The sequence below is a fragment of the Vitis riparia genome, chromosome 15, assembly GCF_004353265.1.
Source record: "Vitis riparia cultivar Riparia Gloire de Montpellier isolate 1030 chromosome 15, EGFV_Vit.rip_1.0, whole genome shotgun sequence".
Classification (NCBI taxonomy): domain Eukaryota; kingdom Viridiplantae; phylum Streptophyta; class Magnoliopsida; order Vitales; family Vitaceae; genus Vitis; species Vitis riparia.
The window spans coordinates 11,224,606-11,282,528 of record NC_048445.1 but is presented as its reverse complement, the minus strand read 5'-3'; the positions used below and the strand labels follow the sequence as shown (position 1 = coordinate 11,282,528).

The window sequence follows — 57,923 nt, the reverse complement described above, 5'->3', positions numbered from 1 at the left end:
GCATCAAAGTCGTGACTTATTTGCACAAGTGTTAAATATAATTTTAGTTTTAATTAAATGTTAAAATTTGAATACCACTATACATTCAAGTCAAGCTAATTCACATGAATAAGAACCTTAACACTTAAACCACATTAAGTGTCGAAAGTACAACAATGTGCAACATCAAAGTCATGACTTGTTTACATAAGTGTTAAATATAATTCTAATTTTAATTAGGGTTAATTGGTTAAAGGGGTCAAAATAACCCCCATATTTGCAAATATAACCCACCAATCAAAAAGCAAAAAAGTTGACCTGATTGAGACAAAAATGCCCTTCTTCTTTTTTTCTCTTCAACACATTCAACTTCTCATCTTCTGCTACATTTACAAAACAACTCCTCATATTTTCCAAAAAAATTCTCTCATCATCTTCTTCTACTTCATTATCTTTCTTTGGTGCACAAAACGGAAAGGTCATCTCCTATTCTGTTTCATTTATAGAACGAGTCCTTATCTTTCATCATCTTCTTCTATTTCATTATTTTCCTTTGATGCACGAAACGAAAATCTCATATTTCCTTCAAAAACCCTAGAAAATTTCTCGTCTATCCTCTCATCCTTTGTTTCATTCCGAATCCTTGGAAAAATTGTTATTCTATTTTTTTTCAAGTTATCTCATATTTACAAATATAACCCACCAGTCAAAAAGCAAAAAAATTGACCCGATTGAGACAAAAATGCCCTTCTTTTTTTCTCTTCAACACATTCAACTTCTTCTCTTCTGCTACATTTACAGAACGACTCTTCATATTTTCCAAAAAATTTCTCTCATCATCTTCTTCTACTTCATTATCTTCCTTTGGTGCACAAAACGGAAAGGTCATCTCCTCTTCTGCTTCATTTATAGAACGAGTCCTTATCTTTCATCATCTTCTTCTATTTCATTATTTTCCTTTGATGCACGAAACGAAAATCTCATCTTTCCTTCAATTTCCTTCAAAAACCCTAGAAAATTTCTCGTCTATCATCTCATCCTCTGTTTCATTCCAAATCCTTGGAAAAATTATTATTCTATTTTTTTTAAAAGTTATCCCATATTATATCTTAGCATGTAGGAAACAATGAGTTCATTGAAGAGTGATAGGAGAAAAAGATTTTAAAAAGTGGTGAAAAAACAAAAATGCCAATTGCGAACAAAAGAAAAAAGTGAAGTAGAAGAAAGTGAAGCAAAGGAAAGCGAAGCTACTGAGCAAAAATCCCAATTACCAATAGAAGAGACAAATGATTCTGCTAAACCGGTGAGTGTAGTCTTCACATTTGATAAATTATTGAAATTTTTAGAGATGTTATACAATAATATTTGAGTATGGTTAAGTTCATTAGTTAAATGCACGAAGAAAAATTTAGGATTTATTGAATTGTATTCAAAGTATAAAATTGTTATATTTATAAATTTTTTTAGTTCTCCATTGTTATCAGTTATGTATTTTGAGTGAATAAATTTAAATTTGTTAGTTGATGTTTGAAAATATTTGGGAACTATTACAGTGTGTTGAAAAATAATAAATTGCATATTAATATTGTTTTAGTTTTCTGTATTATTATCAATCATGTGTTTAGAGTGAATTAGATATATTCAATGTAATAACATCTAATTAAGGATAAGTTTGCAGATAATTAATGAAATTTTAGGAGTATTATACAATGATGTTTGAGTAGGTCTATGTTCTTTACTTGATACTTTTAAAATTTTGGGAACTATTGAATTGATTTCAAAATAACATATGGTATATTTATAATTTTTGTAGTTATATATTGTTGTCAATTATGTATGTAGAGTGAATAAAAAATAAATAATGATTTCATGCAATGACATGTGATTAAGGATAAGTTTTTAAAGAATTTATGAAATTTTATGATTTTTGAACTTTTTAGGGATGTTATGTGATGACATTTGAGTAGTGTTAAATTTGTTAGTTAATAATGTTTTTAAAATTTTGGGAACTACTGGAGTGTGTTAATCAGTTATTGTATAATATTTATAATTTTGTATTAAATCTTTACTAACTTAATTTTATTTAATTTATAGACTACTACTCCATCAACATGTTTTAAAGTTAAAATACCTATAGAAGAACACTTCCCATCAAAGGTTGCATGTCTATCACACATGAGTGTAATAGAAAATATTAAAAAGAAGCTCAATAAGGAACAATTTGAGAGGTTCAAGGATTCTTGCTTTGGACATTTTTTGCTTATGCCAGAACTTACATTTTCAGCTCAAATTGTGTACCACATGTTATTACGTCAATGTCTTATAAAGAAGGATGATGAAATGTGGTTTTTAGTAAATTCAAAGGGATTAAGATTTGGTGAAGATGAGTTTGGATTAATCACTAGTTTAAGTTTTGGTCCTATTCCTCAGCATAATGAAACATCAATGAGAATAAGAGAGGTTTACTTTAATAGTGAAAACAAAGTGTGTAATGATCATTTGGAGAAAGTTTTTTTTTTCCTTTTGGTGAAGTGAAAAAAAAAAAGAAGCAAAATAAAAATGTTGATAATCTTAAAGATGAAGACATGGTGAAATTAGCCTTATTGTACTTTCTTGAGCATGTTCTACTTGGGAAAGAAGGGAAAAATTTAATAGACATGCAATGGGTTGGTCTTGTTGATTGTTTGGAAGTTTTTAATAAGTATCTATGGGGTAGGATTTGTTATGAAAGAACCATTTCTAGGCTGCAATGAGCCTTGGAGAACCGAGTATCAAAATACTAAGGTAAAAAGGAACAAAAGGGTAATATAGCACATGAGGCATATAGTCTAGTTGGATTTCCATATGTCTTCCAAGTTTCGGTGTATGAGACTATTCTGATTATCGAAATGAAATATGCTAATCATGTTGCTAAGAGTTGCCCACAGATTTTAAATTGGAGTGCTACTTCCACACCGAGGTTCATTGAGCCCTAACAAATCTTTTTGGACTGCAATGTGAGTAATTTTTTTTACCATATGTTTTGATAGTGTTGTCACTTACATGTTTGTATATGTCTATGTTTGTTAATTAAATTACTTAACTTGAATTCAATAGTTATCTTTGTGTTCGCTGCTTAAACCTACTCCGGAGGAATGTCAATAAGATTATTACATGTATTTGAATAAGTTAGGGTCAGTGAATGGTGTTCCTCCATAAATTTAAAGCCAATCAACAACTCCAGAACATGATACTATGGGTGACCTAAAAGATGAAGATCACCTAGTTGAAGTTACTGCATATGCTGCTGCTGCTACTATAATGGAAAACAATAACAAAAAGGATTATTCTATCCCACCTTCAATTGAGTTAACTCCACTATCATACATTCATCTATAAATGTCATTTTTAATGTTTCAATTGTAATACAAAGTTCAAACAAAAATTCAAATTGAAAAATTAACCTCGGTTAAGTTAATCATCAATGAAACTTAATAATTTTTCATTTGTTTATAACATGTGCATAATCTATGGATAGAGTTCATCAAGCATATGGAAAAGTCTGAATCAAATTTCAATTATTTGAAGAAAGAACTGAAGGAAGTGAGCAGAAAGATTGACAACTTAAGATAACTTTTATTGGATGTTAGTGATATATTTATTGAATTTTCTATTTTATTCAATCAAATTATGTATTTTATTTCTATATTTCTGCTATCTTATTATATGGTGCATATCTTATTTTAGGTGAAATGACAAAATGAGTCATGTTCTACAGATAATACAAAATTTTCAAAATCTGGTACAAAAGGAAAAAATATTGGTATGAATTTTAATTCATTGGATGACAAGTTTGAGACTGTGATGGAAGATAAGGAGGATGAGAACCATGACCATATAGATGTGAAGACCAATACAAAAGAAATAACAGATATTGTAGTTGCAGAAAAACACATAATAGGGATGGAGAAAGACGATGATGTGATTTTTGATCCAATTGTTGATATTGCCAAATTATTTGATACCCCTACCCTATCAGGCAACTTTTCAGTTTATGTATTTCCAAAGCAACTGTCCCATACTATATTTAAGCGAAGACGTGACTTGAAAAAGTCCTATTTTTTGCAGCCTCCTTTCATAGACTCGACAAAGAGAAGGAAAATTAGAAAGGAAATGGATACAACATTTGATTTTAATCATTTGCAATCTATTTCTGAGGTAGCAAGAGAAGTCTTTCATAAGTGGTTGAGTCTTCAACAATGGTAATTATCTTTACTTTAAACTTGTAATAGTTTCTTTTTGACAACTTCTTTGCTTGACTATGGTTTTTTGATATATTATTATAATAAGGTCTAAGGTTGATATTGATTACTTGCATGCAGACAAAGAATGGTTTGAGTCACTAGTTCAGCATGGCTCATGGCTCAAAAACACGATTTGTAAATGTTCTTATTGTGTTTGCTTTTACTTATTAGTATATTGTTATTATAATGAAATAGTATAACTAATGTTTTTTTTTTTTATATGTTGTCTAGCATATTGATGTTGCTTTCTACTTTTTCCGTAAGCGGAGAATAGAAAAGGCCCATGCATTTTCTCAAAATTTTACCACCACAGATATAATGTTTTGGGTATGTATAGTTTCTTTTTACTATTGACCCTCATAATACTAGTTAAATTATGGTAGTTTAACTATTCTTTTTTACCTTTTCTTATATAGGAAAATGTGAAAGCAATGTGGGAGAAGCATGCTAAAAAGTGGAATCAATTCCAAATGCAAGCAGATGATATTCTTGTTGACTATGTTAATGGCCTTCACCCAATTCCTTCCATGAAATGGTCTGAGGTGGACATTGTCTATGTCCCTATTAATGATTGAAGTATGCATTGGGTATTGGGAGTAGTTCACCTTGCTCAGAGGAGAATATTTGTGTATGACTCATTGATAGGCATTAATAGTGATAATCGACTAAAAGGTGCCATAATACCTTTAACTAAAATGTTACTACGTATTTTGCGCTACATCATATTATAGGAATAACGGTGATCCTAAGAGTGAAGAATAGTGGGACACTGAACGGTTGCATGATGTTCCTCAACAAGAGTATGAGTAAGTAAACAATGCTCCAAACTTCATCTTATCATTTCACCTTTATGCCTTATACAGTAAATTTTTTTAGCCATCTTAATTTTGTTTATTTGTGTTTCATGCAGTGGTGATTGTGGGATGTTCCTGATTAAATATGCAGAATACTTAATGCATGATCATCCATTCACCTCACTTACTGGTGCCCGCATTGATTGGTTTAGAGAGAAAATGGCAACTGAATTGTTCTACTTCAAAAATTTACCCATGTAGTGGGTTTCGTTTTGATTATGTAAAAGGTTTATATATTGTTGAGTATTGATTGTTATTTTGGATGAATTTGACTTGATGCTCAAAGTTACAATCATTAAGTTTTTTTTTTTAGTGCAACTCAACAATTGTTAAGGTCAAGTGAATATTCTGAGTGTGAATTTAACCGTAATTCAGTTATTAATTAATGCAACTCAATCATTGTTAAGTTCAAGTGAAAATTCTAATTGTGAACTTAACTGTGGTTAAGTTCTTTGTTAATGAAACTCAACTACTGTTAAGTTCAAGTGAAATTTCTGATTGTAAACTTAACTATGGTTAAGTTCAAGTGAAATTTCTGACTGTGAACTTGACTGTGGTTAAGTTCTTTGTTAATGGAACTCAACTACTATTAAGTTTAGGTGAAATTTCTAACTGTGAACTTAACTATGGTTAAGTTCTTTATTAATGAAACTCAACTACTGTTAAGTTCAGGTGAAATATCTTATTGGAAACTTAACTGTGGTTAAGTTCTTTGTTAATGAAACTCAAGTACTGTTAAGTTCAGGTGAAATTCTGACTGTGAACTTAACTATGGTTAAATTCTTTGTTAATGCAACTCAACTATTGTTAAGTTCAAGTGAAAATTCCGACTGTGAACTTAACTACAATTAAGTTCTTTATTGATGTAACTCAACCATTATTAAGTTTAGGTGAAATTTATGATTGTGAATGTGGTTAAGTTCTTTGTTAATTCAACTCAACCATTGTTAAGTCCAAGTGAAGATTCTGACTATGAACTTAATTGTGGTTAAGTTCTTTGTTAATTCAACTCAACAATAGTTAAGTTCTTTGTTAATGAAATGATCATCAACTTAACCATAATTAAACTTAACCAAGTAATTTATATGACAAAACTAAAACATTAACTTAAAATTTCAATCCATCATTCAAAAAAATTGCTTTAAGCATATATAAAAAAATAAGCTCACAAATTCCTTCATGACCCTATACAAAAAAAAGTGTAGATACATAGCTAAATCATCCCCAAAAAAAGAAATTCTATGGTAACATTATTAAAGTGACTAATGAACTAGTTGTAAGGAGAATTCTTGGATGTTGATATTGCTTTCAACAATATTGACACAACTATGTTCATCTCTAGGATGTAATGGGATTGGTCGTTTGCATGTTTTTCTATTATGCCTATAATCACCACATCTACCACAACATCGTGTGCGCTTAGCCTCTCCACCTAAACAAATTCTCTCATTTTTTGGTCTTCCTACTGGTCGTCAACTTTTTGGTGGTAGCACAACTCTACAACGGATGTCTTCCGGAATGACCCAATCTTTGTTATTTCCAATAGGATATATAGACTTTGAGTATGAAGATATAAGCGAGTTCTTCATATAGTATTGAGAGCATAGAATATAGCATGACATGTTTCCATATCTACATGTAGCAATAGCATGTGCACATGGAATATGGTCAAGGTCAAACATCCTACATGTGCATGAACGGGTTTGCAAATTAACTTGATTACTTACCCTAGCATATTTGACATTGAACTCCCAAGAGTTGATAGGCTCAACCTCATAACTCGATGACTTATTAAACCTTAAGTGCAACTCCATGTCAACCCATGTAATAAGCTCAGTTTTCATTGACAATGCTTGTTGTTGGCGATTTGAAAACCATCTTTGAAGTAAGTTTCTCAGCTCTTCAACCATTCACACAACTGGAAGATCTCTTGCATCTTTCAGTACAATATTCATGCACTCAACGATCCCTGTAGTCATGATATTATATCTTTTTCCATTAATGTGTGACCGAGCCCATCGCTCTACTCCTACATCCATTAAATATTTGGTTGCTCTTGTAGAAATCATCTCTAACTGACCGAATATCGTATCAAAATCTGACATTCGATATGCATGGGCAACATCATGAAACAACTTATGTACAACAACATTCTTGAACTTTGTTTTCAAGTTTTGCCCTAAATGATAAGTGCATACGCTATGGCTTGCATGAGGAAACAACTTTTGTATTTTTTTTTCAATGCTACCATGATGATCTAAAACCATCACTAAATCATCTACATGTCTAATCACATCATATAATTTTGTAAGAAACCACTCCCAAGAAGCATCATTTTTTTAATCACCAATTCCGAAAGCTAATGGGTAAATTTGATTGCTACCATCTTTGCTCGCTACAACAAATAAAGTCCCTAAATATTTTGACTTCAAGAATGTTCCATCAACTGCAATTATTGGCCTTATTGATGTACGAAACCTAGAATACATACACCAAATGCCATAAATAGATACTTGAATTGATTGTCAACATCGATAACAATATCAGTTATTGTCCCAGGATTCTTTTGCTCTAGCATATAACAATAAGATGGTAAAACACCATAAGACTCTTCAGGTGATCCTCTAATGGAGTTAAGGGCAAATTCTCTTGCTCTCCATGCCTTATCATAACTAATCTGAACACCATACTTGTTTCGAATATCTCCTATAATGTCTTTGGGATGGTATTGACGACCAACTTGATAAGATTGTCTCATGCTTTCACTAACCAACCAACTACTTGCATGATGATTATCCCGAGACATCATGTCCAACCTACAAGTGTGCGTAGGATGGTATTTCATTACTTGAAAGAAATTAGAACTTCCCAACTTAGTTGCACGAAATCCCCATTTGCATTCGTTATCAACACATTGAAACACCAATAACTTGGTAGTAGATTTTATCATTTTAAACTCAAACTTCTCTTTCAAGGCAATAGTGTACAATTTCTTCTATATTTCTTTCTTACTAGAATAAATTTGCTTCTCTTCAATATGATCATCATTAGTGCCATAATCACTAGTACCTATCTGACTCATGTCTTGGTCATTATTGCTTACCTCCTCAATCATGGTTGGAGCATCATTCATGAGACCATATTTTATATTCATGATGCTATGAATTTCCATTATTTGAGCTGCTTTGTTGCTTGAATCCCTATTTTCAATCACTTGGACATTGCTAGTTAGGTTGGTATCCAACACATGATAGTCATCATCAATAGCATACCCATTCATGTTCCATTCAACAACATTAGATATCTCAAGTGGCTCACAGTTGAATTTTGTTATGCTTTCATCACCAACGACATTAAGAGATTCTATTGATCCATCATTTACATGTCCATTTCCATGCATAAACATTGACTCTGCATTATTTTCAAATCTTCTATCCACAATGATGCATAATGGAGCTGGTAACTTGCTAGTGCAATTTAAACGAATGAAAAAATTAACATCTCCATCATCTCTTAGTTGAATTGGTGATGTCGGTATGTTACCACTGAATGCATACTTCATTGAAATTGAACACTCAATTGGATCTAGTTGAAGAATGTGATACACAATTGTCATTAATTCATGATATGATATATTCTTCTTCACTGTAATGCTTTTACCTTCACTTCCTTTAAAGTGGTATGTGTTTCCATCTTGTACCCAATTCCCTTTATACAAAAGCATTATTCCTACTTCATCAATGACTGCAAAAATAAATATTTCAAACTATCATGTTAATAATAAAATAGTACAACATAGGATATATTTTTATTACGTTTCAACTATAGACTATGCAATGAATCTTAAAACATATATTTTTATTTTTATTAAATAACTCACTACATAATAATATGTCAACAATTCAATCTCAGTTTTTCAGTATAGTTATATAAAAATAGAGTTTTGCTTTGAATAGAAATACATAAACTCAACTTATGTTAAGTTAAACCTAACAAATAGTAAAATTTGATGTTCAATGCAGCAAGCAACACTTCCCATAAATCAAAGATCCAAACGAACAATATATAACTACAATGGGTATTAATGATACAAGCAATACTAAAACCGTAATAATTCTCTATGCAAGTGAGTTATTGCTTACCATCATTTGACCTTGTCATATGGATAAATCTTTTCAACTTCTTTTGAACGAACTTTTCACTTTTTCAAAACTAACAATGGAGTCTCTATTTTTTACCTACAATGTTGAAGTGAGATTTTAAAATTTCAAGAAATAGAAAGAAATAAAATGATAATATAAAAAAGAAATTGTAAGCTACTTACATTTTTTTTTTTCATATTTTCGTGACCAAGAATGAAGAATAGATAAAACAATGGTAGGAAGTTAAACTTGTTCTCTGCAAGAAAAGAGAGAGAATGAGCAACCAATGATCGAATAAAAAAATTAGAACCTAATCTACTATAAAACAAAGGGAAAGGGAAAGTTGTCTTGGAGGGGAAAATGAGGGAGGAAAGAGAAATGAGAAGTTGTATGTGTTGGAGAGAAAAAAGAAGAAGGGCATTTTTGTCTCAATCAGGTCAACTTTTTTGTTTTTTGACTGGTAGGTTATATTTGTAAATATGGGGGTTATTTTGACCCATTTAACCAATTAACCCTTTTAATTAAGTATTGAAACTTTGACATCACTATGCATTTAAGTCAAACTAATTCACATAGGTGAAGACACATAAGTGTCGAAAATACGACACCACTTCGCATCAGGGCTACAACTTGATTACATGAGGGTCAAATTTTAAATATTCATTTTTTTATAAATATTTAAATTTATTAAAAAAATATTAGAAAAAAAAGGAATTAAATAAGGAAATCAATATATATATATATAATCTCCATTGGAAAAGTCAAAATTAGATGAAGAAAAGTGGATGAGGACTTACATATTTATATATATTTTGACACGTGATCTCTTTATTTAATTCTTTTTTTTTTCCCTAATTTTTCCTTTTCTTCATCTAATTTATATATATATATATATATATATATGTTAAAGAAAAAATCTCCACCACTTTGCAAGAAACATTTATTATTGGCTTGATACATTTTTTAGTTATTGGGAAAACCCAAGTACTCTTTCAAATTTAGGAAATAGTTCTCAAAGATCTTTTTTCCTTTTGGAAGATATAGGAGTGAAACAATCAATCTATTTATATTGGAAAACCCAAAATATTATTCCAATGTATCATTTTTGTATCCAATGGAATTCATAGGTATAGGAAGAAGCCCTGTCAAATAAAGATTTTTTCTTTCGACTATGTTTCGATTGTTAATATGATATATAAGTACTGTTACTACAAATAGTACTATACCTTTGATCGTGAAATATCAATTGTTTGTTGAATCTTGTGAATTGCGTGAAAGTAGAATACTCTAAATTTTAGGTCATAAAGTTTTATAAAACATTATAAAACCCAATTTGATAAATCCGACTTGAATTCTCTATGAGAAGTATATATATATATGATAAAATATGAGATTTTGTACCACTATGGTAACTTGTGGATGATCAACCGTATATATCTTTTGTAACTCCCTATAAAATGAAGAGACTTTTAATGAAAATTTATTCTGTTTTCTTTCTACATTCTATTATATATTTTTTTGAAGATTCCTGTTTTTTTTTTCTCATTCTTTTATTTTATAACACGTTATCAACATGAATGATCTTTGCAAAAGAAATATAAAAACTTTTTTTTTTCACAAAAAGGTATGTTATAAACTTATATTATGATTTTCTATTTTATTTATGTGTGTGATAAAATTACCTTTGATTTATATTTCGTTTATGTTATTTGAATACATAAATATGTACAAATATTACTTAGAGAATATGTTTTTCTTTCTAATAAAAAATCATGAAAAAAAAAAATCATAACCAAAAGTTATGAAAAATATGAGCAATTTTTATAACCAGAAGTTATAGGGTAAATTACAAAATTACAAATACATAGTCAAAAGCTATGTATATGATTCCTAATTATTTGTTTTCAATTATACAGTATAATTGAAGTTATACAAACAACATTTTATAGGTAGAAGCTACAAAATGAATAGTTCATAGTCTGAAACTATGTACAAATATATATAATAAATAGTTTGTAACCTGAAGTTATTTACAAATTTGCACATTTTCTTATTCTAACAAAATAATCATTGTTCGAAGCTATGAATGATATTAACTTTTAAATTTCTTTTAATTTATTTTAATTATATTATGTAATCAAAAGTTATAAAAACAAAATTTTATAGCTAGAAGTTATACAATGAATATTTCATAACTTGAAGTTATGTATAAATTTATACATTTATGATATAATAAAATAGAATGTATAGTAAAAACTATATAAAAAATGTTTTCATAGCCAGAAGCTATATAAGCCATATTTTTTGTACTTAAGGCAGAAACATGAAAATATTGATATTTTAATTTTGTATAGTTAAAAGCTATATAGAGATTTTCTAACTATGGTATAACGAGAAGTTATACAAACTAAATTGTCAATTAATAATTTTATGGAATTTTATAGCTAGAAACTATATAGAGAATATTTTATAGTTTGATGTCATGCAAAATTTTCATTTTATCGTAATAAAATTATGGTTAGAAGTTCTGGCAAATTTATTCTTTAATTAATATTGCCTTGTTAGTTTCTTAAGTTCATAATAATTATTTTACTTTATGATAAATGTAGAGAAGGAAAGTATATATTCTTATAATTAAAAGTTATATAATAATTTGTATTTGGTGGCCTGAAGCTACATGAAAAATAATTTTTTAATTTGAATATTCTTATAGTTTGAAGCTTTATGAAAAACTTGTATATATTCTTGTAGCCCAAAGCTCGAAGCTAAATAGAAATTTTTTGAATATATTTTTATATCTTGAAAAAATATGTAAAATATTTTCATAACTTGAAGTTCTATGAAATAAAATATGTATTTCGTACGAATGAAAACTATAGAGATTATTATTTTATATGTTATTATAGATAAAAGATATACAAAAAAAAAAAAAAAAGAAAGAAAGAAAGAAAGAAAGAAAGAAAGAAAGAAAGGGTTGATATTATATAATTTCTTATGACTAAGACCTATAAGGAATAATTAATTTTATAATCTTTAATAGCTAGAAACTATATAAAAAATTTATGACTTGAAGTCATATATGTGAAACAAAATATATGTTGTATATAAATAGAGATTATTGTAAGTATTATGATATAAACATTATTGTTTCACTTATAGCCTAGAGCTACAAGAATTTTATATGTTTTTATAGCCTGAAGTTATGAAATATGATTTTTTTTTTTTTTAAGAGTTCAATAATTGAAATCCTTAATTTTCTATGATTTGGATTTGAATGTATTATTTGTATTTTTATTAATGCAATAATTTCATTATCCAAGAATAATTTTGAAATTACAATAGGTTCAACTATTGTTCTTAATATATTTTGTTATATCTTTACATATATATTTAGATAGATTTGTAGTGTTTTAATTAAAGGTTTAAGACATGGAAAAATTGCAAGATTCTTCAAATCATGATGTGTTCTCTTGAAATTTTGATCTATGAGTTAATTTTTGCACATTGATTTAGATTATGATAATATTTGAATAAAATTGTTGATCTATCACTACAATTAGTTTAATTATTGAAATACTTCCTAGTTATTTCATGTATAATTTGCTCCACACTTATAAAATCAAATGTATGAAATATTTAAAAAATATATAACTTTAAATTATCTTTTTCATATTTGTTTTGTTGTGTTATATATGCTCTCATTGCTTTTTATACAACTTATTAAGTTAAGTCATCATCGATAACTATTTTTTTTTATTTGTTGATTTTAACTCTTCCTTTATGATAATATTTCTTCAACTCTATAAGCGCAATGTCTTTATGACATGTTTTATGACTTGTTATTTTGATGTAACTCGTCTCATTAATTGCATAACATTGATGACAAACAATGTTAATACTATATTAGATGATAGAAACCTAATTAAAGCCTCCAGAACAATTTATGCTATATCGCTAGTAGTATTTGATTCCATGTGAATAACACTTTATGGTATGATAGATCCAGAATAATCTTATAAGACTAACTTGATCCCCTGGGTAAAAGATAATACATTAATTCTTTGTAAAGTCATATAGACGCACATCATAAAACCAGAAGTTTTTTTTTTATCTAGTGACTAATCTACTTATACACTTGAAATGTATAATGACATGTTGAGCAAATTATCATTTTAATGAGACAATTTTCTCGCTGTTAGGGGGAGAAGAGCTAAGTTGTAGAAGAACGACATGAAATTATTTGCAATGCATTGACTTTGACTCATCTTGATCCTCATACTAATTAATGTGAACTAGAAGTTCAAAAGATTATTTATTTGCAAGGACTTGCAAATCAACTATCAAATGTTTTCAATGTGCAAAAAAAGTGACAAAATCATTTTCACTGACCGAAAATATTCCATTACGAATTGATGTCCTTGAAGAACAATTAAATAATGCATTGATGTCCTTGAAGGACGATTCAATAATAAGTTGATGTCCTTGAAGGACAATTAAATAATGAGTTGATGTCCTTGAATGACAATTAAATAATGAGTTGATGTCCTTGAAGGACAATTAAATAAGGAGTCTAAGGCATGCTTGAAGTGTGGTAAACCCTAAAAAAGCAAACACATTCCCTAGAAAAGGAAAACATAAGGAAAAACATATGAAAGATGACACTTTTGAAGAAGTTGCATATAAAATAGGTAATTAAAATGATTGATCAATCTCAAGCAGCCCTTGAAGAGGCACAGTTTGAACAAGTAGCCCTAGGAGAGACATATTTTCTTTCGAAGTGACTATTGACATCATAAGAAATGATGAGGATCCCAAAGTAGAAACTATGGATGACTGTCAACATAAAAAATATTGGCCAAAATGGAAAGAATACATCTTGACAAAATTGGATTCATTAAAAAAATGAGAAGTATTTGGACCTATAGTCTAAATGCCTGAAGTTGTCAAACTTGTTGGATATAAATGGGTATTTAGAAGAAAGAGTAATGAAAAAAAATGAAATCATAGGATATAAAGCGTGACTCATAGCTCAATGTTTCTCGCAGAAACCTAGTATCAACTACGAGGAAACATATTCTCTTATGATGGACACAATCATATTTAGCTATCTAATTTGCTTAGCAGTCTCAGAAGGATCAGATTTGCGTCTCATGGATGTCGTTATTGCATATTTATATGGATTTTTAGATGATGACATGTATATGAAAATCCCTAAAGGATTTCAAATTCTTGAAGCAACTAATTCAAAACATTATAGTATATACTCAATTAAGCTACAAAGATCCTTGTATCGATTAAGCAATTTAAAGGCATGTGATACAATTACTTCAATGAATATTTGAAATGAGAAGTATGTGTATTACCGTATTTGTCTATACATATTCATTATGTTAAATATTTGTAATTATTATAGTACATGTGGAATATTTGAATTTTGTTTGAACTCTTAAAGAACTTATAAGAACAGTTGACTATTTTGAAAAAAAAAGATCTTGGAAAACAAAATTTTTACCTCGTCCTGCAGATTGAGTATTTTTCAAACGAAATATTAGTTTATTAGTCAACATATACAAAGAAAGTCTTGAAACGTTTTCATATAGATAAATTACATCCATTAAGTTCTCCGATGATAGTTTGTTCACTCAAAGTAAAAAAGGATCCCTTTTGTCTTAAAGAAGATAATGAAGAACCATTTGGTCTAGAAGTACCATATTATAATGTTATTAGTGCACTAATGTATCAATGGTGGTACAACAATGTTGTGGAGATCAATCAAGCAAATAATGTAAACATGTGGACTGCCCTCCATTAGAGATCATGTTACCTATATAAAGATAATATTGCATGCATTGCACAAATTAAAGAATGATACATTAAAGGTGATAGAATCAAGCATATATCGTCAAAGTCTTTTACTTTCATCAACTCTAGAAAAGTGTGGAATTGCTATTCAATGAGTAAGATCAAGTGATGATTTAAAAGATTTATTCATAAAGGCATTGTCAATTGTAATACTCAATAAGTTTATTGGAATACGCCAACTCAAAGATCTCCATGTTGCGTTACTAGAGAAAATATAATCATGTCAATATGAGAGGGAACTAATTGATAAGAATATCATTTTTGTGTACTTGTTTTTCCTTCGTCCAGGTTTTGTCATACTAGGTTTTACTGACAAGGTTTTTAAAACGACAGTCGTAGTAATCCAAAAGAATATCGTACTATTTTTCCTTCACTAGGCTTCCTTGTAAGGTTTTAATGAAACATATTTTTATGATCAAAGAGAAATGTTATAAAATATGAGATTTTGTACCATTATGGTGACTTGTGAATGATCATCAATTTATATCTTTTGTAACCCCCTATAAAAGGGACAAACCTCTAATAAAAATTTATTCCGTTTTCATACTTTTATTTGAAGATATTTATTTATTATCCTTTTTTTTCATCCTTTTATTTTATAACAATATTTATATTCTCAAAATTACAGTTAGTTATTTATTATTTATTAAATATTTTAAATATATCATGTATAAAGAATTGTTATATGATTTTTATTTTTATCACTTTTTATTTTTATTTTCAATTTTTATAAGTAAATGATTTTTCATTTATAATTTTTATATTTTTTTATATTTTTTTTTCGTGATTTTAAGGTTTGTATTTTTATGTTAAATTTAAGAAAAAAAATAAAATATACATGATTTCTTATTAATTTTTTCAATAGCATACGTGGACTAGTAGCCTGATGAGAAACAACATAGAGATATTTGTCAGTGCAGCCATCCTCTTCTCTCTCTATTTCTCTCAGAAGCCTAACCTGAAACTCTAAAACCCTAGTCCTATTTCTCTCGGAACCCTAACCTGAAACTCTAAAACCCCTTATCCTGAGTCAAATTCATTTTAATTCTCAAGCTGAAATTATTTTGACAATAAAAAAGTGTCAATTGAAGCAGCTCCTCCACTTAATCAAGGTACCTTTTTTTAATTTTAGTTTATTTCCATTTCTCTCGTTTCTCTGTAAACCCTAAAAAATTGAATGTAGCTTGAGAAAAAAAGCGACCCGTTGCAGTTATTGATCTATGTTTTCTGTTTAAAGTTGGTTGGTTTAGTTATTTACTTGCTGCAATTCGTTTCGTGGGGGGAAGGGCGTGAAATTCAGGAGGAGGATTAATTTCTCGTGTGTTTGGGTGTAAGGGAAATGTAAGGGAAAGGAAAATGTGCTGGAAATTAGTGGGAATTCGATGCTTTTAAAAATTGTAGTTCTCGTGAAGAAAATGGGGAAGTGAATGGCTGGAAATTATACGGAGCTCAATATTTATGGGTAGCAAAGTGATTGCTATTTTCTGTCTCTGAAACAGGAAAAAACGTGAAAAATAACGCACACAACATGTTAAGAAACTGTTTCTAAAAGCATTTTCTGGGAGTATACTTGCAGAAAACTGTTAAATATGCCTGCTTTGAACTACTGAAAACAATGGAGAAATTCATTGTTTTCCTTAGTGCAGATGAGTATGGTTTTGAGAAAATCAATTTTGTTCCCTGTCAAACCGTTAACAGACCCTAGTCTTTCCTCCCGTTTCCTTTCTCCTCTTTTCCTCACCCTTTCCCCCCACCATCTCTGAGATATATGTGCAATTTTAGTTTTTATTATTTCAGGTGTTGGTCGCTATTGAATTTAGTTTCATTGCCTATGTTGACAATTAATGTTCATTGTTTGATTGGGGAGGATGGAAAGTTGGGTTTAACCTTTTGTATGGTTGGTGAAAAGGAGGCTTGCTCAATTAACTTGTGTTTGGGCTCAAGCTCTCTAATTGATTATGGACTACGTTGGCCTTGGCCTTTCTGTCATTATCTCCAATATCAATTTGGGCTTTCAGGATAAATCTTCATTTTTTTTCTTAATTTTTTATTGTTTAGTGTGTTTGTTGGTTTTTCTATTTTGTCAAAGGACCAAAATAGAGCATATATCTATGCTTAATGTTGATGTTTGACTTACTATAAACCATGGTCACCATAGTTTAGCCATTTGAACTGTGATTGTGCTTGGTTACTCCATAAGGACTCATGGAGGAAAGAGCTGAAATGGCCACAAAATGATAATGCCTTGCGCCAAAATGTCACCTGTCTGGATGCTAACTTCAAATTCATTCTCTTTATTCCAGACTTCATTTTTTGGAGTTTGTTATTAGTTGTGTATTTATTCTAGATTGAACATTCATGGGTATGCATTTTCATTGATGTGAAGGTTCATACTGACATTGCATTGAGGCTGTTAATTTGCTGAATTCAATATCAATGGAAACCTTTGTGCCATAATAATTCCCTTTTTATTTTTTTATTTAAATATAAATTTATTCTATTATGCTGTGCTCCAGATTAGAGAGTTAAAACCGAAAAAGGAGATGCAGATCAACCATTTTCATAGTGTTGTATTCCATTCCGATGATATAAATTGATCTTTAGGAATGTCTACGGGAATTTGGTTATGTTATTTGGTGTAAAACCTAATTTAGAGTGGACTATGCGGTTGCGATTAAACAATATATAGTCTATAGAGAGAGATGAGATGGGATATTATCATCACATGAATAATATTGTGCCAATCTCTAATCGGTTTCACTCTCTCCTGAAGCTTCCTAACATCTTCTGCTGTGTTAGACATGCAACATCTTCATTTTCTCTAGGCACCAAACGAAATTTGGGATTTGGGGCAACCAAGATTTCCAGTTCCAACAGTGGAAAATCTAATCTCAGATCAACTGTTTTGGATATTTATAATTGTAATATAAAAATAAGTCAATTAGGCCGTCGTGGAAATGTCAGAGGAGCAAGGAAATTGTTCGATGAAATGCCTCATCATGATAATGTCTCTTACACGGCCATGATCACTGCATATCTGAAGAATAATGAGCTGCGCAAAGCTGAAAAGCTCTTTCAGACAATGCCTGACCGAACCATTGTGGCTGAATCTGCCATGATTGATGGTTATGCAAAAGCTGGTCTGATGGACAAGGCTCAGAAAGTCTTTGATGCTATGATAGACACAAATGTATTCTCATGGACTAGTTTGATTTCTGGGTACTTTAGGGATGGACAAGTTGCTAAGGCTTGCCAGCTTTTTGATCAAATGCCGGCAAAAAATGTGGTCTCTTGGACTACAATGGTGTTGGGTTATGCTCGAAATGGTTTGATTGATCAAGCTCGTAGTGTTTTCAATTGGATGCCTGAAAAAAACACCATATCTTGGACAGCTATGATGAAATCTTATGTTGATAATGGTCGAACTGATGAGGCTCTTAAGCTCTTCCATGAAATGCCTCTGCGAAACTTGTATTCTTGGAACACAATGATCTCTGGTTGTCTAGATGGTAAGAGAGTAAATGAAGCATTTAAACTGTTTCATTTGATGCCTCTAAGAAATGCAGTTTCTTGGACAATTATGGTTTCAGGCCTAGCACGAAATGGGTTGACCAAACTTGCAAGAGAGTACTTTGATCAAATGCCTAACAAAGATATAGCTGCATGGAATGCAATGATCACAGCATATGCGGATGAATGTCTCATAGTTGAAGCAAGTGAGCTTTTCAATTTGATGACGGAAAGAAATATTGTGACTTGGAATGCAATGATTGATGGCTATGCAAGGCACAGGCCAGATGGCGAAGCCATGAAGCACCTAATCCTCATGCTTCGCTCTTGCATTAGACCTAACGAGACTACTATGACCATCATACTGACCTCATGTTGGGGAATGCTAGAACTCATGCAAGCTCATGCACTTGCCATAGTACTTGGATGTGAGTGTGAAACATCACTTTCCAATGCTCTTATTACTATGTATTCAAGAATTGGGGATATTAGCTCTTCTAGGATTGCTTTTGAGAGCCTCAAGGCCAAGGATGTTGTGTCATGGACAGCAATGCTATTAGCATTTACTTACCATGGCCATGGTGACCATGCCTTACATGTCTTTGGACACATGCTAAAATCAGGAACCAAGCCTGATGAGATCACTTTTGTAGGAGTCTTGTCAGCTTGTAGTCATGCTGGTCTTGTTAAGAAAGGTCAAAAGCTTTTTGACTCAATGAGTCGTGCTTATGGTTTAGAACCAAGGGCTGAGCACTATTCGTGCCTTGTTGACATCCTTGGTCGAGCAGGACAGGTGCATGAGGCTATGGATGTTGTTTGCAAAATGCCTGAATGTGAGAGGGATGGTGCTGTTCTAGGGGCATTGCTTGGTGCATGCAGGTTGCATGGGAATGTTGAAATGGCAGATTATATTGGCCAGAAGCTTATCGAGCTAGAGCCAAATAGCTCAGGTGGGTATGTACTCTTAGCCAATGTTTTTGCAGCACGTGGAAATTGGGATGAATTTGCAGAAGTTAGGAAAAAGATGAAGGACCGGAATGTGAGGAAAGTACCGGGTTTTAGTCAAATAGAGGTAAAGGGAAAGTGTCATGCATTCTTCGCGGGAGACAAATCTCATCCTCAGGTTGAGGAAATTTATGAACTGCTACGAGAGAAGCTTCTCCCCATAATGCATGAGATGGGCTACTCACAATGGAACCAATTTGTACCATCATGGTTTTAAGGTGATGCAAAAGACATTGTGATTAAGACATGTTAATATGCTGGAGGCATTAAAGCTCATTGAAAACATTCAAGTATTCAGCTTCCAACTTTTTATTTGGTTTCTTGCATCAAGTAATTAAATCCAGACGGGTCACTCCCATTTTCTAGTCATCCATTGTTGTGAGGCGCATGCAACAAAAATTTCTATAACTTAATCAAGGGTCAGTTGACAAGTTTCCTTGCATCAAGTGATTAAATCCAAACGGGTCACTCCCATTTTCTAGTCATCCATTGTTGTGAGGCGCATGCAACAAAAATTTCTATAACTTAATCAAGGGTCAGGTGACAAGTTTTCAGCCATTCTGTTTCTATGTTGAAGCCTCAACTGCATATCCTTTTGACATTGTAGCATCAAAGGCAAAATTTTAACCCTGGGATTCAAGGTAAGAAGTAAAGAAGCAGGTATGCTATTTCTAAGCATTTTTAAAGACCCTAAAATCATAGGAAACTCTTATTATTAAGGTCTTCATAATACAATTATCCAAGTATCAAGTCAAGTTGAAAAATGGAAGTGGGCTTTGATAAATAGACTCTGCTGAAGTTTAACCAAACAACCATTATAGGGGCATTTAATCAACCAGATATTAAAAAAGATGTGGAAAAGTAGCCAAAAGGGGGAAATTGCCAATAGAAAAAGGATTAAGAGCCTTATAAGAGTTGTGTGGCAAAAACTCGTTTCCTCCTCATTTGATGGACAAGGAAGACTTATAAGAGCCTTTGCATACATCAGGGAAAAAGAGGTTATTTCCCAAAATTGAATACTGTTAATTGCATACGTTTGTGTTAAGTCAGTTTTTCTAGTCTAAAGGGGATAGGTTTTGAAGTTAATGATAGAATACCAATCTATTTCCATAATATTGAGAAGATTGGCAATTGAGGATTAGACTTTCTCCTAAAATAAAAGAAGTTGGTGATTGGATTGATGATTTTTATCTAGCTTACACACCCTAATGAATAATGAGTACTAGTTTTCTAGTTCTCATATATAAAATTTCTGTTGAAGGAAGCCAAATTGGTGGGACTGTTAATTTGAACTTTTAGCCTTCAGTAAGCAGCATATCTTTCTTGGGAATTCTTTTTCACAGTTTCCTTTGTAATTGATAGGTATTATTATGTCAATAATACAAATTGACAAGTTTCATTTTAGGGATGTAAAGTCATCTCAAGAATAAAGCTTGGCCCTTTTTAAATGCACCATTATGAAAATGACTGCTCACTTTTTTCCCAGTTCAACCCCCCTAATCTGTAACAAAGCACAATGGGACAAATTTATTACATAGATAACCTTTCATCAAAAATAAATACAGGATATTATCATCCTCAGTGCAATGTAGTTAACTCACATAGCATCTTTAAAGTTTCAACCTGGCAGAAGAAAAGATGCATGATGTGTCTATTTCTATTTAAAATCAATGAACAATTGGCTAATAACTCCAACAATTGGAGCTTGTAATAAGGTAAACTTTTAGATTTAGAAACTCCATTGGCTGGATTTAGGAGCAAGGTATCAACATTTGCTGCCACTTTTGGCCTTCATTTCAGAGAATTAGTTTGTGTTATGGTCTGTTTTGGGTCAGTCAATGATTTTGGTGATGCTAATGATTGAAGGTGATTCATGGAGTCTTTCTCCCCATTCACAGTATATGCTTCCACACGGAAAATCTCAATGTTCTCTTTAGGAACTTCTAATTTCATGAAACTTTTTGTTAGGATAACCAAGATATATGTATCATCTCTTTCTCTCTCTCTCTCTCTCTCAACCTCCCACTTTCACCCTTGGATTTCATTAGCCTCTCTGATATGACAATTTGTTATATCAGCATGTCAACTGCTTTGAATTTGATATTAGATATGCACCACTTGATTTCTCTTTCAAGGAAATGACAAACATCAGAGACACTCGTGCAGATAAATGCTCCAGCCGCCACCAGTAATATCCCCAGCTTCATGGAATCCATCTCAAAGAGGTGAATATTTCTTGTTTCCTTTCATTATCTCTGTTTTTCCCCCTTTTGTAGATATTTCCAATAAGGCAAGGACACTGACATGGGTGTTGGTGTTTCATAAGATGACTTTAGAACAAAATGAATTACAGCCCAGGTTGCGGTGCTCAAAACTGTGGCTGGGCAATATGTTGACATGGTAAAGAAATGCTAAAGATTGTCTTCTTTTCAGGTGTTTGCCTGGGCATCATGGATTTTAAGAGGCCCAAGTTATCAGCTTCAAGGTCATATACTCTTGGATTGAAGGTTTACTTTCTTCTCTCTATCCTTTTGTTGTCAAATAGTTCTCTTCTTATATGTGAATTAGTTTGAAGTGAATTGACAAATAGATGCACATGACATGATTGAGATGTATTCAGTGGGCAGTTTCTACCATCTATTCTTCTTAAATTTGTGGTAAGTTCATATTGAAAACAAGGTCTTAATCTGTAGTGATAGTGGAGTTCGAAATTGATATTGTTCAATAGTAAAAGCTAAAGAATTTATTCATGTCTAGCTCATCTGAGATGAACAAGACCTCAGTGAACATCTGCCAGTCATCATCTGCAGGGTGTCATCCAATCTTTAGTATCAGGTTCATTTTATCTGCTTGAAATTCTCTGATGCTTTTAGGTGAGATCAGATCACAACATTAGATGAAAAAAATGGGATGGAATGACAGATATTTGACAACTAGTTTTTAACATATAAGATTTCTATTTATTATGTCATGTAGCATTGAATTAATTCTCAGAGTCCAATCCCCTCATCTGATTAAGTTCCATTCCCTTATACTCTTTTGATATATCTATCTGCCACATAGACAAGCTGATGATTTTTGTTTGAACTGGAAAGGGATTGAAGTTTTCTCTGTGTGACATATAACTTGCCTATTGCTGTGAATTGTTGTTAATTTGGAGGTTGTGCATTTTTGTTTATTACTATGTCCACTTATGATTACCAGAGTCAATTGAGGTTACTTGAAACAAAACTTGTATTCATTTTGTCTTCTATTAGTTTGTCCATCAATTTGATCTTTGTTCTCCAAGCTATCACATGGACAGTTGCTGTGGAGGCTTATACTACAGATTTATTTTAAATGCAGTTTCAGCAGGGACAGATTCTAACTGGTCAACCAAAAATATCAGGGACCTTCCTTTGTGTCAGCCAGAAGCCCCAAGAAGATGCAACATTCAAGAAACAGATAGCATATCCTCAAAATGTGGATCTTCCACCCATACTGCCTAGAAAAAAGAAAAAACCCTATCCCATTCCTCTGAAGAAGATCCGGCAAGCTGCAAGGGATGACAAAAAACTTGCACAAAAGGGAATAGAGAAGCCCCTTGAACCTCCAAAAAATGGATTAATTGTGCCTGATCTTGTTCCTGTTGCATATGAAGTACTGGATGCCTGGAAAGTTTTGATTAAAGGCCTTGCCCAGCTGTTACATGTTATTCCTGTGCATGGTTGCAGGTAACATGGATTTACTTTTCACTACTTGTAATGCTGTTGAAACAATGTCCTGTCCAGTTTTGCATCAAATTATTGCCAAATTAGATCTTTATCTTGCAAACTAAGGTGTTCTATTTCTTCTGCAGTGAGTGTTCAGAAATTCATGTAGCACAAAGTGGTCACCACATTCAGGACTGCACTGGACCGAGCAGTGTGAAGCGTCGAGGCTTACACTCATGGGTCAAGGGTTCCATCAATGATGTACTTATCCCTATTGAATCTTACCATCTGTACGACCCTTTTGGTCGGCGCATCAAGCATGAGACTCGGTTCAGCTATGATAGGATTCCAGCAGTTGTGGAACTATGCGTCCAAGCTGGAGTTGATTTACCAGAATACCCTTCACGTCGAAGAACCATACCCATTCGAATGATTGGCAAGAAAGTAATAGACCGGGGTGGATTTGTTGAGGAGCCTGAACCATTCCACTCTAGTGATTCATCTTCCTTACTCATGGATATCGATACACATGGAGCTTTTGGGAGATTTCCACCACCTCCATTGTCAGACATACCTAGGATTGCACAGGAGACCATTGATGCATATGAGGTTGTTAGATGGGGAGTGAGGAAATTGATGAGGAAATACACAGTGAAGGCTTGCGGGTATTGCTCAGAGGTTCATGTGGGGCCGTGGGGTCACAATGCTAAGCTTTGTGGGGAATTCAAGCACCAGTGGAGGGATGGGAAGCATGGTTGGCAGGATGCCACAGTGGAGGAGGTGATCCCTCCAAATTATGTATATCATTTACGGGATCCTAAAGGGCCTCCCTTACGGAGTGGGCTCAAGAGGTTCTATGGTAAGGCTCCAGCTGTGGTAGAGGTGTGCATGCAGGCTGGTGCACAAGTTCCTGATAAATACAAGCCCATGATGAGGCTTGATATTGTAATCCCTGATACTGAGGAGTCACGCCTAGTTGCATAATGGGAAGATGATAAATGGCAATATTCATGTGCAGTATCATAAGAGGTATGTGCATATGTTGACCAATTTCTTAATGAAATTTTACTAGATGGGAAAGGCATTTAGAATTGAATACAAAATGGTGTCAGAAAACCACTGCATATCCTGAGGCTCTCAATGCTTAAATCACCATCTCTTCTTTAAGAACGGGGTCTCAGATTGCTAATTTCTGGTATTTTATATTGTGATACACAAGATTGGGATGGTGGGTTGGCCTTCTTTAGAATGCAGCATTCTCCTTTTGTTCCTTCTTGGGAGGAAGATACAGACCCAAATCTGCCAAGTTGGATATTCTGGAAAATGTCATTTTAGAGTTTTAATTTTACTTTGAAAGTGATTATGGCTTTAATCCATTGATTGACTAAATTCAATCCTAAACTCCATGCAGGAATGCTGTTTGTTCCCTCCCACCGGTCTCAAGGAAAGGCCCAAGATGGCCTCAACCTACCCATGAAGGCGGAAGTATTTCATTCCAAGCTTGGAATCCATAGGCAATGATGTTAATGCAGAAATCTCAGATGGTTGGCATTGTCTAAATTCTTGAGACTATTATATATCATATGTGCAAATCAATGAAAATAGAAAACCTTTCTGACCGAAAAGGTCCGGTGGACAGGGCTAGCATGCCAAATAAATAAAAAGAAAAATAATCTTTTCAGGAAGTAATGTTCTGAGCCTGATGAATTGGCTGTCTTCTCACTCTTGTATTGTCTTTGTCGTTGTTAGTTTTGATAAACTGGTTGAATATTTTGTTGCAGGGAAGTGCTAAAATGCTTTTGTTTGACGATGGATCAGCCGATATGGCTTGTTGCATGGTTTTATTCAGGTTATATTCGATTCTTAGAAGCACTAAGAAAAGAAGAAACATATTTAATAATTCTTAAAAAGTTATTTACCAAACATACTTTGACCCTTGTTTAAAGATAGGAGTGCTTTTTGAATCAATTTAGAGTATGTTTGAGAGTGATTCTATAAAACGTTTTTAATATTTCTAATACTCGAATAATAAATTTTTTTAAGTATTATAAATGTTAAAAATGTTTTTTAAAATCACTATTAAACGGGTTTTTAATGATTTAATATAATTTAATAATTTAATTTAAGTTCTTCACGAGGTTAAATATGTTTAATAAAATAATTTAATTTTATAATTTAAAATTAAAATATTTAAATCATTTTTTACTTTATTTGTTCATATATGATGGGAGTTCTTTTTGACATCTATTATTTCACATTCATGACTTATTATTTAAAGAAAATATTTTGTATTTATTTTAGCAAATAAATTTATTGTTAAGATTAATAAAGGTAAAAATTAATTAAAATTAATGAGAATAAATGAATCAAATTAATAATTTAAAAAATTAAATTATTTTAATATTTAAAAATAAAAATCAACTGATAAGCTTTGAACAACAACTTTAAAATTTTACTTAAACTCAATTTAAGAATAAATTAACTAAAACTCAATTTAAATTATTAAATTTACCAAAGAGACAAAGATACTTTATTTATCTCACTAACTTCATAGTCGCACCATAGCAAAGTGATCGGTAATATAAATCCTAACTTTAAGGTTATGTTTAGTTCTAGTAAAGGAAAGGAAAAATAATACTAACAAAAATGATTTTTTAACATATGATTTATAATGGAAAATATGTAGAGAGGGAGAGTTAAAATTACTTAGAAAATTATGTATTTTTAAATTACTTAATTTTTATATAAAAATAATAAGTGAAATGAGTTTTAAGAATTACTAAAAATAATTTATTAACTTTATATCTATTTTTCATTTCCTTTATATACAATTTTTTTTATATTTATACATAATATAATTCAATATAGATTATTTAATAACTTATGTAATTTTTATTAGTAAAAATAAGGAAACAAAAATTAAGTTTTAAAATATAAATTTTGAAAAATATAAAATTTTAATTTGTTTGTTATTCTTTCTTTAAATTAAAAATAATGTATATATATATATATATATATATTCAATTAATAAATCCCTATAAATCCCTTTCAACTATCCTTCCAACCGCTATGGGTAAATTTCTATCAAATAATAATAATAATAATAATTTAAAATATTTATAAAAAATATCAAATTAAGAAATTAGTTATATATACAAAGGAAATAAAAGAGAGAAAGAGAGAGGATGAGACAAGTTTAATTTAGGTGTCGAAAGTTCTCATTAATAAATAAATTTTAATAATATTTTAGGAGAATGATCCAAAAGGGTCCTCAAGGGTCATCAAACCATTCCATAATTTTAATTATACATTTATTTGCCTTTTCTTCCTATTCCCATTTCACTTTGTTTTTCTTCTTTTTATTTTTGATGTATGTACTGCAAGTTAAGACGAATAGTATAATAATAATAATAATAATAATAATAATAATATACTATTATTATTATTATTATTAAAATATTGTTAATATTATTAGTTAGATCAAGATTTGGTCAACCTCATGTGTTTGATGATGACAAAAATATGATTGGATTTAATAGTCTATCTATTTTCACATTTGTAAAAATTGAAAAAAGTTACTCATCCAATTCACTCCATTTGATTGATTAATTAGTTTGGTTAGCGTAAACCTAACATTATTAATAACAATATTAATGTTATTAGCAAAACTAATGTTTTTTTGTTAATATATATTTATTGTTAAATTTATTATTTATATTATTAATATTTTATTAATATCATTATTCATGTTTTCATTACTATAATGTCATTTAATAAGCTCTTTGTGTCATCTTATGATTCATGTGGGCTAGTGTGGCCATGACCTCATTAATTGTCATGTAATTTCCGAAACCATCCTTTACCTTCATGATGTTTGCTTTCGATGTTTTTAGATTCGTAACAACTTTTTGTTTTGGCTTGATTCTTATTGCAATTTTGAATGAATATTAACATTAAAAATAAAACAAGATGATAAATTTTATAAATAACTAAATGAAAATAGAGATTAATATTCCTTGAAGCTATTCAATCCTAAACACTAAGCATCCTTGAGGATGGAGTAAAATAGATGGCTTGATTTTCATTGCATTTTATTATAAATATTAATGATAAAAACAAAATAAGATGAGTTTTATAACTGAATGAAAATAGAGATTAATATTGCATGAAAGTATTCAATCTGAAACTAAGCATCTTTGATAATAAAGTAAAACTTTAAGTTTATCTACCTACGTGTTTGTATCCTTATATTTTGCATAATAATTTTCTCATATTTATTTTATCATGAACAATAAAACGAGAAATCAAATATAATTAAAATTGGTTGAAAACTTTTGCATTTTCAAATTATATATCTATATATATATAATTTGAAATTTTTTTTATATAAATAATTTATTATCTTTAAATCTATTTTTTTTCATTGCTTTCTTCCATTTTTCTTTTTTATTTTCTTTCTCTTGTATTTTTCCTAAAACTTTTTAGAAATAAAGCATTTAAATTCATTGCTTTAATATTTTAAATCTTAACCTTAAAACCCATAACAATATGTATCTCATATATTTCACACACTAAGTTTACAACATTCTAAGCCAATAGGCTAGAACCATGGAGAAGACTTTGGAAATAGTGAATGTATTTTAATTGCACATGCTTTGCACACTATAGATAGCATTAATGAGACAATTAAAATAACATAAGTATTTTGCATTCTGCAAATAACATATTTTATTACATTAGGTAACTCACATCTTAGAGTGGATGTAGAGTATGTCTTGGTGACCTTTGAAACTACAATAGTAGGAAAAACCGCCTAGTATTTATGAGGTCTAGATGTGTTTTCAAATGTCACGTCTCTTGCACAAAAATAGTTTCAAAACATGCCTCAAATGCCCAAAATTATGATTAGTAAAACTAAAGGGCATTATTCTTTCCATAATGACATATATGTTTTAGTCAAGTATTAAATTTAGATAAGTTTAGAGTTCTTACAACGTTACGAGTATTTAGTTTAAGGGTTACAATGCTTTTATTGATGTTATTGCCAACAAAAATCACATTGGTCATGTGTCGTCTTATCTCCACTCTCTTCGTATATAAACTTGACTTCACGTAAATAACCACTCTTTGTTATCTTATGGTCCATGTGGTACATCATGGCTATGAACTCTTTAATTATCGACCATTCTTTGTCTCCTCGATGCCTACCTTGGATTTTTTTGGACTTCATGTTGAAGCTAATAATTCTTCTTTTTAGCTTCATTCTAATGTGGATCGTTAAAAGAAGAAGATTAATTTTCCAAGTAATTGAATAAAATTGCTTATCCTTATTCTTCACTGTTGAGGGAAAAATGTAACTTTCCCATCCCAAATAAAAAAAAAAAAGAAGAGAAAGAGAACACCATATATCCTATAAATAGGTGCCCATTTTTTCTTGTTTATATCATCCCATAAAAACTTATAGTAGAACTTTTAGCTAAGAGCCTCCATAGCAGTATTTTTCTCCTCCCCATTTGTATCTCCTCCCTATTTGTAATTTCTCTATTTGATAGTAGTGGAAGTAATCAATGTACCTAAGAATGTAGGAGATTTCATTGAACCTTGTAATGCTGGCGTGTTCTTTCTTTTTTATTCCTCACATTATATTTTTCATTGCAATTATTATTTTATATTAACATTTCTAGTTGTGTGATTTGGCTAGTTGTGTGTATACTTATAATTTAGGGAGTTCAAGCTAGGTTTTAAGCATGACTATTTGTGACTTCGACAACAATGTACTATTCATTCTAACTCAACTATATTGCAATATTATATTATAAGTTCTTATGCTTAGGTACAACATTCACATTTTCAAATTAGTTGAAAAATTATATATTTTCAAATTACTTAAAAAGAAAGAAAAAATGATGCAAAATGAATTTGAAAAATCATATAAAATTAATGTTTTTAACTTCAAATCAATTTAAAAATAAAGAAAAATGATGTAAAATGAATTTGAAATATTATATAAAAATAATTTTTAACTTTAAATTTATTTTTTAATTTTCTTTTACTTTTTCTTACATATTTTCCTCTTTCTTTTTCTCATATTTTGCCTCAAATTTTTAAAAACCAAACATAATATTAAAACTTTTTTAAACTCATTAAATAAATTTTTTAATGTTATAACACTTTTTGCAACCATAGATACATGTTGTGTATATTAAAATTTTAATGTTATAACTCATTTTGTAACCATATATATTGTTGTGAACCCCACATTTTTCGCATATATTCCTACTCAATGGTAAAACTTGTTTTTTATTTGAAAATTTGTTTGGAGTTACCACTTATTTTTATTTGTTTTTAAAGGGAAAACAAAATGAGAAAGAAAAACCTTTAATTTAACTCCTATAAAGGAAAAGTAGGTATATTGGGAAGGTATGATGATAAATTATAACACCCCTCTAAGCTCTTAAAAACGAGTCTCTACTAATTAAATTAAGGCATATATGATAATCGAATGATTAATCTATGAATACCGAATAATGAACAAAGGTTGGGATATAGAACAAAGCAAATCATGTGTGAGTATAAAGAATAAGTAAATAAACGAGACAAATATGAGAGCGTACTTGAACTATGAACTGATCGCCTCATGGAAATAGGGTTAGCGTACAATGATAAGTGTAAAACAACTCATGCAAGTCATAGAGTAAGACAAAGTCAATCAAGCGTAACAATCAATGTCTTATATGTTAGGCCTACCAAGGCTCGATTTATTTTTGCACAAATGAATTCTATAAATTCCATTATTTTCGGAATTACATAATTTATTCATGTTTATTAAAAATTGAGAAAAATAATAAAATTATTAAAAAAAAAAAAAAATGCATGTTGAAAGGAAATTTGGCAACAAGTTTATTAAAAATAGATTTTAACTTTTAAAGTGTCTAAGGATGAATTTTTAAGGTTGGGATTTATTTTAATGGAAAATGGATTTTGAAAAATCAATTTAAAATATGTAAATTCACACAAAAACAAAGGAAACACACTAAGAGAAGGAAAATGTGGCCATGCAAGCCATGCATGAGTGGGTCCCAAGGGCTTATAAGGTGGCAGAAAGCATTGAATGAGGCTCTGGTTGTTAGGATATAGCCTTAAAAAGCATGACATGATGTAACAATATTTAGGATATATTACTCATTTAATGATATTCCATGTTTACTTTTATCTATCCTTATTTTATGCATTATAGTTTATGAGCATTCTGGTCTAGCATCTTCTACATTATACATGACTTAGTGCATTAAGAGTTGCACAGAAGATCCAAATCATGAGTTCCTTGCTAGTAAATGATTTGTTCACAACTGGTTCATGGACTTCGGCAATTCATTGGAGGTTGTAATGCACCACCTTCTAATTGGAGGGATAGTTGGTCTTGGCCATCGGGACGGGGTTCCCATGGTGAGTGCACTAGTGTGTATGGTTACACATTGGACATGACATATGGTGAGTCATGGCATAAAGCTTTCAGGCAGTAATGACTTCACCAAGCTGCTATACTGTATAGTCTCTCAACCTCTTGAGAATATTGAGCTTATATAGAAGTTAACAATGGCTTTGACCTACAAGTGAGAACATAAGTTGATCATATTCTTTATGGATTGAGTCACTATTGATGGAAGTTGGTAGCAATAGGTATTCTCAATAAAGGCACCATGATATCTCATGGACTTTGAGACAGTGTATCCCTTTGGATGATTCTAAGGATGTGTGATCATGAAATCCATCGGCTCACAATAATTCCTTGAATGGAATTTGACATATGCTCTTAATGAGCTAGAGTATGTCATTTGATCACATAACAAGGAGATTTGTACCTTTAGGATTGTAGAGGTAGTCTTGAAAAAGTTGATAGATTTCACCTTATTAGACTACAGACAACCAATTCATAGGAAGATCGTATACAATGGATAGTAGGTCACAAACCTAAGCACTTGTGTCTCGTTTTGATATACATAAGATACTAGAGTTCAGTTGATTCTTTGTAGTGGGATGTTGAATCAACTTTAGAATTGGATTATGAGGGAACAAATATCCCTATGGGTCCCAGTGGTTCCCGCTCTGAGCTCATATTCCTTAATGAGACATTTTATAAGGGTTGGATGGGTTTTTAGTTCACTTTTGTGCATAAGGGCATTTTAGTAATTACATAATGTTGCACAAGGATAAGTGAGTGACATCTTTGGACTAGGTTAATTGATTAATTATGGCCATATGCAATTAATTAACCAATTAGCAACCTTTTTGGGTTAGATTAAGTGACCTAAGCCCATGGTGGGTTAAAGTCACTCAAACTTAGATGGAAGCCTATAAATACTCTTTTAGGGGTTAGGGTTTCCAAGTCTTGTCATTCTTGCCTTACAGTCTAAAGACAAATCCCTAACCTCCTCCCTTGAGATTTCCACCATCTTAATGCCTAAACACAAGAAAGATTCATCGAGCGGAAGATCTCGGGTGTATGAAAACCACACAAGATGCACACAGGCCATGTGCATGGGAATCACACAGGACATGCACGGGAATGGCACGTGACATGCACAGGTCACATGCATGATAATTGCACGTGGGTAGCAGCATAAGGAAAGATTCTCAATTTTTTCTAAGCATGGTCTTCATGACAAGGAATTGATTTGGGAACATCTAGATCCAGGTATGAACACTTTTTCTTTAGATTTTTTTTTTTATCCCAATATGGTTTTTGAAGCCATGGTTTTCCGCTACGTTAGATCTAAAGATCCCTGGGGATAGATTTACATGCACCCTATGTAATCTAGAGCATGGGAATGAAGTAATCTGAGGTTCCCAACAACTAGTATCTAAGACCTAGGTTAGGTTCTTACATGTTAGATCCATTCTAGGGTATGATCTAGGGCATGTTAGATCACATGGAAGCACTCCAATAAGTCATAGAAAATCCATGGTGATGATTCCTCAACCTAGAAAAGGTGTGTATTCCAATGGAATGCCTACGCATTAGGCCTTACTTTGACTCAATTTCAAGATAGTCTCCCATGAGATTTGTTTAGGACACCACTTATGATTTTGAAGCTTAGGAAGTCATGAATATAACGTTTCAAACAGTTCAAAAATTGGAGTTGAAATGAAGAAGATATGGTCATTTGAAGTCAAAGGTGTTGTTCGGCATTCTTCCAACATTGCATGAGCGTTTACGCGCCCTATCCAATGCCATAATCTACATCAAGCATCCCAAGGCTCCATTTGATGCTCCATGTGGCTCCACTTGCCTTTTTGGGGTTTTGATATTTTTGGGTGTCTGTAATGCTACTAATCCAATTTTTAATTGCTTGATTGATTTAGTAGCATTGGATATTGGAAATCCAAATTCTTGGGTTACTAAATATGCATAGGATCTCCAAAGGGCATGGAAAATTATTTATTTATTTATTTCGTTGTATTTATTATATGTTTTTTTTGTTTAAATTGCATATATGGTCTAAAATAAGATATTTTGGTATTCTTAATTTAAAATAAATTTTCATGAATTTTTCTAAATTGGAAAACTTATTTAAATTAGATAGTGCATGGTTAGGAAATTTTAGTTTAGGTAAAAGATAAGTTGGAAAATGATTAAGAGATTTTCTTCATTTTAAAAATTAATTCTTAGACAATTTATTTTTATAAAATCTTCTCAAACTTTTGAGATCTCTAAGAATATTTTTGTTTATTTTCTTTTTAAGGAAGAGCTTTAATTTTTTCAAATCTTTATAAAATAATATTTTTCCTTTTTGCACAAGATTCTAATCTAAAGAAAATAAGTTAATTTAGGAAATTTATGATAGATAATTTATAATTAAAAAAAGTTACCAAAACAAGATTAATAAAACAAAGTATTTTAGTATTCTTAATAAATTTTCATGAGAAGATATTTTCTAAAGTTATTTATTTAAATTGGTTGTTGCTAAGAAGATTGTTATTTCTTTAGAACTATTTGTTTATTAAACTTTAGGAGGTTTTCTTGTTCTTTCTCAATGAAAGAGGGAAAATTATTCCTATAGTTGGTTATCCAGGCTCTCCCCCCAGAGAGAAGGAAGAAATTGTTTTGTTTGAATAGTTCAATGATAAGGAATAAGAGAGCAATTCTTTTAGCATAAGAGTCTTGGTTTAAAAGATAAATAATGGATTGAAAAATCTCATGATAGAGAATTTATGATAAGAAGGGTTGCCAAAACATTTTTAGAAGTTTTAGTTATTTAATAGAGATATAAAATATTTTAAAAATACTTTCCAAAATGGATTGTTTAATTCATTTTAAGGAAATAAACATTTTGGGAGGTTTCATAGATAATATTTTATCCATTAAGGGATTACTAAGTGGTCAGGATTCTCTGTTGTCCAAAATACCAAGCCTAAATTACGACTTTTGTAATACTCAAGAATTGGCCTACGAAAGTTATCAAACTAGGTCTAAAAGATTGTTTGTTGCTAAATTCTTGAATTGGAAAAAATAAAAAATTTGATTTGAATAAAATCGAATTTAATAAAATAAACCTTAAAAAATTGCAAAAGAATGATTGATTTCTAATTCAAGTGATTCAAGATTGGGGGTTCCATGGTCCAACTTTGGGTATAGGGCCTGAGGCAAAACAAGGGTATCCATTTTAATTAGTCTTAGGGTATTTAGAATGTGGGGTCAAACGAGATCAACATGAGTTCCATAACTTAGGATTGAATCCATATCCTAACTTTCAATATTTTATTCCATTACTAAAATACTAAATAGATGAATGGGTATGAAAATTGGGTTTAGGTCTAGGAGTTAGGCCTTTACCACTTTGTGTAGATTTGTCTTAGGATGGATAACAATAGCAAAACCTCATATAACTAGGGATCAAGAATTACTAAGAACCCCTAGTATTAAGGAATAGGCTATTGTACCATCTCCTAATTCAAATTAACATTAAAGGATATTTCTATTTTCATCTATTATGTCTCAACCCTTCTTTCATTCCATTTTTAGTTTGATTTTATCTCTTGTTTTCCCTTGGCTCTAACACTAGGTTTCATGTTTTACATCCCAAAATGGCTTTTTAACATCTCGTGGTGGTGATTTCATTCACACAATCCATAAAAAGAAGAATAATGTACCATTCTTGAATAAAAGAAATTATAAACAATTGATTAAAATAAAGAAAACAAACTGGGAATCTTCAATGTCTTTTTCCCTTCCTAAGAAAATCCAAGAACATCTTATAATTCCCGAACCTCTAAGAAAAGAACTCTAATGCCCTATCTATAGGCTAAAAGTTAAGTTGGCACATGCCAAGATCCTATAAAGCATGTAAAATCTTCTTTCCAAATCAAAGGCTTTTAATGAAAATATGTTGATTTTGCATGAGGATGATCCATTTTGCATGGTCATGTGAAATATAAATGGATTGGCAACATTCTAACATCATTTTGGCGTATTTGGTATGGTCGTGTGAAAATTCGTATGTTCATGCGAAATTGATTTCCAAGTTGTTGCAAAAACAATCTCTTTGGTCCATTTCGCACAATCACGCAAAAATTTTGCATGTTCATGCAAAATTGACACTCTTTTGATTTTTTTTTTTTTTTTTTGTGCAATTCTCTTCAATCATCAATATCTTCCTTATTTCAACTCTGATTTGACACTGTTTGAAATGTTGGATTCCTGACTTCTCAAGCTTTGAAATGATATATAGAATGCCCAAAAATGACCTCAAGAAGTACTCCAAATATCACCTCAAATCATAGTATATGTTATTGCTAGAATTTGAGTTCAAATTGGAATGTATGAATTTCAAGCCATATCCCTCAACCTTCTTTCTTGTGTTATCTTACTCTCCAATTTTTTCCACAACCTTCATTTCTTTCTCTCATGCTATGAATTCCTCCACTTTCATTTGTCAAAATTTTCATCATGCTTCACACTTTTGGAACTCATTCTAAGCATGTCTAGTCTCTTTTATACCATGATTGAAAATAACTTCTCCAATTTACATCATTTTTATCCTTTAATCCTAAGATTTAGCTCAAGACATATGTTAGATCCATGGCTAGGGTCTTAGCAACAATTCAACTTAAGTTGGATGAATTGAGCCTTTAGATATGCATAATCCCTTTCCATATGTACCATTTGTGATTCTAATCACTAAGGTTATTCTTTTAGTAGTATTTAATGGAGTAAATTATTATTAAAATTGGACTCTAAAGAATACAAATTGGAATGCAAACTAGGACTAGAGAGATGATGGCACTAAAAGTATTGCTTCCTAACTTTTGATGTTGTTTGGATCCATAAGCTTGTCCACACAAAGTCTCTAGTCCACCTACTATTCCAAATTGGTCTATTCTTCACTTGATTTACTAGTTCAACAAGCGAATTACAAGATGAAGAATCGACAAAAATACTTATGATAACATTGAAGTCGTGACATTGGTTATAAAAATGGCAATAGCGACGACACAGAGAGAAAGTTAACCTAAACATCCTACTACAATTAGTGTTACCACTTGCATAAGGTACTTTAATAGTGTTGCCACCATCATTTGTGTTGCCAAGACACCCATATTTTTTAGCTATTTCCCAAGGCTTTGCCATATTGGGGTCATCTCCATGATTTCTCTTTCCATAATGAAACTAAAACAACCAAAAATAAGAAAATGAAACTAACAAAAATAAAGGATATATACACTTATTATAATCCCATAATTTTCACATTTGATTGAAATTGACTTTCCTCATTAAGTTGGGCCTTAGAATTTTTATGTCATGGACCACTCCATATTCTACAATACTCTATATTCTACCATTGTAGTTTCAAAGGTTAAAAAGACATACTTTTTTGCACATTTTTTGCACGTTGAAAATAGTACAAATAAGATAATATAAATATCCATTATTATTTCACAACATCACATTAATACTATTTAGTTATTGACTTAATTATAGTTCAAGAGACAATTATGACATTCAACCAATATAACAAACAAAGACCTAGTGGTGCACTACCATCTTTCCACCCCAATTTGAATGTAAAAGCCTAAGAAGCAAGGTGTAGACCCTCATTTTGAGGTGTTTTCCTGCAGTCGTTTATTTCAATATGTGGAAGAACCTTAGAGATCCACATGTCACCTTTGGTTTGGCCATTGGGGAATCACTGTAGTGGGCTGAAGGTGTAGTGAGAAATTGACACGTGCATGGGAAGATTCTAAAGTCGTTAGGGGGAAGCGTTTTGATAGCTTGGGGAGTAGGATATGAGAAAAAAAGGCAACCTAGGAAGAACGGATGAGAGTCTTGACAGGAAAAAAAAAAAAAAAAAAAAACAGCCTAGTAATGGGCTAAAGGTGTAGTGAAAAAGTGACATGTGATTGGGAAGATTCTGAAGCTGTTAAGGGAAGCGTTTTGATCAATGTTTTAAAAACCGGACCGGACCGGCCGGTTTGACCGGTCGAACCGCTGACCGGTCAACTTTCCGGTTCGATCCGTCCCAATGAACCGTTTTGTGATCAAACCGCCAAATCGGACAAACCGTCCGATTTTTCACGAACCGGCCAAGCCTTCTTTTTTATATTCTACAAAAATTTGTTTAATATTAAAAGGCCCATTATCCATTGAGCCCATTCCATACCCTTAACTTTTGAAACTCAAATTAATTATAAGCCCATACTTGGTTTAAACAACTGGGCCCAATCAAATAAAACATTAGCTTATTAACATTTCTCTTGGGCCATGCCTTTAAGCCCAATTTGTTGGCTTGTTTTGCTTGCTATGCATGTTGCAAGGTATTTATAGAGCACTTGAAGCACATGGAATTCATGTGCTTCCGATGTGGGACTGGGAATAGGACTGCCTCTTTGAGGGCTGGACTTTGAACCATATCATTGCAATGTTGTTAAATATATATATATATATATATATATATATATATATATATATATATATATATATATATATATATATATAATAAGACTTAACATTAATGTTTTTATTTCAAATTTTTATCATATAAAATCTTTAAAGAAATGTAAATATTTAAATTCATGTTTATTTTTATAACAATTATAAAAAATAATATAAATTAATTAATAGAATAGTTTTAAAACAATAAAATACAAAGACAAAAAGATAAAATTAAATATATAATTTTTTTCATCTTAAATATATATTCATTCTTAAATATTACATCTTTCTATTTAATAAAATTTAAAATATTAAACTTTATCATTTAATTTAATATACCAAATATAAAAATCAAACATTATTAAAATTTATAATTTTATATATTTTTAATTTTTATAATTATTTTTAATTTTATATAATATATAAATTATATATTTATTACATCACCGGTTCAATAGCGGTTCGATCGTCGGTCCGATCGGTGAACCGTGAACCAGTAATTTTTCCGGTTTGATCACCGGTCCGGTTCTGAAAACATTGGTTTTGATAGCTTGGGGAGCATGATATGAGAAAAAAAAAACAACCTGGGAAAAACGGAGGAGAGTCTTGCAGAAGAAAAAAAAAACAGTTTGGCAAGAAAAGGCAACTTGAGAGAGAAAATGAAGAAAACTACAAGAGAACGGGGAGATTTTGTTGATCTGTAGGAGGAGAGTGGAGCTTCAAACCAAGCAACTCCTTCCTTGAGAGAAGCCTTCAAGGTATAACTACTGTGAGCTTTTAATCTCTCATCCTCACATTGATTCACTCTTATTTCTAATTGTTTTACTGGGCATTGATTTGTTGATTGGTGAGGCTCTTTATCATGTTCACTATAAGGTATCTAGAGATATTGGTTGCATTTTTTTTATCTGAATCGGTTTGTGATTTTTCCACCAATATGAGCCCATTGAGCGATCATGAAATGTGGCTACCTTTGGTTTATTTTTGTTTCTTTTTATTATGCTTTGTTTTCTTAGTTGTCTTCCTCCGTTTTTCTGTGGGTATTTTGGGTGCATGGCATTATGGGTACCACCAGGTGACTATGACAGAGAAGGGTTTCTGAATACTATTGAGACTTGGTTCCTGAATTCGGAAGAAGAGACTAGGCTCAGTGGCTCTAGTGATTGATATTTCATGGGAAAAGTGAATTGGGATCCTACTATCATTAGTGTTACCACTTGCATAAGGTACTCTAATAGTGTTGCCACCACCATTTGTGTTGCCAAGACACTCACATTTTTCAGCTCTTTCCTAAGGTTTTGCCATTTTGGGACCATCTCCATGATTTCTCTTTCCATAATGAAACTAAAACCACCAAAAAAAAAAAAAAAAAAAAACTAACTAATATAAAGGATATATGCACTTATTATAATCCCATAATTTTCGTATTTGATTGAAATTAACTTTCCTTATTAAGTTGGGTTTTAGAATTTTCATGCCATGGACCACTCGTTATTCTACAATACTCTATATTCTACCATTGTAGTTTCAAAGGTTAACAAGACATACTTTTTTTCACATTTTTTGCACATTGAAAATAGTACAAATAAGAGAATATAAATATCAATTATTATTTCACAACATCACATAAATACTATTTAGTTATTGACTTAATTATAGGTAAGGAGACCAATATGACATTCAACCAATATGACAAACAAAGACCCAATGGTTTACCACCATCTTCCTACCCCAATTTGAATGTAAAAGCCTAAAAAGCAAGGTGTAGACCCCCATTTTTTGGTGTTTTCCTACAACCATTAATTTCAATATGTGGAAGAACCTTAAAGATTCACGTCACCTTTGGTTTGGCCATTAGGGAATCACTGTAGTGGGCTGAAGGTGTAATGAGAAAATGACACATGCATGGGAAGATTATGAAGTCGTTAGGAGGGGAGCGTTTTGATACTTTGGGGAACAGGATAGGAGAAAAAAAGAAGACTAGGAAGAATGGAGGAGAGTCTTGACGAAAAAAAAAAAGCAGCCTGGGAAGAAAAGGTAGCTTGAGAGAGAGAAGAATGAGAGCTACTAGAGAATGGGGAGATTTTGTTGATCTGTAAGAGGAAACTGGAGCTTGAAGCCAAGCGACTTATTCCTTGAGGGAAGCCATCCAGGTATAACTACTGTGAAGCTTTTAATCTCTCATCTCCACAATGATTCACTCTTATTTCTAACTATTTTTCTAAGCATTGATTTGTTGATTGGTGACGCTCTTCATCATGTTCACTATGAGGCATCTAGAGATATTGGCTGCATTTTTTTTATTTGAATTAGTTTGTGATTTTTCCACCAGTATGAGCCCATTGAGCGATCATGAAATGTGGTGCACCACCATCTTGGGGTGTTTTCCTACAGCTGTTTATTTCAATACGTGGAAGATCCTTAGAGATTCACACGTCACCTTTGGTTTGGCCATTAGGGAATCACTGTAGTGGGCTGAAGGTGTAATGAGAAAGTGACACATGCATGGGAAGATTCTGAAGCTATTAGAGGGGGAGCGTTTAATAGCTTGTGGAGCAAGATATGAGAAAACCTGGGAAGAACGGACGAGAGTCTTGATAGAAAAAAAAAAAAAAAGTAGCCTGGAAAGAAAAGACAGCTTGAGACAAAGAATGAGGAGAGCTACCAAAGAATGGGAAGATTTTGTTGATCTGTAAGAGGAAAGGGAAGCTTGAAGCCAAGCAACTCCTTACTTGAGGGAAGCCTTACAGGTATAACTACTATGAGCTTTTAATCTCTCATCTCCACATTGATTCAATCTTATTTCTAACTGTTTTTCCTAACATTGATTTGTTCATTGGTGAGGCTCTCTATCATGTTCACAATGAGGCATCTAAACATATTGGCTGCATTTTTTTTATTTGAATCGATTTGTGATTTTTTTCACCAGTATGAGCCCATTGAGCGATCATGAAATATGGCTACCTTTGTTTTTTTTTTTTTTTTTTTTTTTTCTTTTTCCTATACTCGATTTTTTTTTTTTTTTTTTTGTCTTCCTCTGTTTTTTTGTGGGTATTTTGGGTGCATGGCATTATGGGCACCACAAGGTGACTATGATAGGGAAGGGTTTCTGAATGCTATTGAGACTTAGGTCCTGAATTCGAAAAAAGAGAGCAGACTCAGTGGCTCTGGTCATTGATGTTTCATGGGAAAAGTAAATTGGGATCCTACCATCATTAGTGTTTCCACTTGCATAAGGTACTCTAATAGTGTTGCAACCACCATTTGTGTTGCCAAGACACCCACATTTTTCAGTTCTTTCCTAAGGCTTTGCCTTTTTGGGACCATCTCCATGATTTTTCTTTCCATAATGAAACTAAAACCACCAAAAATAAGAAAAAGAAACTAACTAATATAAAGGATATATGCACTTATTATAATCCCATAATTTTCGTATTTGATTGAAATTGACTTTCCTCATTAAGTTGGGCTTTAGAATTTTCATGCCATGGACCACTCGTTATTCTACAATACTCTATATTCTACCATTGTAGTTTCAAAGGTTAACAAGACATACTTTTTTTCACATTTTTTGCACATTGAAAATAGTACAAATAAGAGAATATAAATATCAATTATTATTTCACAACATCACATTAATACTATTTAGTTATTGACTTAATTATAGTTCAGGAGACCAATATGACAAACAAAGACCCAGTGGTGTACCACCATCTCTCCACCCCAATTTGAATATAAAAGCCTAAGAAACAAGGTGTAGACTTCCATTTTGGGGTGTGTTTTCCTACAACCGTTTATTTCAATACGTGGAAGAACCTTAGAAATCCATATGTCACATGTGGTTTAGCCATTAGGGAATCACTGTAGTGGGCTGAAGGTGTAGTGAGCAAGTGACACGTGCATGGGAAGATTCTGAAGCTGTTAGGGGGAGAACGTTTAATAGCCTGCGGAGCAGGATATGAGAAAAAAAGCATCCTAGGAAGAATGGACTAGAGTCTTGACATAAAATAAAATAAAAATAAAAAAAAAAACAGCCTGGAAAGAAAAGATAGCTTGAGAAAGAGAAGGAGGATAACTAATAGAGAATAGGGAGATTTTACTGATCTATAGGAGGAGAGCGGAGCTTGAAGCCAACCAACTCCTTACTTGATGGAAACCTTCCAAGTATAACTACTATAAGCTTTTAATCTCTCATCTCCACATTGATTCACTCTCATTTCTAACTGTTTTTCTTGGCATTGATTTGTTCATTGGTGAGGCTCTTTATCATGTTCACTATGAGGCATCTAGAGATATTGGCTGCATTTTTTTTATTTGAATCGGTTTGTGAGTTTTCCACCAGTATGAGTCCATTGAGCGATCATGAAATGTGGCTACCTTTGGTTTTTTTTCTTTTTCTTTTTTCTATTTTCTATGCTCAGTTTTCTTGGTTGTCTTCTTCTGTTTTTCGGTGGGTATTTTGGGTGCATGGCTTTATGGGTACCACCAGGTGACTATGACAGGGAAGGGTTTCTGAATGCTATTGAGACTTAGGTCCCAAATTCGGAAGAAGAGAGCAGGCTCAACGGCTCTAGTCATTGATGTTTCAAGAGAAACCTGAATTGGGATCCTACTATCATTAGTGTTTTCGCTTGCATAAGGTACCCTAATAGTGTTGCCACCACCATTTGTGTTGCCAAGACACCCACATTTTCAGCTCTATTCTAAGGTTTTTCCATTTTGGGACCATTTCCATAATGAAACTAAAACCACCAAAAATAAGAAAAAGAAACTAACTTAAATAAATTATATATGCACTTATTTTAATCCCATAATTTACTTATTTGATTCAAATTAGCTTTCCTCATTAAGTTGAGCCTTAGCATTTTCATGCCACGGAGCACTCACTATTCTACAATACTCTATATTCTACCATTGTAGTTTCAAAGGTTAACAAGACATAATTTTTTGCACATTTTTTGCACGTTGAAAATAGTACAAATAAGATAATATGAATATCAATTATTATTTTCAACATCACATTAATACTATTTAGTTATTGACTTAATTATAGTTCAGGAGACCAATATGACATTCAACCAATATGAAAAAACAAAAACCCAGTGGTGCTCCACTATATCTCCCCCAATTTGAATATAAAAGCCTAAGAAGCAAAGTGTAGACCCCCATTTTAGGGTGTTTTCCTACAATCGTCTTTTTCAATATGTGGAAGAACCTTAGAGATCCACATGTCACCTTTGGTTTGGCCATTAGGGAATCACTGTAGTGGGCTGAAGGTGTAATGAGAAAGTGACACGTGCATGGGAAGATTTTGAAGCTATTAGGGGGGGAGCGTTTAATAGCTTGCGGAGCAGGATATGAGAAAAAATGCATCCTGGGAAGAACGGATGAGAGTCTTGACAGAAAAATAAAAAAAATAGCCTGGAAAGAAAAGACAGCTTGAGAGAGAGAAGGAGGAGAGCTACTAGAGAATGGGGAGATTTTGTTGATCTATAGGAGGAGAGCTACCAGAGAATGGGGAGATTTTGTTGATCTATAGGAGGAGAGCGGAGCTTGAAGCCAACCAACTCCTTACTTGATGGAAACCTTCCAGGTATAACTACTATGAGCTTTTAATCTCTCATCTCCACATTGATTCACTCTCATTTCTAACTGTTTTTCTTGGCATTGATTTGTTCATTGGTGAGGTTCTTTATCATGTTCACTATGAGGCATATAGAGATATTGGCTGCATTTTTTTTTTATTTGAATCGGTTTGTTATTTTTCCACCAGTATGAGCCCATTGAGCGATCATGAAATGTGGTGCACCACCATCTTGGGGTGTTTTCATGCAACCGTTTATTTCAATACATGGAAGATCTTTAGAGATTCACATGTCACCTTTGGTTTGGCCATTAGGGAATCACTATAGTGGGCTGAAGGTGTAGTGAGAAAGTGACACATGCATGAGAAGATTCTGAAGTTGTTAGGGGGGTGCATTTAATAGCTTGCGGAGTAAGATATGAGAAAAAGACATCCTAGGAATAACGGAAGAGAGTCTTGACAAAAAAAAAAAGGCAGCCCGAGAAGAAAATGCAGCTTGAGAGAGAGAAGGAGGAGGGCTACCAGAGAATGGGGAGATTTTTCTTATCTGTAAGAAGAGAGCGAAGCTTGAAGCTAAGCAACTCATTATTTCAAGGAAGTCTTCCAAGTATAACTACTATGAGCTTTTAATCTCTCATCTCCACATTGATTAACTCTTATTTGTAACTGCTTTTCTAGGCATTGATTTGTTGATTGGTGAGGCTCTTTATCATGTTCATTATGAGGCATCTAGAGATATTGGCTACATTTTTTTTTATTTGAATCAGTTTGTGATTTTTCCACCAATATGAGCCCATTGAGGGATCATGCAATGTGGCTACCTTTTGTTCATTTTTGTTTCTTTTTCCTATGCTTTGTTTTCTTGGTTGTCTTCTTCTGTTTTTCTATGGGTATTTTGGGTGCATGGCATTAGGAGTACCACCAAGTGACTATGACAGAGAAGGGTTTCTGAATGCTACTGAGACTTGCGTCCTGAATTCGGAGAAAGAGAGCAAGTTCAGCAGCTCTAATGATTGGTGTTTCATGGGAAAAGTAAATTGGGATCCTACTATCTTTAGTGTTACCGCTTGCATAAGGTACTCTAATAGTGTTTCCACCATCATTTGTGTTGCCTAAACACCCACATTTTTCAGTTCTTTCCTAAGGCTTTGCCATTTTGGGACCATCTCCATGATTTCTCTTTTCATAATGAAACTAAAACCACCAAAATAAAATAATGAAACTGACTAAAATAAAGGATATATGCACTTATGTTAATCCCATAATTCTCATATTTTATTGAAATTGACTTTCCTCATTAAGTTGGGCCTTAGAATTTTCATGCCATGGACCACTCGCTATTCTACAATACTCTATATTCTACCATTGTAGTTTCAAAAGTTAACAAGACATACTTTTTTGCACATTTTTTGAACGTTGAAAATAGTACAAATAAGATAATATAAACATCAATTATTATTTAACATCACATTAATACTATTTAGTTATTAATTTAATTATAGTTAAGGAGACCAATATGACATTTAACCAATATGACAAACAAAGACCCAGTGGTGGACCACCATCTCCCCACCCCAATTTGAATATAAAACCCTAAGAAGCAAGATGTATACCTCCATTTTGGGGTGTGTTCTTGCAGCCATTTATTTCAATACATGGAAGAACCTTAGAGATCCACATGTCACATTTGGTTTGGCCATTAGGGAATCACTATAGTGGGTTGAAGGTGTAGTGAGAAAGTAACATGTGCATGGGAAGATTCTAAAGCCCTTAGGGGGAAGCGTTTTGATAGCTTGGGGAGCAGGATATGAGAAAAAAGGCAGCCTGGGAAGAACAGAGGATAGTCTTGACAGAAAAAAATGCAGCTGAGGAAGAAAAGACAGCTTGAGAGAAAGAATGAGGAGAGCTACCAGAGAATGGGGAGATTTTACTAATTTGTAGGAGGAAAGCGGAGCTTGAAGCCAAGCAACTTCTTACATGAGGGAAGCCTTCCAGATATAACTACTGTGAGCTTTTAATCTCTCATCTCCACATTGATTCACTCTTATTTCTAACTATTTTTCTAGGCATTGATTTGCTGATTGGTGAGGCTCTTTATCATGTTCACTATGAGGCATCTAGAGATATTGGTTGCATTTTTTGTTATTTGAATCGGTTTGTGATTTTTCCACCAGTATGAGCCCATCGAGGGATTATGAAATGTGGCTACCTTTGGTTCATTTTTGTTTCTTTTTCCTATGCTTTCTTTTCTTGGTTATCTTCCTGTATTTTTCTGTGGTTATTTTGGGTGCATGGCATTATGGGTACCACCAGGTGACTATGACAGAGAAGGGTTTCTAAATGCTATTGAGACTTGGGTCCCGAATTTGGAAGAAAAGAGCAGGCTTAGTGGCTCTAGTGATTCATGTTTCATGGGAAAAGTGAATTGGGATCCTACTATCATTAGTGTTACCACTTGCATAAGGTACTCTAATAGTGTTGCCACCACCATTTGTGTTGCCAAGACACCCACATTTTTCATCTCTTTCCTAAGACTTTGCCATTTTGGGACCATCTCCATGATTTCTCTTTTCATAATGAAACTAAAACCACCAAAAATAAGAAAATGAAACTGACTAAAATAAAGGATATATGCACTTATTATAATCCCATAATTTTCGTATTTGATTGAAATTGACTTTCCTCATTAAGTTGAGCCTTAGAATTTTCATGTCATGGACCACTCGCTATTCTACAATACTCTATATTCTACCATTGTAGTTTCAAAAGTTAACAAGACATACTTTTTTGCACATATTTTGCACGTTGAAAATAGAACAAATAAGATAATATAAATATCAATTATTATTTCACAACATCACATTAATACTATTTAGTTATTGATTTCATTATAGGTAAGGAGACCAATATGACATTCAACCAATATGACAAACAAAGACCTAGTGGTGGACCACCATCTCCTCACCCCAATTTGAATATAAAACCCTAAGAAACAAGGTGTAGACCCTCATTTTTGGGTGTTTTCCTGTAGCTGTTTATTTCAATACGTGGAAGAACCTTAGAAATCCACATGTCACCTTTGGTTTGGCCATTAGGGAATCACTGTAGTGGGCTGAAGGTGTAGTGAGAAAGTAACACGCGCATGGGAAGATTTTGAAGTCGTTAGGGGGGGAGCGTTTTGATAGCTTGGGGAGCAAGATATGAGAAAAAAGGCAGCCTGGGAATAAAAGGTAGCTTGAGAGAGAGAAGGAGGATAGCTACCAGAGAATGGGGAGATTTTGATGATCTGTAGGAGGAGAGCAAAGCTTGAAGCCAAGCAACTCCTTCCTTGAGGGAAGCCTTCCAGGTATAACTACTGTGAGCTTTTAATCTCTCATCTCCACATTTATTCACTCCTATTTCTAACTGTTTTTCTGGGCATTGATTTATTGATTGGTGAGGCTCTTTATCATGTTCACTATGAGGCACCTAGAGATATTGACTGCATTTTTTTTGTATTTGAATCGGTTTGTGATTTTTCCACCAGTATGAGCCCATTGAGCGATCATGAAATGTGGCTACCTTTGGTTTATTTTTGTTTCTTTTTCCTGTGCTTTGTTTTCTTAGTTGTCTTCCTCTATTTTTCTATAGGTATTTTGGGTGCATGGCATTATGGGTACTACCATGTGACTATGACAGAGAAGGGTTTCGAAATGCTATTGAGACTTAGGTCTCAAATTTGGAAAAATAGAGCAGGCTCAGTGGCTTTGGTGATTGATGTTTCATGGGAAAATTGAATTAGGATCGATTGAATATGGGTCTTATGGAGCTTTTGAACATGGCTCGATGACTGAATCTGAGATTTGGAATGCTAAGAAGAGCCCATGGATTTTACATCAATCGAAGTGGTGGAGCAAATATCATTAAAATGTTAAAGAATCAGTAACAGGCATGACCACATGAAGCCCGATCGGCAGATTCTTTCAGGTGGAATATGCCATGGAAGCCATGAAGCAAAGGTCTGCCACCATTGGCCTCTGATCCCAAACTCACGTCGTCTTGGCTTGTGTCAACAAGGTTAACTTCGAGCTCTCTCCTCACCATAAGAAGATCTTCAAAGCCGATGACCACATCGGAGTAGCCATCGCCGGTCTCACCTCTGATGGCAGAGTCCTCTCTTGGTACATACGATCTGAATGTATCTATTATAGCCTCACTTACGAGTCACCGCTTTCTGTTGGTCGACTAGTCGTTCAACTTGCTGACAAGGTCCAAGTTCGCACCCAAAGATCCTAGAAACGGTCCTATGGTGTTAGTCTGCTTGTAGCTGGCTTTGATGAATCGAGAGCTCACTTCTATTACAACTGCCCAAGTGGTAATTACTTTGAACATCAAGCTTTTGCTATTGGATCCCGCTCACAAGTTGCAAAGATGTATTTAGCACACGGGTTTGAGACGTTCCAAAACTCTTCATGAGTGTCTCAATGGATAGCGTATCATGGTTCAGCACTGAATGTCAGCACATACCTTACTCCATTTCAGCTAATAGTCCCATGTGGCATAAGGAACTGTGAGATTGGACGCATTAAGGGGATTCTTGGTGAATTTGGGTCATCTAATCGATGTGGAGCATCATATATCAATTATATTTATGATTTTCAGTTTTTGATACCACACACAAGTCTTTGATAAAAGAGTTTTCTAAAGTTTTTTAGCTTGAACTTACCTTTAAACCCATCTCCATGTTGTAAACTGCAAAATAAAACAGCAACTGTTCTTGTGAAAATCATACACTCGGTCTTTAATGTCAATGATAGAGCAAATGGATTTACAATACTTTCCTTGTTATTGAACTCTCAAATAGTAAATGCCCATTAGAAAATGGAGAAGACATTGGGTTGAGAAAGTTATCCAAGCCATCAGATGGCTATGAGACCGAGGAAACAATGCAGGGTTTTCATGATCTTTCACTTTCTCAAGCCAACCAATCTAATACCCATCATAATATCGGGGATCAGTCATATTTGAGTTCACTCAATAGCCAAATTGGCCAAGACAATTCTATTAATTGTCTCCTTCAGTGCTCAAGGTATGATATTAGCTCAGTTGCATCACTTAATCGGAGCTTCCACTCTCTAATTCGTGGTGGGAAACTCTATAGACTAAGACGACAATTGGGTATTGTTGAACATTGGGTTTATTTTTCCTGCAATCTTCTTCAATGGGAGGCCTTTGATCCAATCCGCCGCCGATGGATGCATTTGCCTAGAATGCCTTCATATGAATGCTTCATGTGTTCAGATAAAGAATCATTGGTTGTTGGTACAGAGCTTCTCATCTTTGGAAAGAAAGTTACGTCTCATGTTGTTTATAAATACAACATTTTGACCAACTCATGGTCGTTGGGCATGAATATGAACAACCCTTGGTGCTTGTTTGGGCCGACTAGTCTTGGGGAAATCTCTATCTTAGCCAGTGGTTGTGATTTCCAAGGGGATATGGTCTGTTATCAGTCACCTATTGATGGAAATGAGATATCCGACCAGGAAAATAGCATGTTCTATGCCTTTGGAATCCAATTGCAGTACCACGAGCCCACGTGTATGACATCATTTTGCATGGCCGCCTTCCTAGGCCCATCCTTAGGACACACGTGTCTCATATTCTATAGTTTCATGCATGCTTCAAAAACTATTTTTTTTTATAAAAAAAATCTTGTTTTCAAATGATTTTAATTCTTCAATTTTCTTTTTCTATTTTAAATAAATCCAATAAATCAATTCTTACCATTTTCCACTAGGCATGCATCTTTTATTTTATTTTCATTTTTATTTTTATTTTATTTTTCCTTGATTTTAAATATTTTCCTTTTTTTTAATAAAATTAGTTGCCAAATTTCTTTCCGACAAGCACCCTACATAAATTCTCCTTGATTTTTAATAATTTTCTTATTTTCATTTTTTTTAATAAGCATGATATAATTTCAAGTAATGAAATTTATGGAATTAATTCATGCTAAAATAAATCGAGCTTTGGTGGGGCCCAACATTTGTGATTTTCTCATTGATTGATTGATTGTTATGTCGGATTGATTTGCCTCACTCTATGACATGCATACAATTATTATGTATTTGTGCACTAACTTGGTCTCTAATGATAGCGCTCAGTTTGTGACTAAGTTACGCCTCATACTCGATTGTGTTTATCGATTTATTTGTTATCATGTGCGTCTTGCTTTCACACCTTTGATCATTGTTCAGTATCCCTATTTAATCAATCAATTGTCATGCTTGTTTCATCTTATTAGTAGAGACTCGATTTTAGGGACTTAGAAGGGTGTTATGGTCTTTACCGTACCTTTCCGATAAGTAACTTGACCCCTAAGTCCAGATTTGGTTTTTCACATACCACATTTTCCAAATAAGGAGTCACACTTAAAGTTTTCTTTCTTATTTTGTTTTCCCTTTAAAAATAAAGTACAAATAAGTGACAACTCCAAGTCATTTTCTAAAAAATAAATCATTTTCAAATAAAAAGCGAGTTCACCATCGAGTGGAAACGTATGCGTAGAAATGCGGGGTCCACACAAGGATATGAAAACATAGAACAAAAAATAAATTAAAGCATTGGAACAATCGGACTCTAAGTATGTAAAAAGCAAATTATGGGATTTAGAATGATAGAGCCAAACAATGCAAGAATAAGACAGATTGAGAACTTGCGAACCTCTTACGAGACTGAAGGATCTTAGTGTATTAGAATGAGCAGTTTGTTTAAAAAACTCCAAAGGGTGCAAATTGGAATGTAAACCATGACTAGAGATATGATGGCATCGTAGGTATAATTTCCTAGCTTTTGATATTGTCTGGATCCATAGGCTTGTCCACGTAAAGTCTCCAGTCCACTTGTCATTCTTTACTTGAATGACTAGTTCTACAAGTGACTTACAAGACAAATGATCGACAAGAATACTTACGATAACACCGAATCCATTATAACTGTTATTATAGTAACTATTATAATTATAGTTCTACAAGAATACTTATGACAAGAAAACTTACAATAAAAATAAATAAAAGTCTCTTATTTTACTTTATGGTGTCTATTTATGAAGTATGAATTTTTTGTTTAAATTTCACACCAAAAAAAAAAAAGTCTATCACAATTGAATCATTATGGTTTTTGAATTGTATTGTGAAATCTCTTTGTTTTCATAAATTTATAATTTATTTTTTATCAATTTTAAGGAAGATTTTTTAAATCATGATTTGTCTTATCTTTGTTGACATTATCTAGATTTTAATAATGTTCTTAGTCATTAATAAAATATAAAGAGCGAAAATACATATATATATATATATATATATATCAACTAGACATTTTAAATATTGGGATTTGGTAAGTTGGACCCTAAAAAGGATATATTGTTTTCAACAAAAAATAATATTTTATCTTAATTTCATAGAATCATGGACCACTCCATATGGTGAATACTGATATTATCATTTGTATTATTTAATATTCTTCTATTTGAAACAATTAATTTTATATGTGGATAAAATAAAAGGAGGATAAATTATTTTTGCAACCAAAAATAAAAGAGAAGAATTTGAATGGGATTGAATTTAGCTTTTAAACTTTACCATATTATTATTTTATAAAAGGAATTTACAACTATTTAAACTATTATGGGTTTGATTTCTTTTACTCTATATCTATTGTTTGCAAATAATTATTAAAAGAGAATAAAATATAATAATAAAATTATTATTTAAAACACATTATTTTTCAAACTTTTTATAAACATTTAAGAAGCGAATGAGTCACTTCTAATAACGTCAATATAGTAAATTATGAACTTCAATAATATTATAATTCCTCTACATTCTCAATGTTTAGACAAATTAAAGATAATCTTGTTACCAATTTTAAAAGTAATATTATTCCAAAAGATTTATCTTTTCAATTTTAATCATTTTATGTCAATGTTATATATCTTTCTCATATTTCAAGAGTCCTATTATAATCTTTAAGGTAACATTTTTTACAAGAATTATTAAATTGATGTTATAAACTTGAAATAATATTTAACTTAAACTAATTTAGGCTCATAAAATTTTACAAGGTAATATTTGGTTTTATCATTAAATCAATTTTCATTTGATTTGGGTGATGTTATTTTCTTCTATTATATAGAATGATATATTTTTTTCTAATATTTTATTATTGTGAGCTTATTATTGTGCCTCCAAGTAAAGCATTTTACTAATAAAAATTTATTAATAAATTTTTTTATGAGTTTCTGTTTATAAATATATTTGATTTTAAATAAATAAAGCATGAAACTCAAATAACTAGCTTTAAATATTCCTTGAGGATTCGTAATTTTATTGAAAGACATATAATATAATTTTCTTTAATATTTTTTGCCATGATTTTTATACATCTCATTAAAAAAAATCATATTTACATCATTATCATAATTTATATATTTATGAGATAGTTGTAACTCAATGTACATTAAATTTTAAGTATGTTAAAATAAATTTGAAAAAAAATCTATTTTGTATGTTATCATGAGATTAGTTGTGCACTACAATTATTATATGTTACATAAAATTTTGGATTGCATATTTCAGTCTCATAATGTATGCTATCTTAATTGATTAATTCTAAATAACAAATGTATGCTTACTTAATTGAGTATATATGAACAAGTTATTGATTGTATATTTACATGGATAAATATATTAAATAATAACAGTGTAAATTTGATAGAAAGTTTTTAATTTTAAAATATAGATGACAAGTATTTTATGCATATATTTTTTTAATTAATTAAAAAAAATTCATTGTTTTGTCATATTTTATGCATGATGTAGCATAATGTGTTAAATATGCTTGTATAATCATGCAAGAAACTTGTATATTTATAACTTTGAATGTGAATGAAGAAACTTTATATTTTAATTTCTATGTCAATATTGGGATAATTCCATATAGCAAGATTCAATTATTATTTTTTTATGCAAGATTAGTTTCAAGTGTGTTTAATTATATTGCTTAAATGTCTTGCACCAAAGAGAAATCAAAGGATGAACTTTTTGGTTGCTAATTTCAATGGTTTTAATATTCTATTTTTTTTTTCATATTTTATGAAAAGCATTGCGAAAGAATTTTCTAGATATATGTTCATCTAGTTTAAAATTTCGGGTTTGCATGAACTTTTATTTGATCATTATTATGAAAGTTTCACATTCTCATTAGTCATACATAACGTATTAAGTGGGTACTCAAGGATGACTAATATTTTATTTTGTTGGTTTTCACTCTCTTTCTTTATAATAAGATATCTTAAACCCTTAAAAGTATGAGGTTTTTACAACATACTTTATGGATTGTTGTTTTGATGAAACTCTTGTCTCATTAATTGTGCAATATTGATAATGATAATACCATACTAAGAAATAAAAACTTGATTCAAAGCTCTAAAAGAGTTAATATAATGTCACTAACTAAATATGATTTTATGTAAATAATACTTTTCATTTTATCAAATCTAGAAGAATCTAACATGACCAACTTGATCCCCTAAGGTAAACAATAATGCATCGATTTATTACAAAGTCTTATGATCATAAATTACAAAACCATAAATTTTTACTTTAAAACTAGTCTATCTATACCCTTTAAGGGTGGTATGAAATATTGTACAAATTGTCATTTTGATGAGACAATTTTGCTACCATTAGAAGAAGGAAAGCCAATTTTAGATGAACAACGTGAAATTCCTTGAACTATTTCACTAGTGAATATGAGTTCATATCCTTAAAGGACCATTAACTAATACAACAATTGTTAAATCTCAAACATACTTGAAGTGCGATAAATTGATGTTGTTGGGATTAAGCCCCTAAAAGTAAGACATGATGTAACAAAGTCAAACTTGATTGTCCCCTTACTATCCCTTTTATGCATTGACGTTGATTTGAGCATTCAACTCATATCTCTTACATTCATATGACTTAGATACATTAGGAGTTGCATATAGGATACAAGTCATGGGTTTCTTAAAAGTAAATAACTTGTCCATAGTCAATTCATGGATTTGGACAATCCAGTAGAAGTTGTAATGCACAATCTCTTAATTAAAGGGATGACTTGTCTTGGCTGTCAGTATATCAATTGTTCATGATTAGGTCACATATGTTCATGATTCACCAAGTTACTATACTTCATAGACACTCAACCTTGAGAGGATATTGAGTCTGTACTAAAATCAATAGGAGACTTTAACTAATAGATAAGACCCAAAAGTGATCATATGTCCTTATAGATTGGGTCACTATTGATGGAGGCTAGTGACAACAAGTATTCTTAATAAAGACATCATGATATCTCATATGATTGAGACAATGTGTCCCCTTAATTGATCCAAAGGACATGTGATCATGAAATCCGTGGTTATAGTAATTCCTTTAGTGGAATTTGACTTATGCACCTTGGAACTAGAGTGTGTCAATTGATCACATAATAAGTGAAATCTGTAAGTCAAGGATTAAAGAGGTAATCTTTATAGGTGATAGCATTACCTTATTAGGTTATGGATGTCAATCCATGGAGGGTCTGCATGCGGTAGATAGTAAGTCATGAACCCGAGCTTTGTCTCGTTGTTATTTACATAGGGTACTAGCATACAATTTATTCTCTATAGTGGGATATTTAATCAACTTCAAAATTGGGTTATGAGGGAGCCAGTACTCTTATGTGTTCTAGTGGTTCCCACACTAAGCTCATATACCATGTTAACACAGTTTATGAGGATTGGATTGGTTCTTGTTTCACTCTTGTGCATAAGAACATTTTGGCAACTATGCAAGGTTGCATAGAGGATAGTAAATAAGGTCCTTAGAATAGGTCGATTAATTAATTAGATAACCCTATGTGGTTAATTAATCGGTTAGGACTGGTTTTGGGTTAGATTAAGTGACCCAAACCATATGTGCTTAAGTCACTTAAACCTAATAAGGTAACCCTATAAATATCCTTTTATAGGGTTAAGGGTTTCCTAATGGCTTTAGACTGTCATCTTCCATATCAAGAGAGAAAGAGAGAGCCTAGGTTTCCATCCTTCTAAAACTCACACTTTTGTTTGCCAAAATCATGGTTTGAGTCATCGACCGAAAGATTTTGGGTGAACAAGAGCTCTAAACTTTTCAGACATGTTCTTCACCGTGAGGAATTGATTTGTGAACATCCAGATTCAAGTATAAGTACTATATCTCTAGATCTGTAGTTAATAATGGTTTTTATTATCATTTTATTCTACTACGATAGATTTAGAGTTGCCTAAGGATAGATGCATGCACCCTACAAGATTTAGGGTATTCGAACAAAGTAATTTAGGGTTCTTAGCAATTGATATTAGAGCCCTAGGATAGGTTTTTGCATGCTAGATCTGTTCTAGGGTGTGTTAACTCTGTTTTACAAGGTATTTTATTCATTCTATGGCCCCTATGGATGAATGAATAAAAATCACTTTTAAAATTTTCAAAATTTGAGTAGTAAATTTTTTTATACTTTTTTTTTAAAATTATTATTTTTCCATATAAACCTCTAAAAGTTCTTTTTATCTCATATAAAAGTTATTACTATTTTCTAATTTTAAAAATTAAAAAAAGAAATGTATCTCAACAAGCAATTAACTTTTAAATAAAATTTTTGTATTAAAAAGAAAATTTCAAAATAGGAAATAAAATGGATGAAACCCTTGTTTATGATCCTATTTAAGGATGACAAAGTTTAATACGATTTACCAACACGACTTAAACCCAACATACTTTTTCATAGGTTTTGTTTGATTATAATTGGATTTAAAAACCATATTATGTCGATCTTTTGGGATCAATTTGCATAACATGAATTTAACTTGAATTGATCCATTTAATAGTCCTATTGATTAACTTAATTATAATTTTGAATTATTTAACTCATTATAAATTTATTTATGATCAATCAATTGAGATATTAATCTTATAGACTTATACAAAACCTAACTTAATTTGATTATTAAGTAAAAGAACTTTATTATTAAATAAGTTACATAAGCTACACAAACACATGTTAGCCATTCATTAATTTAGTAGTATTTGAGCTTATGTTTTTTATATGATTATTATCCATGTTGGGTTTGAATTAGCCTACATATTAGAACACCTAGACTTTGACATGACACAAATACAATTCATCAACATGAATTGTCAACCCTAATTCTATTGATATTTCAACTCTCAAAAAAGTTAAATTATTCATAACTTCTTGTCAAATTTTATATATATATTTTTATATTTTAATAAAATTTGTTTAAAATCTTACTTTTTTAATAAAGCCAATATACAAAATTCACTATGAAAAGTTTGTTTTGACCATCTTGATAATTATTAATATTTATATATTTCTAGATGAATTTTTTTTGTAAAAAGTTAATATTAACATTAATGGTAGAAATTCCTATTAGAATTTGAATCCATTCTATTAATAAATATTAAATAATAAATAATTAACTTACTTTATAACAATGTTTTGAAAACTGAATCAACCGATCCTACTAGTTCAATCATGGACCAATCGCATTTTTGGTCTGGTTTCCTCTATTAAATTGTCTAGCCATTGAATCTGCCACGAAATTTCTTGAGTATAACAAGTATAAATATACATCTTGAGTATTTGTCCAAAATAATGATATGCAAAATACTAACAGTATCCAAAATACAAGTCATATGTAATAACATCCTCAATGTGTACCACACAAAATAGTCTTCCTCTTTCGTTGTGGTCCATGATATGTATGTTCCACAATTGGCTTTATGAGGCTAACATGTACCCTTCCATGAGCTCAACGACCACGTCTCCTACCACACCCTCGACCATGTCCTTGACCATGATCATTCTTTTGCTCTCGCTTATATGAACTAACTCCCTATCAACCAATGTAGCATCTATCGATTGTGGTGATGATGCAACAAGTGGTACTACAGGTGGGGTGGATGGCACCTCTATAGGTGTAATAGGAGTCTCCTTAAAAAGTGGCAGGCTAATGTCAATCGATGGTGCATCTCTAAGAACAGGTGTATGCCCAGTCCCTCTCGTATGAGTCCTTCCTCCTTTAGTTTGTACACCTCATAATCGAATAATGGATGATATTGGCTGCTAATGAGGTGGTAGACTAATGTCAATCAATGGTCGCACTTGGGAAACAACTGGTGTATGCCTAGTCTCCCTCATACGAGGCCCTCGTTGTGTAGGTCATACATCTCTTGATCGAGGTTGGAGTTGTGCAGTAGCATCTACACTAAATGGAGCATCTAAGCGATCCATCTCATGTATGGACTCTAATACAGTAGTACACAGTCTGCGAATGCGGAAATCATATGGTGATACAATATCATATATCCAGTGTATGTTGGTAGTCTATAAGTCAAATAGGAGATAAATCAAATTCTTATAAAAATAAAATAAACTTTAATAAATAAAAAATAAAACATGAAAATTACTAGTAGCTCATGGAAGGACCCGATCCGAATAAGAAACCGAATAGTAATGGAGTGATACCGCACCATGTATGGATCATGATACCCCAATGAACCTATAGCCATCTCGCCTCTAGCAATATGCTCATGCCTAGAGGTCCAACATCGAATGTAGCCTCCATGTTGAGTAGTCTAATCAGCATCATGTCTACCTCTTAAATCACATTTGTGTAAGATTGACTCATATCATTATCACATGGATGAAGAATCCCTTGACGAAATCCAAACTGCCGCAATACTCAATCAGGTCTATGTCATTCAATTATGTGGAAACATATCAAAGGTGAGATAGCGCACCATATATCTTTCCCAGTAATACAATAATCAGGAAGACCAACATTCATGTCATCAACATAAGGTTGTCATATAATCTATACTCAAGAAATGTTAGATATAATCAGTGGTTTGGAATTTGTTTAGAGAAACAAGTATAAGAAATGAATCACACTTTTATCACCTGATATGTTGTAAGTCGATCAAGATGGTGCCTATATTGAGTGAAGACATGCATGCTAATCGAAGTAGTCCGAAACTCATCTCTCCAACTATAAAAATAAAATAACAAAATATAAATAAATAAATAAATAAAGTTAGAATTTAAGTTTATGCATGTATCCTTAAAATAGTAAAATTTGTGGTAATATTATAATATATATCAAATGGCCAATAGAGGTGGAGGCAATTGGTCATCAGGTGGAATTATATGTAAAAGATGAGGTGTAATAAATGGGAACCTCTCCCATACCCATAACTGGAGCAAAATCAGTGGGTCAAATGTATCATGTGTATCAATATGAGAGGTTCGACACAATTGTCGATAAAGCCAGGCTAAACAGGCACTACCCCAACTATACCTACCAGCAACCTCAAAATCCTCTAAAAAGGGTAAAAACATAAGATGCACCTTATCTCTATACTTTTCTAAAAATAGAAAACCTCCAATGAGTTATAAGATATAAGCCCTAGTATAACGCGGAATAGACTTCTCATCCATGTAAGATGAAGGGATTGCCCATATATGTTTGTGTCTCCAGGAGTGAGTTTTAATAGAGAATAACATACACGCTTCCAATCTAAACATGTGCTACCAATAACTACAACTCCATCTACTGGTAGTCCAAAAAGAATGGCAATGTCCTACAGTGTAATCGTGCACTCCCCCTAAGTGAAAGGTATGAGTCTTAGGTCGCCATCTCTCGACAAATGAAGTAATAAGGTGTCAATCTAAGGAAATGAATCCTAAGCATGCAATTCCATAGAAGCCTGCTTGATGCAACAATGGAATAATATGCCCATCAAGTACGCTGGTGTGATGGAAAATCGCCTCACAACATTGACAATGAAGCTCCTTAGAGTCAAAATTTATCCATGCTAGAGGTGACCTGTGTGTGCCCTATTCATGTAGAATTGTAGGATACAATGGTATCGACTCCATCGTGGAGTGATACCTGCATATAGTAATTAACCATTAATTCTTGTTAACATTAGTATGATTACAAATTTAAGGACATTAC

General features: G+C 32.0%; 1 protein-coding gene and 1 pseudogene across 3 annotated transcripts; both read left to right on the top strand.

Annotated features, from left to right (window-relative positions):
• The first annotated feature begins 16,017 nt into the window (after positions 1–16,017).
• Positions 16,018–25,028, top strand: LOC117931584 (APO protein 1, chloroplastic). 3 transcript variants are annotated; one of them, XM_034852567.1, is made up of 6 exons: positions 16,021–16,232; positions 21,802–21,860; positions 22,069–22,142; positions 22,981–23,348; positions 23,474–24,356; positions 24,739–25,028. In XM_034852567.1, exons 2-5 carry the CDS (start codon positions 21,806–21,808, stop codon positions 24,309–24,311), a joined length of 1,335 nt encoding a protein of 444 aa, XP_034708458.1. In that variant the 5' UTR covers positions 16,021–16,232; positions 21,802–21,805; the 3' UTR covers positions 24,312–24,356; positions 24,739–25,028. The 3 variants fall into 3 exon arrangements, with proteins under 3 accessions (XP_034708457.1, XP_034708458.1, XP_034708459.1); XM_034852568.1 differs by having other exon boundaries at positions 21,771–21,860; XM_034852566.1 differs by lacking the exons at positions 21,802–21,860; positions 22,069–22,142; positions 22,981–23,348; positions 23,474–24,356; positions 24,739–25,028 and adding an exon at positions 17,637–19,928 and having other exon boundaries at positions 16,018–16,232.
• Positions 25,029–46,771: 21,743 nt separating this feature from the next.
• Positions 46,772–47,296, top strand: LOC117931590 (annotated as a pseudogene).
• The last annotated feature ends 10,627 nt before the right edge of the window (positions 47,297–57,923 follow it).

What these genes read in the sequence shown, in the direction of transcription:
- LOC117931584 (XM_034852566.1), top strand. Translation starts at nt 17,828, where the DNA reads ATGGGATATTATCATCACATGAATAATATTGTGCCAATCTCTAATCGG.